We start from the raw sequence: 72,089 nt of genomic DNA on the forward strand, positions 1-72,089 counted from the left end.
GCCTCACGGCCGCACAACGCCGCCACCCGAGGAGTCTGCCCCGTGCCGGAGTCCCACAAGAAGAGGGGAAAGAAGGTCCCCGCCGCCGATGAGCCCACCGGGCTTTGCTCAAGAGCGCGCGCCTGACGGCGGCGGGGAGGAAAGGAGGGAGGCGGGGCCGAAGGGAGAGGCGGCTAGTGTTTCGCATCGGTGCGCGCGGGCGTGTCGCGGGAAGGGAGGGAGGAGGATCTCCACAAGACTGTTTTCGAAGATCACGTTTTATTATTATTTTTCAGAACTATATGTGCATCTCCAATTACCGACCCACAATCTTTCCGTAACCGTTTAGATCATGTTGTCCGGGCCGTGAAAGTCATCGGTCCGCGGCGGTGTTCGGACGCGTTTTTTCTCATAAACCAAAGACAAATGTGGGGAAGGTTTGCGGGAGTATGGACCAATCCCAAACTTGATTCTGACCGTCTTGACCCATCAAAACACCCCAACACCACCTACCCACATTTATGTTGATGTAGATCGTGCTGCTCCCCATTGAAGGCGGGTCAGGGCGCACACAACCTCTCACTGCCTCCGTTATTGAAGCGGCCCGTCGGCCGACGCCGCCGCCCGCTGCACGCTCGGTTGAACATGCCTTCTCGACATGTTCAAATGTATTAATTAAAATCGCATGGAAGCCTAGAAACCTACTCCGTCACATGTGCGCTCATGACCGGGCCGATATTAAACGCAACGCCGCTGAGCTCCTCCCGTCCGTCCTCTATTTAAATGAGGCCACCGTCGTTCCATGTCCCAAAAACAAGCACGAACCTGCGCTTTACGGAAGCGGATGCAACCCTTTCACTCGGCTGAAGCATCCTCTTTGCCACTCCGGCGATCAACGTAACCGGAGATAGAAAAAGAGGGAGGAATATACCTCGGTGCTCCTGGTAGTCTATTGAGCATACTATGAGACATGAGGAAGACAAAGGGATCCGTCACGGCGGGTCATAGACTAGTTTAATGTATCTGTGTCATAGGATTGGAGCTCTGTATCGTACATGCACATAGTTTTAACTTTTTAGTTAAAACATGTTTAAAATATAAACGTTTTTGTCTAATTTGTATGAAATTCGTCATGTTCATATGAAATCCGGCGGTGTATGCATGGATTTCGTTCGGTTGATTCGAATTTTTGTTAAAATATATGCGCCTAACATTGGATGTCGTCCTTTCGCATCCGTGTGTGTAGACTGGTCCCGTCTACGGGAGGAAATTTGAGGGCTCCGTTTGAAGATGTCCTAAAATCACGTTTGGTTTGGTCCGTGCATCTGCATGAGAACCATTGCTCTAGGTCCAACAAATTCCATTCAGAGCCCAAACCAAAGGCGTGAGCTAGTTTTTTTGTTGGACGCGTCTAGCGGGCGGCCCACCCGTTTAGGAAAGTTTCTGTCCCCTTCATCCCGATTAGGAAACCCATAGCGCGTTGTTACTTTGTCGTTCCCGTGGCATTATTTCTTACCTGGCGAGCGAGCTTGCTGGTTCTACGTGCATGCATGTGCATCTACTCCTAGCACCGTATACTCATCATTCTTTGGTGAACATGTGTGAACAGAAACGTGCACCGTGCACGTGCATGCATGCATGCATGCTTTGCTCTGCTCATATTAGAAAAAGTGAATACGTGTGAACACAAAATCACCCATAGGGTGAATGCACTTAATTAATCAGTTATAGTCTTGGTAATGCTTCTGTTTATTAGGATTGAACAACTGGATACATGGTTTTAGAAAACTGTATGGTTTGGCCAACTAGATACATGGTTTTAGACAACTGTACGGTTGAATTGGGGCAAAGTGGATACATGATTTTAGACAACATTATGGTTGATTGTAGGCAATAATGACAACTAAAAAAAAGGAATAAGAATATACACATGTTTATTTTTGAAGGGGGTGACAAATAAACTTAATCCAGTAAAAACACTTAGTGGTTTTAGTTATGTCCCCATGACCAGCTCCACACCGCTCCCCCCATTATGATCATTTGCCTACAGTGGCGAAGCCAGGAATAATTCTAAGGTGTGGCAGAATGTATGAATGAAAAAACCATGTACAACTCACCTATCGAAGTGTTCAATAAAATACTAGATATATATTAATTGGTGTTCAACAAATACAACCAAAATTAAAACATAAGTATTGTCTTTCTAAATACCTCATTTGATGAAGATTACATGGATGATTGATTGCCAATGTATCATCTATATTACCTAGACGAGCATAAATATGACCTAAAAACATAAAAACCATAGATAAATCATAAATTAGTAACTAGTAGGATATAATGAGATAAACCACATTATTGTGAACATAGTTAGAAAGAATACATACCCATAATGAAGATTTATTTTCCTTAAATAGAACGTGGCAATGGCATTCTTCTACCTTTATGTTGAAATTCCTTCTTAATTTCAGCAAGATCAATTCCTTTAAATATCTCTCTCTCGATGTAGCACACCATTAAGTCATCAAGCCAACCATTGGACATCTTGCTGCGCAAATCGGTCTTGATGATCTTCATTGCTGAGAAGGCCCTTTCAACCGATGTCGTTACCACCGGTAGAAGCAACCCTAACTCAATAAGGCGATAAACCATAGGGAACATAATATTTTTTCAAGTTCAAACTTTTTTTGGCTAGGGTTGCAAGATCATGGCAAACTCTAAAGTCATCATGTCTTTTCATATGGTTGATGAACAGCTCGAGTTCAATTTTTATACGCTTACGATCATCATTGGAGAAATCTGCATCATAGATGTCTATTAGCTTAGCAACTTGAACACTACTCACACAATTTGTGTTGTATATATCAAGGTGCTGCTACTTGAACACTACTCAGACAATTTGTACTGTATACAGAAAAACATGAGCGAGAAAGATTGTATTTCAAGTCTAGCGTCATCAGCGAGAAAGACTGTATTCCAAGTCTTCTCTAGCACCTTCAGTATTTCAGTTTGCTGCAACTGCGTGCTAGTCAGTACTGGTTGGGAGTCTACCTGAAAGTAGTTAATCTGCATACTTGGAACTCGCCGAGTCGTGGGCTCGTCGCCGCCGGCCGCCGCCTCGCGGATCGCAGACTCGCGGAGTCCCTTCGCCGCCTTGCCGGTCGCCAGCTTCGCGCCCACAGCCTTCGGTGGCTGATTTGCCGGATGCCCAGCTGCTCGTGCAGGCTATGTCCCTTCCGTGCGGCGTGCCCTAGCTAGCAGAACGTGTGATCTGATCAATCGTGTCCTGTACTCGTCTGTGGGGCTGTGGGCTTCAGCGATTCAGCCAGGGATGGGCTTCTGCTGTAATTAGCACGTCCACAGCCCAATAGCATGATTCAGTATTACTATTATAGTATATATATACGAGTATTTGTACAGCTGGTTAGGTATGACGATGGCCAAACCACGCCATATAGGTAGCTTCGCCCCTGTTTGCCTAGTATTTACGATCATACCAAGGGATCCAACTCCGAGGAGATGAAATTCTTGATGCATCTCCATGACACAATCTTAATTGAAAGCTATCTAAAACTTTGACATATTAGCCAAATTATGGTCTTGGTAAAGTTTCTGTTTACGAGGATTGGGCAACTGGATACATGGTTTTAGACAACTGTATGGTTGATTGTGGGCAACTGGATACATGATTTTAGACAACTTTACGCTTGATTGTGGGCAACTGAATACATGGTTTTAGACAACTGTATGGTTGATTGTGGGCAACTGGATACATGATTTTAGACAACTTTATGCTTGATTGTGGGCAACTGGATACACGGTTTTAGGAAACATTATGGTTGATTGTGGGCAGCTGGATACATGATTTTAGACAACTTTACGCTTGATTGTGGGCAACTAGATACACGGTTTTAGGCAACATTATGGTTGATTGTAGGCAACTATGACACCTAAAAAGGGATAAGGACATACACATGTTCATTTGTGGAGGGGGTGACAAATAAACTTAATCGAGTAAAAACACGTTGTGGTTTTAGTTATGTCCCAATGACCAGCTCCACACCGCTCCCCCCTCTATGACCATTCGCCTAGTATCTATGATTATACCAAGGGATCCAACCCAGAGGATATGGAATTCTTGATGCATCTCTATGACATAATCTTTATTGAAAGGTATCTAATTTGTTTACATATTAGTCAAATTATGGTCTTGGTGATGTTTCTGTTCATGAGGATTGGGCAAGTGGATCCATGGTTCTAGGCAATTGTATAGCTGATTGTGAGCAACCATGACACCTGAAAAGGGGATGAACATACACATGAACTATGGCAACTGGATACACGGTTTTAGGCAACATTATGGTCGTCCCATTCCGCTCGTCCTCCCGGTGCCGGATCTCGCGGAGGCAATGCCGCAGACGCAGGAAGAGGGGCGGTACAGAGAGGCACTGTCTGTCTGCCACCCCCACCCCCTCCAATCCAACAGTGGCGCGGCCTCCGGCACGCCACTGTCACCTCTCCCATCTCCTCTGCGACCAATGCAACCCCCCTCCCCTCACCACCGTCACACAACTCGCAGCCCCACGCCTCCCGTCCGCCGAGTTTATCGAATCCAACGATACACAGAGCCAGGTGGTACCTGCAAGGGCGGCGAGGAGCAATGAATCCCGGCGGAGAAGCATCGAACAACCGCCGATTTGAGAAGTCCGCCGCGAATCCCCTCTGATCCGTCGCGGTCACAGGAGATACTAGCGAAAGTAGGGGAGAAATTGTAGTGCAGGATGCTCGTGAGTGATTTGGGGGCTCGGATTTCAAAACCGCCGCCTATTATGCAGTTATGTGACTTACATGTGGGTCCCAGCCGCGTCCCGACCAGGTGCCACCTGGCCCACGGGGGAGGGATCGCGGCGACGATCGCACGGAGAGAGAGCGGCCGCCCGTTCTCTCCAATTAGTGGGCGGCCACTTTTTAGATTTTAGGTTTTTTGTTTTACGATGAAAGATGTAAGCGAGTCGATGATGACGCGATGGATGTACTACCTGCTGAAGATCAACCAAGACCGTACCGCAGACACCAGTGTATGGTGCCAACGTCATTGAAGGACCTGCTCAGTCGAAACCATGTGAGAAAAAAATGCTCATTACACTCTCCAAGAGCGGAAGACAGGGCCAACGCTCGGGCTATCCACCTCATCACCTTTTTACTGTATCACTAAAGAAAAACAAACCAAGCATGGTAGAAAAGAGATCGAGATGGGGAATGACCTAACCAGGTTTTCCCATGACTCCCTTCCCTCTTGCCGCCGCCTCCTCCCTCCTCTTTCGTGATTCTCCTGTAGCCACCACCCCATCCTTCATCGCGTTGGTGGGGGCTGTCGGAGACGGCAGTCAACGAGCCTCCGAACAGGAAACTGGCAGGGAGCATGCCAACATAGGGGAAGGGGGGAGGGAGAGATGGCGGCACTTGGCTTGGACAAGCTACGACCCCCCTTCGATGACTTCCGTCGGAGACGTCCTGTTCTTCATCCCCTCACTCCGATGCCAAAACCAGCAGCGACAAGAAGGTCAAGCTAGGTGCTCATGGGTGCATTAACAGATGGCTACCCCAGGGTGCTTATGGGTGGCGTAAAGAGATGGCTACCATAGGTGCTCGTCTCTCTCTCTCACACACACGTTTTAGTTTCCTATTATGTGATTCTTGTCTTTCTTTCTTTATTTTTCATTTTTATCTTGATCCCATCGAGGTAGAATGCTGCTCTGTTTTTCTGTCGCTAAGAAAATTTATAGCTGGTCACTATCTTATACGTACGTGTTGTACCCTATATTGCAGCTTGCAACATTCGATGAGGAACCAAGGCAGTTCTTCAGTATGGCAGATAACTCTCCACACATGATTCTTTCACAAGTCACTGATAGCAATTTGAGACACATGCCTCAGTTTGGAATAGGTCTGCATCAGGAAGGTCTAAATGATGGAGATAGATCCTTGGTCGAGGAACTCTTTTAGAAAAACAAGGTTCAGCTATGCTCTTCTTTGATAACATGTTCTTTGCTGTACTCCAATATGGTTATTACAGTCTATTTTATCTGAATTTGGCCACATAGTTGAGTAAAATGTAAACATAGTTTATTGTTTTGGCAGGGAGGAGATGGTTCCAATCTCAGCTTGCCTACCGGAGAAAGCTGCAATCCAATAATTTTAAGCTGATTGAAGGTATGCAAGGTGCAAAAAGGGAGTAGGTCCGCGGATTTGTATGTTTTATGCTATTACTGTTTGAGATCTAATGAGAAATTACATCCTAGAGTTTATGGGGACTTTGATGATGTGCTTTCTTTTGTTTCAGACCTATGTATTACTTGGATGGGTAGGATTTTTCGGTGCTATACAATCTAATTAGGGATTCAGTTCACCAAATATGGAGGCACTTCTACACAGGGAACCCAAGAACCTCTTCTAATTTTTTTAGGAAAGTGGATTAGTGATTTTAGGGCATCACATGATTTATTCAGTCTACTTCTCTATTTTTCTTACAAGCATAAGATATGTATTTTTTTAGTTTGATCTATTTTTTAAATTTATTCTCATCCAGTAATCCAATTTGATCTGTGCATCTTACAATCGCAAACTATACTCTGTTTTGATGGAATTTTTTTGATCGTGTTGTTCCGGTCGTGCAGTGTATATGCATCAAGAAGGCGACACCTGAGCAATATTTTTTTAAATAAACATGTGAAATAAAAAAATGATGCTCAAGTTAACCTCTTTCTAGGATTTAATCATATTATTTCTTGTTGCTAAGCTTTATTATCGTTCTTTTATTAGACTGATGTAAAGTTTGCACAGTTTGCATCTCTTGTATGGATCGAGCTGCGACTTGCTTACTAAGAGTTGTTATGTAATTATAAGATCTGATCCAATAACACCGATAAACTTCCTAGAAAATGCGTGTGTTCACTTAACTTCCTAGAAGATCCTCTACCCGTTGATCGATTATGACGTTAGGGTGGTGCCCGACACCTGCTGCGGCGCGCTCATCAGCAAAGGAGGGACGCTCATCAAGTATACACTGTTTTTTCCTCCCCTTCTTTCCTTTTCTCATGGCCAATCTTACCTTGATGTTCTTGCAATCGCTGCATAAACTAGGTCTAGGGCCATTGCTGAGATGTGAATCATGGGCTTCATTCATACAAAGTCATAATTAAACTTCATTCACTCACAGTCACAGGGATAATCATAATTAATATGTAAACATCTGTAGGTACCTTGACAATCATCAAATTTATAGTTGGACTAACCACTACTCCTGAAACTAACATGTAGACATCTGTAGGTGTTTCATTCTGGATTAAAGTTTCTCTTGGTGGGTAGTACTCTGCTTCCGTTGTGGTAACCTATGTAGACGATAACGTATTACCTTCCAGCCTTTGATGATATTCAGTTTGCACTATTTTACAGTTGCTCTACAATAAGTAACTATTTTTATTCATGCCAATTGGAGCCTGCAAGTAAGGAAACACCATTGAAAAGATAGATTTTCCTAGGACAACGGCGAATAAATGGCAAGCTATGATTAAACGAATTGCCTTGGACATACTATCCAATGTTTCCTTTTGTTTCAGTCTTTGAGACCTTCTGTCTTATACCTCAAGCAGATATGAGCTAGCATTTCATCCCTTATGTGTTCAGTTAATTGATTCCTTACAGCGAACCGAGAGGCAGCATGGATGGTATCTCTTTGTAGAGTTCAAGATAGGAAGATTAGGAGGAATAAAATATTTTACTCTTGAAATAAAGATATTACTTCTATGCATACTGATTTCATATATTTGCACATTAGAGATTCCCCAAAAGAAGTAGAGACAATACGCTGATATGCATTATCTTAGCTATAATTCCACGTAGTTGAAGTGAGTGTTCACTTTTGCCTAATCTATTTGTTATATGAAGATAAGTTTCTACACATTCTTATGAACTACTGTAATTTTTAAGTACAGAAAGAAAGAGAGCCATATATACTCACGTGAATAGAAATTATGGATCTGTTTAAACTCTCCTCTCTCCATCTGATCACTGCACTTGTCTGATCATTGCTCACCATCTTTTCGATGTGTCGGGCTTCGTGTGGGTTATTGAGCATTTACAACCCTATGTTTCCGTGCGAGTAGAAGTCTGTGCATACTCTGCCTTGTCGATCCCGTCAATTTGGGGGTTCACATTCCACAAAAATAGTTTAAATATAGCACCATTTTGTACCATGTATATTCTTGGGTGCTTAGATTTAGTAGTAGAACTGGAGATTCCTACATAACACAAATGATGTGTGGATTTTCCTCTTGAAATCACTTCTGTGTAATAATGTCTATGGAATGTATATTACCAGTAATAATTTTTACTGATCCTGTAACTGCTACTACATTACATTGCTCAGTAAGACTGTCACCTCTCTGTTAATATAGACCTATTAGCTAGCTCTGCCTCTTCAGCTTTATGATTGAATGCTCTTCTGCTGCAGTTCTATTGCATGTATTCTTTTTTTAAATGACGCTCATTTGGACTGCATACGCACATTAACAATTGCCCCAGGAAGATTAATACGCACAAACACATATGTGGCTCTATGTAACCATAGAGCCTATTCACCTGGTATATTTATTGTGTTCTTCTGATTTCATAAGATTGAAAGAACTCAACATTGAGTTAATTAATCATGTTATTGGGTACTGAAAATGTTTCTTGTATTAGTTTTTCAATATGCTTGCTTGTTGCATTTTAGAAATGAAGTGTTTGTCTCGAGAAGTAATTTTCTGCTCTGCGTACACTTTAGATGACTCTCCTAGAAGCACGGCGGGGGTAGCCAGAAGAGGAGCGGACAGGGACACGGCCGTGCAGAAGAGCGGTGGTTGGTTTGGTTCATCTTCGACGCCATGGAGGTCATGGTCAAGGTAAGCGTGTATGCGCTGGAGCCACAACTAGCGACTTTGTGTGTGTAGAAGAGTGTCATTAGATTCTGCTCACCATCATCGTGAAGGATGAAACATTGTCATCAACGAAGCAGTAGGTGGATGCCAAATTATTTTCTGCTCTTTGTTTTCTTGCATACCAAGAGGGAGATGCAGTGATACACATGTCAAACTATTTTATGTGCATTGGTCAAAATTACAACATCCAGATAGTGTTGTCAAGCACAACTTAGGATTGTTGTCAAACAGATTCTCCAAATATCATGCGAGTAAGCTTATTTCAGTCCCATGTAACTTTAGTGTACGCTTATTTTGGCTATGTACAAAGCACAAGTTCTGACTTCTGTGTGTTCTGTATAATACAAGGCTAAGACTAACAATGCATTTGTTATATTTTTTAACCAGTATCACTCTCTAGACTGCCTCTCTTTCACTAAAATACACATGTACACGTTAACAAATACATTAGCTAGATTAGTGCGCCCAATCCTGTCCCAAGAGACGCGCCTGGGCGCGTCCCTGCCACTAGTCCGAGACAATGCCGCAATCAGGGACACCCATCACAACTCACCAAGCAAACGAACAAAAATATATACCGCCTCTGCAAGAACTAACTATGGCATTTCAAACTAATTAATGAAACACAAAAGCAATTTCATCTTTCTAGTGACCACCTGATTAAAATAATATTCCAACTATGCCCCGCGCAAAAGGGATATATCGCTCTCAACGTTGCTAGATGGACCAGCCAAGCATGCCACACGTTTCCCATGATCGCAGCTTTTTTATACCTATTTATTTTAACAAGGCTGGCTTTATTACACGGATTTATTTTAGTTTAAAACATGCTCGTTAATTTGAAAAAAAATCATATTGAAAAATAATCATGAAAACAAGAAAATGTTCACAAATTCATAAAATGTCCATGAATTCGAAGTTGTTTCCTAAATGGATATATTTTGCTAATTCCGAAAAATGTTTGCAAAAACGAAATAAGTTCATGAATTGAAAAAATATCCAGGAATATGAAAAAACTTCCGAAACAAAATATGTTTGTTGATTCTGAAAATTGTTCTCAAACAAAAACTTCATGAATTCAGAAAATATTCACCCTGAATTCAAGTTTTTTTCATGGACTAAAAAATGTGCAGAATTTGATAAAATACTACAAAAATTGGAAACAATGTTCAAAAAATGAAAATCATTCATGCATTCAAATTAATAGTTGAGATTGTGATGAAATTCTGAAATGCAGAACAACTAAACAAGTAATTTTGAATTCTCAAATATTTCTGGATATGTGAAATATTTAAAATTTCTTTTTTCAGAGACTCAAAGAAAAATTGAAATTTTCGAACATTTTTTAATTACTGAAAAATGGTAAAAGGCCCACCAAAGAGAAAAAAGACAAAGAACAAAATAACAGACTGAAAGCCGACACGGGAAAAAAGTAGAGAGAAAAAATAACGGAAGGTTGCAGAACCTTCCTCAAACAGGATGAAAGCTATGTTAAACTGTGCTTCAATCCCACCATGGAACCGCTAATAGGTCAGGTGTGCTCGTAGTGGACGATCAGTACGAGGAGTCCAATTTCTTTTTGGGACCGACTATTTCTCGCTTTACGTTTTTTTAGATATAAAGCTAAGATTTGTTGATGATAATCCATATTGTGTGGCATATAAGTCGGATCATGAGAATTAGCCAATCAAATGTGGCGTCCTAAATTGAGATTAAGAGAGTGCTTAGCTAGGCTATGAGCCTCATCATTGATGGTGTGGCTTTCAAAAATAAAATTGCGAGTAAAACTAGATGCTCGAAATTTTATTTCCGTGATCACCGAACCATAGTCCCTTGGCTGCTTTTGAGTATTTCGCTGACCACTTGCTTGCAATCAGAGGAGATGACAAGGTTACCTAAAAAGAGATCTTCGGCCAGTGCTAGGCCTTCTGTGCACGCGATTGCTTCCAACATGCCTGGATCCGTGACTCCGCTATCACCAAAGCAGATATGTCTAAGTAATTCCGAGCATCATCCCGACAAACAGCTGCAGCCGAGCCCCTGCGATCTCGGAGCATAGCGTCGTCAACGTGGATCTTGGCATATCCCCTGAAAGAGCCAAGAGTCTTGCATGTGATACTCGTGTCGACGGAGGGGCTGAATGTGAAATTGCCGAAGGGTATATCAACTCCAGCTCCGTGATGACACTAGTAGAAAACAGGGCTACCGTTCGGCCCTGGCCAGCCCATTAGTCCCGGTTCTTCAAGAACCGGGACCAATGGGGGGTATTACACACGGTTCGTGAGCCCAGGGGGGCGGCCGGGGCATCGTGGGCATTGGTCCCGGTTCGTTTGGAACCATTTGTTCCGATTCGAGCCACGAACCGGGACCAATGGTCCTCGCTGCTGGCCCACAACCATTGGTCCCGGTTCGTGGCTTGAACCGGGACAGAAGGGTTGGCTTTAGTCCCGGTTCATGCCACGAACCGGGACAAATAACTTGCCTACATATACCCACCGCCGCGGCAGAGCACTCCACAGTGCTCTGTTTTTGTCAAGCCGACGAGGGGAGGGCATTTGGGTGCTCTAGTTCACCTCCTATGCACATGAGGTGTTCGATGAAATGCTCGAGCCACACTAGTTAAGATTTCTCCTCTCGAAACTCGACCTCCGAGCTCCATTTTCAACGAGATTTGTCTAGATTTAGCGGTCCGTCACGCCCCGTCCCCGTCCCGTCTTCATCGCCGTCGATCACCCGCGCCGATCTCGTCGCCGGCACCACCGTGGTGAGCCTCTTGTTCTTATCTTCTGTCTGAAAGAAAAAAAAATCTGACTTCAGATAGATACTTGTCTAGTTTTCTTACTTTTATTATTCCTTGTTATTATATAGTGCGATGGTTTTGGTATCCGCCCCCGTCGGCCCTCGTCCTGTCTATGATTCAGATGTGGTATATATTATCTTTTCATAACTATTTGGTTCATTTATTGTTTATGACAATTATGCCAACCAATGTGACATAGATTTTATTTATCTAGGAGGTTGTTGAACTGGAAATTCCAACCGACCCTATTGTCGAGAGGTTAAATTTAGTTGAAGAAGAAAACAATTACTTGAAGGAAAAAAATAAGAAAAATTGAGAAGGAGAAGATGATATTGGAGTTGCATGTTGCGGATGTCGTCGATGATCACAAGATCAAGATGGATGCAAAGCGGTTGGAGATTAAAAAGATTAGAAAATATGCCATTCATACCAAGGCTTGGTATCATTATGCAGTTGGATCAGTTGTTACCTTGGTTGCGGTTATGATCGCATTTGTTTTTGCATTGAAATTTTTACATAATTACAATGTATGGTTTAATTAGATGCTCTAGAGAGCTATATGTTGTTCAATGAGAACTATGTATGTACTTTGATTTTAATGCTCTGGAGAACTATGTATGTACTTTGGTTTCAGAGCTCATTTCGAATGCTTTTCAACTTCATGGTCGTGAATGGTTCATTTTGAACACAGCAAAACAAGGGAGTTCAAATAAGTTCAAAAAAATTGAAATCTCTTTGTAACAGACGAGTTTTCGTATGAAACCCTGATACTTCGAAAGAGATTGTCCGTTTTGTACACGAAGTGCATCCAGTTTTTGCCGTAAGCCTCTCTACTTTCTTGCACATGCTATGTGGGTGAAATGATGATACCATGCCAACTTGGAACCTTTTCAGAGTTCATTTCAAATGCTTTTCGATTTCATGGTCTTATAGCTTAAAATAATCAGTAAATGCATGAAAAAAAACAAATGAAGTCAGAAAGGGTTGTAAATTGATGATGTGGCTTTGAATGGTGCATTTTGAACACAGAAAAACAAGGGGGGGTTCAAATAAGTTCAACAAAATTGAAATCCCTTTGTAAGAGACGAGTTTCCGTATGAAACCCTAATACTTCGAAGGAGATTGTCTGTTTTGTACACGAAGTGCATCCAGTTTTTGCCGTAAGCCTCTCTACTTTCTTGCACATACTATGTGGGTGAAATGATGATACCATGCCAACTTGGAACCTTTTCACAGTTCATTTCAAATGATTTTCAATTGCATGGTCTTATAGCTCAAAATAATCAGTAAATGCATGAAAAATAACAAATGAAGCCAGAAAGGGTTGCAAATTGATGATGTGGCTTTGAATGGTGCATTTTGAACACAGAAAAACAAGGGGGTTCAAATAAGTTCAAAAAAATTGAAATCCCTTTGTAACAGACGAGTTTCCGTATGAAACCCTGATACTTCGAAGGAGATTGTCTGTTTTGTACACGAAGTGCATCCAGTTTTCGCCGTAAGCCTCTCTACTTTCTTGCACATGCTATGTGGGTGAAATGATGATACCATGCCAACTTGGAACCTTTTCAGAGTTCATTTCAAATGCTTTTCCATTTCATGGTCTTATAGCTCAAAATAATCAGTAAATGCATGAAAAATAACAAATGAAGTAAGAAAGGGTTGTAAATTGATGATGTGGCTTTGAATGGTGCATTTTGAACATAGAAAACAAGGGGGTTCAAATAATTTCAACAAAAATGAAATCCCTTTGCAAGAGACGAGTTTCCGTATGAAACCGTGATACTTCGAAGGAGATTGTCTGTTTTGTACACGAAGTGCATCCAGTTTTTGCCGTAAGCCTCTCTACTTTCTTGCACATGCTATGTGGGTGAAATGATGATACCATGCCAACTTGGAACCTTTTCACAGTTCATTTCAAATGATTTTCAATTGCATGGTCTTATAGCTCAAAATAATCAGTAAATGCATGAAAAATAACAAATGAAGCCAGAAAGGGTTGCAAATTGATGATGTGGCTTTGAATGGTGCATTTTGAACACAGAAAAACAAGGGGGTTCAAATAAGTTCAAAAAAATTGAAATCGCTTTGTAACAGACGAGTTTCCGTATGAAACCCTGATACTTCGAAGGAGATTGTCTGTTTTGTACACGAAGTGCATCCAGTTTTTGCCGTAAGCCTCTCTACTTTCTTGCACATGCTATGTGGGTGAAATGATGATACCATGCCAACTTGGCACCTTTTCAGAGTTCATTTCAAATGCTTTTCCATTTCATGGTCTTATAGCTCAAAATAATCAGTAAATGCATGAAAAATAACAAATGAAGTAAGAAAGGGTTGTAAATTGATGATGTGGCTTTGAATGGTGCATTTTGAACATAGAAAACAAGGGGGTTCAAATAATTTCAACAAAAATGAAATCCCTTTGCATTTTGAATGGTGCATTTTGAACACAGAAAAACAAGGGGGGGTTCAAATAAGTTCAACAAAATTGAAATCCCTTTGTAAGAGACGAGTTTCCGTATGAAACCCTAATACTTCGAAGGAGATTGTGTGTTTTGTACACGAAGTGCATCCAGTTTTTGCCGTAAGCCTCTCTACTTTCTTGCATATGCTATGTGGGTGAAATGATGATACCATGCCAACTTGGAACCTTTTCAGAGTTCATTTCAAATGCTTTTCAATTTCATGGTCTTATAGCTCAAAATAATCAGTAAATGCATGAAAAATAACAAATGAAGTCAGAAACAAAATAAAATAAAATAAATAAGTAATTTTAAACAAAATAATATAAACTTTAATAAAATAGATAAGTAGAAACAAAAAAAACTTTAATAACATAAATAAATTTTTTGAAAATGAAATTATCAAAGTATTTTCTGTTCAAAACATTATAAGCAACTTCTAGTATTATTGAAACTAAAATTATATAAAATTCATGCAACTAAAATTATCAAAGTATTTTCTGTTCAAAATCATTAAAAGCAAAAAAGAATTTTCATAAAGAATTTTTTTGTTTGAAACTTTAATAGCAAAAAGTATTATCATAAAACAAAATTAATAAGTAAATATAAACAAAATAAAATAAAATAAATAAGTATTTTGTTGTAAGTAGAAACAAAACAAAATAAATAAATCAAAAAAGAAAACCAAAAAAACTAGGTAAAAATAAAAAATTCGCCACCAACTCGGCCACCACGGCCTAAATACGACTAGAAACCCATCTTTGGGCCAGGATTCAGGCCCGCAGTAGGCCCAGAAGGCCCATCAGGCAAAGCAGTAGCAAGTAGGCCCGTAAGCCTGCAGTGGAGAGGAGCTCGAGAGGGGTGCGACAGTGGGGCTTATAAACCACTGCGGGCCCCTCTCAACTAGCGAGGTGGGACTAAACTTTGGCCGCGACGTGGGCAGTACAGGGGCCTTTGGTCCCGGTTGGTGGCACCAACCGGGACTAAAGGGGGTGCATTGGTACCGGTTCGTGGCACCAACCGGTACCAATGCCCAACCTTTAGTCCCGGTTGGTGCCACCAACCGGGACCAAAGGTCACTTTTCAGCAGCCCAAAGGGCGAGAAGCGGCGGCCTTTGGTCCCGGTTGGTGGCACCAACCGGGACTAAAGGGTGGGCATTGGTGCCGGTTGGTGCCACGATCCGGTACCAATGCCTTGGGTATATAAGAAACACCTAGCAGTTTCTGCAAAAATCACTTCTTCTCCGCCCCGACGCCCCCACGCTGCTCCTCGTCGCCGTCGCCGCTGAGCCCTGCCTCGACGCCGTCGCCCGCGCCCTCGCCCGACGCCGTCGCCGCTCGCCGCCCTGCCCCGATGCCGTCGCCATCGCGCCGCTCGCCGCCCTGCCCCGACACGCGTCGCCCCGGCCCTGCCCCGGCCCTGCTTTGACGCCGTCGCCGTCGCCGCTCGCCGCCCTGCCCCAACCCCGCGCCCCTGCCCCTCCTCACCTTGGTCCGGCGGCGCCCTCCCCTGTTTTTTTAATATATGTGATAATTGTTTTTGTTCATATATAAGATGATTTTTTTATAGAATATGATGTTTTTTTAGATTATATGTATATGATTTTTTTATAGAATATGATGTTTTAGCTTTTTATAAAAATGTATATATGTTTTTATGTTCTTTGTGTATATATGTTCATATATGCAAAAGTTAGATTTAGTACATTTTAGGTTAGTTTAATTTTTAGAAAAAATTAAAGGAAGAAGAAGAAAAAGAATGAGAGGAGAAAAAGGAAAATAAGAAGAGGAAGAAAGGAGAAGAAGAGGAGAGGAAGAAGAGGAGAAATAAATAAGAAGAGGAAAAAAGAAGAAAAAGAAGAGGAGAAGAAGAAAGGAATAGAAGAGAAGTTACTTCTCTTCTATTCCTTTCTTCTTCTCCTTTTTTCTTCTTCTTTTTTTTCTTCGATTGCTTCTCTTCTATTCCTTTCTTCTTCTCCTCTTTTTGTTTCTTCTTTTGTCTTGTTATTTTTTACCGGGTATGTCGTTGTCGATATACCCCCTCCCGATCGAACTTCAACACGAGAGGGGGTACCGATATACCCCCTCCCCGATAACATTATTTTCCCATGTATATGTATGTCACGTCGTTGTCGATATAACCCCCTCCCGAATAACTTCGACATGAGGGGCGGTCGATATATATACCCACTCTCGACCGTGATAACTTATACCACGGGAGCACCCCCCTCGGCCCTTTCGCTCGACCAAAACTCTCGAGGACACCCAAACCCTACAGAAAAAACTATGTTGGTCTCCTACCCCCTCCCGCCGCGCCCCTACCCGACAAACTCTCTCGAGGCCAAATTTACCAAGTTAAAAGAGCGTTGTCGTCGAGGCCACCCCAAACCCTTGAAGCGTTGTGTCGAGGCCACCCCAACCCCTTGAAGCGTTGTGTCGAGGCCACCCCAAACCCTTGAAGTGTTGTCTAGGCCACCCCAAACCCTAGAGAAGCAGCGTCGAGGCCACTAACATGATTCCTTATTGTGATTAGCTAGCTAGTTCTACGTTTGCCACTAATATATATCCATCTGTACCATGTTTGAATAATAATTGACATGTTGTAAATATTTGCAGAAACTATGGATCACTCCCGAGACGAAGCAACAGAATCGATGTTGGGGGAGATAATCGCACAAGGAAGTGATGTCGTTGCATCGTTTCTCTACGACACCGATGGTCAGGAAGGACCGGGTGAAGAAGAGGGCTATGTTAATGATGGCTCCGGTGACCCATTAATGCCGGTACAAGAAGAAGGCTATGTTCATGATGGCTCCGGTGACCCAGTGGAGGTACAAGAAGAAGACATTGATGACGGCTCCGGTGACCGAACCGAGTCCGGCCAGGTATATATATATTAGTTAAGCCCGTGCTGACTAGTTAATTGATGCATTCGTTGTTTTCATATGTACACATATTAATTAACTCTCGTCTTTCTTCTTTTTTCTCTAGACCTCCGGATCGAGCTCAACTTCGTTAAAGAAACGAGGCCCGAAGAAAAAGTTGCGCTCGGATGAAAGGTTTGAGATCTCAGCAATTGCGCGCGATGGCAAGCCGATTGAACCCATCCGGACAAGGGATGCATTTCGTGCTCAGTGCGGGGTTCTTGTTAGGGACAAGATCCCGATCAGTATCCAGCAATGGTTAAAGCCAAAGAAGTAAGACCCTGAGGTGCCGACATCTTATGTCTCCGATATGCAGAAAGAAGATCTTTGGACAACGCTTAAGGCAAATTTCACCCTACCGCCAGAGGAGGATCCACAGAAGCCAGTTAAAGAGGAATTGATCAAGTCTCATGCTCTTAAGAAGATGGCAGAACTATTCAGGAGGTGGAAGAATGAGCTGAAATGTTTGTCGACAAAGAAGAGACACCATAATTAACCGGTCGGTTTGAGAAGGTTAGAGATCAATGGCCCGCATTTGTGGCCCACAAGACATCGGAAAAGAGTAAGAAGATGTCGGCGACAAACAAGAAAAATGCTGCGAAGAATAAGCATCACCATCGCACGGGGTCAGGTGGTTACCTCAAAGCCCGACCTTTGTGGGACAAGGCTGAGAATGAGCTGATTGCTAAAGGGGTCGAACCAGAGACATTGAGATGGCCAGACCGTTGCCGGACTTGGTTCTTCGGGGTTGGCGGAACCTTGGACCCTGTATCAGGGAAGTGCGTTTGGACGGAAGAGCAACTGCGAATACCCGTCAGGAAGCTTCAGCACTATATCGCCGCAACACAGGAAGGGACGTTCGTTCGAGACAGAGAGAAGGACGAGCTCACAATGGCCCTCGGGAATCCTGAGCACCCTGGACGGACACGAGGTACGCCAGGCTCCCTTTCGTGGAATGTTGGGTTTCCGGACGCAGGGGGTTACAAAACCCAGGAGAGGAGGAAGAAAGTGGAGCATAGCCAACTGCAGGCGCTGCACGAAAGGGTACAAGGGCTAGAGGAACGAGAAGCAGATCACAGCAAACGACCTGCCGAAGCTTCCCCTGAAGCTACCACACCATCTCAGCGGAGAAGCAGCATGGCTTCCATCGAGCAGACTCAGCAGCTGGAGCCTGTCTTCACGGGCTACCCCGTGGATGCTATCATAGAGTCTCAACATTGCCAACTTATGACGCGATGGATGACATTGAAAGTCAAGGCAGCTATTGGCTCTGTTATACCTAATGAACCTGGCTCAACCTACCACAGCCAGCCGATTCCAGAAGGATATGCTAGGGTGATGGTGGATCAAATAACAGACGAATTTGAGGACCTTGAGCTTGACCACCCTACGGGTGAAGGGGAGATTTGGCTGGGTTCTTCTCTGAAGACTCCATGCCTATGGCGAAAGGAGCTCATCAACCTTCCGAACTGGACACCTCCGCCTCCTCCTCCTCCTCCGTCGAGTCAGGGAACTCCGCCTCCTCCGGCGAGTGATCACGGCACTCAGCCTCCTTCTCCGGCGCGTGGCGGCACTCCGCCTCCTTCTCCGCCTGCGCCGGCGCGCCCGAGCAGCCAGCTGCCTCCTCCTTCTCCGCCTCGTCAATAAGGGCGGAAGAGACCCGCCGTCGCTCCGGCTCCTCCGGCGCGTCGCCCTTCTCCTCCGCCTCGTAAGAAAGGAAAGACAGCCGCAGCCGCTCCGTCTGCTCCGGCGTCTATGTAATGCCCCAAGTGTAAAACCTACCCTTTTTGGACCTACTTCATGTGGGACCACCTTGTCATTGATATGAGAGTGTCCTATGCTTGGATGATTTCATGTGTCCTTTTATTTCTTCCCTTGTTTGCATGCATATCATATCATTTCATGTGTTAGGTGTTGGTGCATGTGGTCATATGATTCCATGTGGTGCTTTTAATCTTGTGGTCATGTGTCTTGTGATTTCATGCTTGTGTGGCTTGAGTGGAGTGGTGCATGTGATAGTAAGGTCTTAGGTTTCAAACCATCTCCACCCCTCCTCTCTAATTCTCCTATGTCAATATTCCCTTCTCCTTTTTCCTCTTTTAAAAAAAATGCCCATGGTTTAACAGGTTATGTGTGGGGTATGGAGAGGTGTGTTTGCTATTTTTAAAACATGTTTTGAGGGGCATAAAATTACAAAACAGACCAAGTAAATTCTGTTTTGTAAAATATTTACGTGCTCCTAAACCCTTGTTTCTATTTTTATTAATTGGGTTTAGATTTTACATGTCCAATGCAAGTGTCAATTTTATTTTAGCACTTCTAGGTTATCTTGGGCTTTTCTTTTTCTCTTTGTTATTTCCAAGAGCAGGAAATAGCTTAGGATGTTTTTCTGCCTTATGTGGCGCCTAAGGTGGGTTTTCTCCCCATGGCGGCCCATTCCTCTCTTTCTCTCGCTGCAACTCCTCCCAGGCCCATACCCCTTCGCGCAGCAAGCAGTCCAGGAGGCGATCGTGTCCTTCCTCCCGACGTCACGGCTGTACGAACGCTCCTCAGCCTCCCGATCAGCGTGACCTCGATCTTGCAGCTCCGAGCTCGCCCCCCCCCCCGAGACGTTATAAGGAGCCCTCAGCCTCCCCACCACTCTAGGGTTCCTCCTCTCCCTCGTCCTCTCCCTCCAGCGCCGCCAGTGAGACTCTCGTCGTCCCCAACGCCATGACCAGCACTGGGTCGAGCTCGTCGCCGGCGTAGCGGCCACCTCATCGCCTCCCCGTAGCTGTGCAAGCAAGAGGACCCAGGAGGGGTTCCATTTTCGCGCGGAGCCGGAGCCGGGGCTTCTTCCTCGACGTCCCCGACGAGCACCTTCTTCCTCGGCCAGCGGCTTTTACCTGCAGCAGTAGGCGCACTTCTTCTTCTTCCACGTCGGGCGCCTCTCCTCTCGACGCAAGGTGAGCAAGACCGTGCCTCTCCCCCTCCTCGTTTCCTCTTCGGAAGTGGCGCCGAGCCTCCTGCTCGAGGCTTGCCGGAGTTGCACCGGCAGGCTGTACGTGTAGTTGTTTCTCTGCTAGTTGGCGCAGGCAGAGTAGACTTCCGCCGTTCGTGTCGATGTATACGAGGTAGCCCCACGGCTGTGCGTAGATAGTAGCAGGGGATCCATCTCCTCGGGTTGCTTCGGTTCCTCCGGTAGCTGCTGCAGCAATAGGACGCCGGCGAACTCCCTGTCGTCGTGCAGTTCCGTCGAGCAAAGTTGTAGCTTCTTCAGCTTGTGTGCATGGTGTTCTCTGCAGGAGAGGCTTGTAGTTGGTAGTGGTAGTAGGGTTCTTCCTCCCCCTCGTAGCGCCATCCCACTTCGGCAGGTCGCCCTCGAGCGGCGCAGCGGCAGCAGTTGCTCGCCACGGCGTCTTCTCTGTCGCCGGCGCGCAGTTGTGGAGCAGAGACAGCGATGGTCTTGGTATTTCTCGCTTCAGGTCCTTCCTCTGTCAGATGTAGTTGCAGTAGCGCAGTGGTAGTGACTCCTGTTGGTCAACGAGAGGTGCAGGGTTCGAGTCCCCGGTGGTGCACCGCCCCTATTTTTTTTGGTTTTATTTCATGTTCGTAAGTAGTACCAGCAGCAGAGAGGTTATCTCGCCATGTACCCCTCCTCTGTCGAGTGCATGGTGATCAGTGGAGTGGTATTGGTGCTCTGGGTTACCAAAGGGAGTACTGGGATCGAATCCTAGGAAGTTCCTTTTTTTTTCTTTTTTTTTGTTTTCTCTTTGCTGCTATATTGATTCATCTTTGCTTTGTAGTTCCTGTTATACCCATAGGTGGTCATGGCATCTTGTTTCTATTTTATTTTCTTGCTGTTATTTCTATGTTAGGTGATGTAGTGTGTGGCTTGTGAGAATTGCATGTGTGTGTGAGGCCATTTACATATGGAGAAGCTTGACATATGGTGTGTGCATGGTGGTGCTACCTAGTAGTTTATCCTAGGTGAAGCTAGCAAGTGAAGTAGCAAACTTGTGTAGCTTCTTCTTTGTTGTAAGTGCTATCATGTGTTGATGCACTAGGTTGTGTGTTTACATATGGAGTTGACCTTGTTTTAGTTGGTAGCTAAGATCATGTGGAGTATGTGAGTGTGTGTGGAACTTCCCCACCCTTGCAAAAACTATGCACCTTCACATGTCTATATGTGAGAGGGCATGGTGTTTGTATGTGGGGATAGTTTGGTAGATATGTTGGTATTGTTGATGTCCATGACACAAACATGGGGTTCAAACCCCCATGTCACTTTGTCATTGTACACATAAAAACTCACCTATGTATTGTCATCTTAGAAGCATACCTTATGGAGTTGCATTTACAATTTTGTTGGAAGTTTGGTCCTTGATTCCATGGTATAGATGGAGCCCAAGGGCATGGATCTTTGTGTGTTAATAGTAGGGGTTTGTGCTCAACACCATAGTGGTGTCAATCACCTCTTGGTAACATGCGTGTGCAAACTATGCCTAGACAAAGTGGGCATGTGGCTGGAAAATTCCAGATTTTTGAACTCTGAAAATTTCACTAAGTCTGGGATGCTGGAAACATTTTCTTCCCCTGTAGATAAGGAAGTGCTGGTCATTCTGTTGAGAACTGGACTTAGTTCAGTGCTAGTGTTTTGAACCTGGGATGTTTGTGAAGCTTCCTGTCAATTTTCAATTTATTTAGAGTCCAGTAGCTTGTGTTTTGATTGCTGTCAAAAAGCTTCAGAACAGAAACAGAAACTCAGGTGCAGGAATTTTCACTAAGTCCCTGAGAACTGATGGTTTTGGGAAAGTTTGTGGCCTTGTATCTTCTAGAGTTTAATTCCTTTTGCTGTGATTATTGCTGGAGCTTGTAGTGTTCTTGGTTGGCAACAGGCACATATATTATTTGTCATATTTGAAGACCTGTAGCTATGTTTCATGTGGCTCACAAACAGCTAAGATGCAGAAACTGGCAGATTGCATAGTTTTGCCATTTTGTTCAAAGTTTGTGCTTAATTGTTGTTGTGGTGTTCTACCTTGCTCCTTTTCATTCATGTTGGGTTAATATATGTCTTGGCAACCTGGGAACACCTGATCTGTGCCAATTGAGTGTGTGGGGTTGAATCTTTCACGTAGGGCTTCATATCGTGTTTCGTCGATTCCCGTTGATCCGTAGCTCCGTTGGCAAAGTTCTTTATATGGTTTTGCACCGTTTTTACGAGATGCATCTGTTCATATCATTCCCATGCATGTCCAAATAGTTTAGTGCAAAATTCTGTCCAGGAACTTGTTGTAGTTTATCTTGCTTGTGCTAGTGTTAGAAATAGTGGTGCATGCTCAACTTTCATCTCATGCATCATGTGATTGTTGCATCTTGTGGTGCTGCTGTTCATTGGCTTTTATTCTTGTGTTGGGTAGCACCGGGAGCGGAGACCGAATACGTGGAGTCAGAAGAGTACGTGCAGGACGATCCAGAACCATTCCAAGCTGAGGATATCACAGGCAAGATGACATGACCTTGATCCCATATCTAGACTTGTTATGTTAGTTTCGATTCCACGTCATATTTCTCGCTGCCTACCACTTAAAATATATTGCCTCTTCATATGCCATGAGCCTAAACACCTTACTCTTTCCTAGCAAACTTGCATGGCTAGGTAGGCTTGCTCAGCTACCAATGTTAGCGTTTTAGTTGCAGGTGATTTAAACTCATGTGATGACATGAGATTGATATCATTATATTAATTTCTGTTATTTAATTAATGTATCTATATACTTGGTAAATGACTCGGGCTTTGAGGTAACCACCTGACCCCGTGCGATGGTGATGCTTCTTCTTCACAACATTTTTCTTGTTTGTCGCTGACATCTTCTTAATCTTTGCCGATGTCTTGTGGGCCACAAATGCGGGCCATTGATCTCTGATCTTCTCAAACCGGCCGGTGAATTCTGGTGTCTCTTCTTTGTCGACAAACGTTTTTAGCTCATTCTTCCACCTCCTGAATAGTTCTGCCATCTTCTTAAGAGCCTGAGACTTGATCAATTCCTCTTTAACTGGCTTCTCTGGATCCTCCTCTGGCGGTAGGGTGAAATTTTCCTTAAGCGTTGTCCAAAGATCTTCTTTCTCTTTATCGGAGACATAAGACATCGGCGCCTCAGGGTCTTCCTTCTTTGGCTTTAACCATTGCTGGATACTGATCGGGATCTTGTCCCTAACAAGAACCCCACACTGAGCACAAAATGCATCCCTTGTCCGGATGGGTTCAATCGGCTTGCCATCGCACGCGATTGCTATGATCTCAAACCTTTCATCCAAGCGCAACTTTTTCTTCGGGCCTCGTTTCTTTACCGAAGTTGAGGTCGATCCGGAGGGCTAGAGAAAAAAGAAGAAAGACGAGAGTTAATTAATATGTGTACATATGAAAACAATGAATGCATCAATTAACTAGTCAGCACAGGCTTAACTAATATATATATACCTGGTCGGTCTCGGTTCGGTAAACGGAGCCGTCATGAACGCCCTCTTCTTCACCCGGTCCTTCCAGATCATCATGAACGCCCTCTTCTTCACCCGGTCCTTCCAGATCATCATGAACATAGCCCTCTTCTTCACCCGGTCCTTCCAAACCATCGGTGTCTGTGAGAAACGACGCAATGACATCACTTCCTTGTGCGATTATCTCCCCCAACATCGCTTCTTCCTCTTCGTCTCGGGATTGATCCATAGTTTCTGCAAATATTTACAACATGTCAATTATTATTCAAACATGGTACAGATGGATATATATATTAGTGGTGAACGTAGAACTATCTAGCTAATCACAATAAGGAATCATGTTAGTGGCCTCGACGCTGCTTCTCTAGGGTTTGGGGTGGCCTAGACAACGCTTCAAGGGTTTGGGGTGGCCTCGACACAACGCTTCAAGGGTTTGGGGTGGCCTCGACGACAACGCTCTTTTAACTTGGTAAATTTGGGTGGCCTCGAGAGAGTTTTTCGGGTAGGGGCGCGGCAGGAGGGGCGGTCGATATAACATCGTCCTGGTATGAGAGGGCCGAGGGGGGGGGTGCTCCTGTGGTATAAGTTATCACGGTCGAGAGTGGGTATATATATCGACCGCCCCTCATGTCGAAGTTATCCAGGAGGGGGTTATATCGACAACGACGCGACATACATATACATGGGAAAATAATGTTATCGGGGAGTGGGTATATCGGTACCCCCCCCCCTCGTGTTGAAGTTCGATCTGGAGGGGGTATATCGACAACAACATCCCCGATAAAAAATAAGAAGACAAAAGAAGAAATAAAAAGACGAGAAGAAGAAAGGAATAGAAGAGAAGCAATCGAAGAAAAAAAAGAAGAAAAAAAAGGAGAAGAAGAAAGGAATAGAGGAGAAAGATGAAAAAAATAGAAAATTTCTATTTTTTTCATCTTTCTCCTCTATTCCTTTCTTCTTCTCCTCTTCTTTTTCTTCTTTTTTCCTCTTCTTATTTATTACTCCTCTTCTTCCTCTCCTCTTCTTCTCCTTTCTTCCTCTTCTTATTTTCCTTTTTCTCCTCTCATTCTTTTTCTTCTTCTTCGTTATCTTCCTAGCTATATATAATACTTTTCTAAAAATGTAACTTTTGCATATATAAAACTTTTTCTTCTTCTTCCTTCTTCCTTCTTCCTTCTCTTCCTTATTTTCCTAAATATATAAAACTTTTCTAAAAATGAAACTAACCTAAAATGTACTAAATCAGAGAACATATATAGATAAAACTAACCTAAAATGTACCCAAATGTACTAAAAATCTAACTTTTATATGCACAGAGAACATACATACATATATACATGTTTATAAAAATGCAAAAAACAAATCATCATTTATATGAACAAAGGAGAGGACAGGGTGGGCGGCGCCGGCCTGACCAAGGAGAGGCACGGCGTTGGCGTCGGTGTAGAGGGCGGCGACGGCGGCGTGGTCGGGGCAGGGGCGACGACGGCGTTGTCGGGGCAGGGGCGTGCCACTAACCGGGACCAAAGGTCACTTTTCAGCAGCCCAAAGGGCGGGAAGCGGCGGCCTTTCGTCCCGGTTGGTGGCACCAACCGGGACTAAAGGGTGGGCATTGGTACCGGTTGGTGCCACGAACCGGTACCAAAGGCCCCTGTGCTGCCCGCGTCGCGGCCAAAGTTTAGTCCCACCTCGCTAGTTGAGAGAGGCGTGCAGTGGTTTATAAACCCCACTGTCGCACCCCTCTCGAGCTCCTCTCCACAGCAGGCTTACGGACCTACTTGCTAATGCTTTGCCTGATGGGCCTTCTGGGCCTACTGCGGGCCTGAATCCTGGCCCATGGATGGGTTTCTAGTCGTATTCAGGCCGTGGTGGCCAAGTTGGTGGCAATTTTTTTTATTTTTTTCCAGTTTTTTTTCTTTTTTTGCATTGGTACCAGTTGCCTGCCACAGCCGTGGTGCGGTTGAATGTTTAGTCCCACCTCGCCAAGCGAAGGGCTTCCAAGCCTGTTTATAAGCTCCGCCGCGGCTGCAACGTGGAGAGGAACATCTATTTTTTAATTTTTTTTCCATTATTTTTGTTTTCTTTTTATGCTTTATTTTTGTTTTGTTTATTTTTTTAGTTAGCTTATTTTGTTTTGTTTCTCCTTACAACAAAATACTTATTTTTTTATTTTTTTGTTTCTAATTACTTATTTATTTTATTTTATGATAATTCTTTTTGCCATTAAAGTTTCTAACAAAAAAAGTTCTTTATGAAAATTCTTTTTTCTTTTAATGATTTTTAACAGAAAATACTTTGATACTTTTAGTTGCATTTACTCATTATTTTTTATTTTATTTTTGGTTTTGTTTATTTTGTTTTGTTTCTACTTGAATTCAAAGTGCTAGTTAGCTTATTTGTTTTGTTTCTACTTACAACAAAATACATATTTATTTTATTTTGTTTATAATTACTTATTAATTTTATTTTATGATAATTCTTTTTGCTATTAAAGTTTCTCTCATATATGGTGAACACTCCCTCAGCTGATTTTTCGATCGTCGATGATGGCCGCTATTCCTTTTTTCCCTAATGTATAACAAATATCTAGCACAAGGAGAAGAAGGAAGAGCGACCCCCATAACAACAGCCGACATTCTTCTTCTCTCATATGCATGAGCTAGAGTGGCAAGAGCATGGCATGCATGCTTACACCTCAATGCCCAAAAACACAGGAGAGGGGTGGGAGGGGGGAGGGTTTATATAGGCAATCCTTTAGACCCGGTTCATCTCTAAAACCAGGACAAATAACATATGCGACATGCCACGTGTTTGCGCGGCACGCCACGTGGTTTCGCTGGATCTTTAGTCCCGGTTTTTGTCCAGAACCGGGACTAATAACACATGCGGCACGCCACGTGTTTGCCCGTCACGCCACGTGGTTTCGCAGGATCATTAGTCCCAGAAACTCGTGTGTTACAAAGGGATTTCATTTTTTTGAACTTATTTGAACTCCATAGTTTTTCTGTGTTCAAAATGCACCATTCAAAGCCACATCATCAATTTACAACCCTTTCTGACTTCATTTGTTATTTTTCATGCATTTGATGATTATTTTGAGCTATAAGACCATGAAATTGAAAAGCATTTGAAATGAACTCTCAAAAGGTTCCAAGTTGGCATGGTATCATCATTTCACCCACATAGCATGTGCAAGAAAGTTGAGAGGGTTACGGCAAAAACTGGATGCACTTCGTGTACAAAACGGACAATCTCTTTCGAAGTACCAAGGTTTCATACGGAAACTCGTCTGTTACAAAAGGATTTCATTTTTTCAATTTATTTGAACTCCATAGTTTTCTGTGTTCAAAATGGACCATTCAAAGCCACATCATCAATTTACAACCCTTTCTAACTTCATTTGTTATTTTTCATGCATTTACTGATTATTTTGAGCTATAAGACCATGAAATTGAAAAACATTTGAAATGAACTCGGAAAAGGTTCTAAGTTGGCATGGTATCATCATTTCACCCACATAGCATGTGCGAGAAAGTTGAGAGGGTTACGGCAAAAACTGGATGCACTTCATGTACAAAACGGACAATCTCTTTCGAAGTATGAGGGTTTCATACGGAAACTCGTCTGTTACAAAGGGATTTCATTTTTTTAACTTATTTGAACTCCATAGTTTTTCTGTGTTCAAAATGCACCATTCAAAGCCACATCATCAATTTACAACCCTTTCTGACTTCATTTGTTATTTTTCATGCATTTATTGATTATTTTGAGCTATAAGACCGTGAAATTGAAAAGCATTTGAAATGAACTCTGAAAAGGTTCCAAGTTGGCATGGTATCATCATTTCACCCACATAGCATGTGCGAGAAAGTTGAGAGGGTTACGGCAAAAACTGGATGCACTTCGTGTACAAAACGGACAATATCTTTCGAAGTATCAAGGTTTCATATGAAAACTCGTCTGTTACAAAGGGATTTCATTTTTATGAACTTATTTGAACTCCATAGTTTTTCTGTGTTCAAAATGCACCATTCAAAGCCACATCATCAATTTACAACCCTTTCTGACTTCATTTGTTATTTTTCATGCATTTACTGATTATTTTGAGCTATAAGACCATGAAATTGAAAAGCATTTGAAATGAACTCTGTAAAGGTTCCAAGTTGGCATGGTATCATCATTTCACCCACATAGCATGTGCGAGAAAGTTGAGAGGGTTACGGCAAAAACTGGATGCACTTCGTGTACAAAACGGACAATCTCTTTCGAAGTATTAGGGTTCCATACGGAAACTCGTCTGTTACAAACGGATTTCATTTTTTAAACTTATTTGAACTCCATAGTTTTTCTGTTTTCAAAATGCACCATTCAAAGCCACATCATCAATTTACAACCCTTTCTAACTTCATTTGTTATTTTTCATGCATTTACTGATTACTTTGAGCTATAAGACCATGAAATTGAAAAGCATTTGAAATGACCTCTGAAAAGGTTCTAAGTTGGCATGGTATCATCATTTCACCCACATAGCATGTGTGAGAAACTTGAGAGGGATACGACAAAAACTGGATGCACTTCGTGTACAAAACGGACAATCTATTTCGAAGTATCAGGGTTTCATACGGAAACTCGTCTGTTACAAAGGGATTTCATTTTTTTGAACTTATTTGAACTCCATTGTTTTTCTGTGTTCAAAATGCACCATTCAAAGCCACATCATCAATTTACAACCCTTTCTGACTTCATTTGTTATTTTTCATGCATTTACTTATTATTTTGAGCTATAAGACCATGAAATTGAAAAGCATTTGAAATGAACTCTGAAAAGGTTCCAAGTTGGTATGGTATCATCATTTCACCCACATAGCATGTGCGAGAAAGTTGAGAGGGTTAGGGCAAAAACTGGATGCACTTCGTGTACAAAACGGACAATCTCTTTCGAAGTATCAGGGTTTCATACGGAAACTCGTTTGTTACAAAGGGATTTCATTTTTTGAACTTATTTGAATTCCATAGTTTTTTTGTGTTCAAAATGCACCATTCAAAGCCACATCATCAATTTACAACCCTTTTCGACTCGGGCATTAGTCCCGGTTCGTAATGTACTCCAAAGTGCGTCGGTCACCGTACATCCATTGGCGGTTCATCTCTATTATGAAATTAAGTATATATCAAAAAAACCATTGCAGAACAAACTGAATAGAGAAATGACCAAATTAATACAAGTTCATCATTACATTAAAACCAAAGCACAATAGTGATCAAATTTTATGATAATTCTTTTTGCCATTAAAGTTTCTAACAAAAAAAGTTCTTTATGAAAACTCTTTTTTCTTTTAATGATTTTTAACAGAAAATACTTTGATACATTTAGTTGCATTTACTGATTATTTTTTATTTTATTTTTGGTTTTGTTTATTTTGTTTTGTTTCTACTTAAATTCGAAGTGCTAGTTAGCTTATTTTGTTTTGTTTCTACTTACAACAAAATACATATTTATTTTATTTTGTTTATAATTACTTATTAATTTTATTTTATGATAATTCTTTTTGCTATTAAAGTTTCTCTCATATATGGTGAACACTCCCTCAGCTGATTTTTCGACCGTCGATGATGGCCGCTATTCCTTCTTTCCCTAATGCATAACAAATATCTAGCACAAGGAGAAGAAGGAAGAGCGACCCCCATAACAACAGCCGGCATTCTTCTTCTCTCATATGCATGAGCTAGAGTGGCAAGAGCATGGCATGCATGCTCACACCTCAATGCCCAAACACACAGGAGAGGGGTGGGAGGGGGGAGGGTTTATATAAGCAATCCTTTAGTCCCGGTTCGTCTCTAAAACCGGGACAAATAACATATGCGGCATGCCACGTGTTTGCGCGGCACGCCACGTGGTTTCGCTGGATCTTTAGTCCCGGTTTTTGTCCAGAACCGGGACTAATAACACATGCGGCACGCCACGTGTTTGCGCGTCACGCCACGTGGTTTCGCTGGATCATTAGTCCCGGAAACTCGTGTGTTACAAAGGGATTTCATTTTTTTGAACTTATTTGAACTCCATAGTTTTTCTGTGTTCAAAATGCACCATTCAAAGCCACATCATCAATTTACAACCCTTTCTGACTTCATTTGTTATTTTTCATGCATTTGATGATTATTTTGAGCTATAAGACCATGAAATTGGAAAGCATTTGAAATGAACTCTCAAAAGGTTCCAAGTTGGCATGGTATCATCATTTCACCCACATAGCATGTGCGAGAAAGTTGAGAGGGTTACGGCAAAAACTGGATGCACTTCGTGTACAAAACGGACAATCTCTTTCGAAGTACCAAGGTTTCATACGGAAACTCGTCTGTTACAAAGGGATTTCATTTTTTAAACTTATTTGAACTCCATAGTTTTTCTGTTTTCAAAATGCACCATTCAAAGCCACATCATCAATTTACAACCCTTTCTAACTTCACTTGTTATTTTTCATGCATTTACTGATTATTTTGAGTTATAAGACCATGAAATTGAAAAGCATTTGAAATGACCTCGGAAAAGGTTCTAAGTTGGCATGGTATCATCATTTCGCCCACATAGCATGTGCGAGAAAGTTGAGAGGGTTACGGCAAAAACTGGATGCACTTCATGTACAAAACGGACAATCTCTTTCGAAGTATGAGGGTTTGATACGGAAACTCGTCTGTTACAAAGGGATTTCATTTTTTTTAACTTATTTGAACTCCATAGTTTTTCTGTGTTCAAAATGCACCATTCAAAGCCACATCATCAATTTACAACCCTTTCTAACTTCTTTTGTTATTTTTCATGCATTTACTGATTACTTTGAGCTATAAGACCATGAAATTGAAAAGCATTTGAAATAACCTCTGAAAAGGTTCTAAGTTGGCATGGTATCATCATTTCACCCACATAGCATGTGTGAGAAACTTGAGAGGGATACGACAAAAACTGGATGCACTTCGTGTACAAAACGGACAATCTCTTTCGAAGTATCAGGGTTTCATACGGAAACTCGGTTGTTACAAAATGATTTAATTTTTTGAACTTATTTGAACTCCATAGTTTTTCTGTGTTCAAAATGCACCATTCAAAGCCACATCATCAATTTACAACCCTTTCTGACTTCATTTGTTATTTTTCATGCATTTACTGATTATTTTGAGCTATAAGACCATGAAATTGAAAAGCATTTGAAATGAACTCTGAAAAGGTTCCAAGTTGGTATGGTATCATCATTTCACCCACATAGCATGTGCGAGAAAGTTGAGAGGGTTAGGGCAAAAACTGGATGCACTTCGTGTACAAAACGGACAATCTCTTTCGAAGTATCGAGGTTTCATACGGAAACTCGTCTGTTACAAAGGGATTTCATTTTTTTGAACTTATTTGAACTGTATAGTTTTTCTGTGTTCAAAATGCACCATTCAAAGCCACATCATCAATTTACAACGCTTTCTGACTTCATTTGTTATTTTTCATGCATTTACTGATTATTATGAGCTATAAGACCATGAAATTGAAAAGCATTTGAAATGAACTCTGAAAAGGTTCCAAGTTGGCATGGTATCATCATTTCACCCACATAGCATGCGCGAGAAAGTTGAGAGGGTTACGGCAAAAACTGGATGCACTTTGTGTACAAAACGGACAATCTCTTTCGAAGTATCAGGGTTTCATACGGAAACTCGTTTGTTACAAAGGGATTTCATTTTTTGAACTTATTTGAATTCCATAGTTTTTCTGTGTTCAAAATGCACCATTCAAAGCCACATCATCAATTTACAACCCTTTTCGACTCGGGCATTAGTCCCGGTTCGTAATGTACTCCAAAGTGCGTCGGTCACCGTACATCCATTGGCGGTTCATCTCTATTATGAAATTAAGTATATATCAAAAAACCATTGCAGAACAAAATGAATAGAGAAATGACCAAATTAATACAAGTTCATCATTACATTAAAACCAAAGCACAATAGTGATCAAATGTTATTATTGAAAAATAAATACATAAAGTTCTCTCATAAAAGAACATACAACTATGTAAACATTTAAATGCAACAACAAACGCGATCAAAATCGCAAGTAAGGTAACAATTGACCCAGCAGCATAATGATACCAAGCCTCTTTATCAATGGCATATTTTCTAATATTCCTAATCTTCAAGCGCATTTAATCCATCTTCAATCGCATTGCATCCATCTTCAACCGCATCGCATCGATATTCATCTTGTTTTCAATTTTTCCTTCAAGTATTTGTTTTCTTTTTCAACCAAAGTTAACTTCTCGAGAAGCATTCCTAGGTGGGTTGGAATTTCCGGTTCACATACCTCCTAGATTAAAAATATATGTCACGTTGGTCATCATAATTGTCTCAAACAATAAATGAACCAAATATTTATGAAAAGCTAATATATACCACATCTGAATCATAGGCAGGACGAGGGCCGACGGGGGCGGATACCAAAACCATCGCACTATATAGTAACAAGGAATAATAAAAGTAAGAAAATTAGACAAGTATCTATCTGAAGTCAGAATTGTTTTCTTACAGAAAGAAGATAAGAACAAGAGGCTCACCACGGTGGTGAGGGCGATGAAATCGGCGCGGGCGATCGACGGCGGTGAAGACGGGGCGTGACGGACTGCTAAATCTAGACAAGTCTCGTTGAAAATGGAGCTCGGAGGTCGAGTTTCGAGAGGAGAAAGCTTAACTAGTGTGGCTCGGGCATTTCATCGAACACCTCATGTGCATAGGAGGTGAACTAGAGCATCCAAATGCCCTTCCCTGGCCGGCTCGACAAAAACAGAGCACAGTGGAGTGCTCTGCCGCGACGGTGGGTATATATGTAGGCAAGTTATTTGTCCCGGTTCGTGGCATGAACCGGGACTATAGGTTGTGGGCCAGCAGCGAGGACTATAGGTTGTGGCATGAATAGGGGTATAGGTCCCGGTTCGTGGCTCGAACTGGGACAAATGGTTCCACACGAACCGGGACCAATGCCCACGAGGCCCCGGCCGGCCCCCTGGGCTCACGAACCGGGTCTAATACCCCCATTGGTAACGGTTCTTGAAGAACCGGGACTAATGGGCTGGCCAGGGCCGAACGGTAGCCCTGTTATACCTAATAATAATAAAGGAAGATGCGTTTCTTCATTTTTTGTCCATCTACCACCTTGAGATTTTTTATTGTTATCCGAGGTGGACTATATCCCATATTTTGGTCCACCCAGGCTGTGTATATAAAGTATTGGCAAATACACGCCTTTCGATCCGGGCGCCCTGTGGGCAAGCCTAGAATCGTTGTGGTAATGTACCCATTTTAACTGTATCAATAAAACTGCCAAAAATAGAAGTAGGTTTAGGAAACGTTTTCCCTCAAGTTAGGGTTTTAGGCTCTTCCGGAGGCCATCTGTCTCCATAGTCGAGGTTTATCTCACCTAGACCATGGAAGACCAGATGATTGATGCCAACAGGAAGAGACATGAAAAGGAAGATGGGGGGTGGGGGTATGGGTGTAATACCATGGTGACTGCTACTCATGATGAAGTTGTTTGATTTATTCGAAAAGGAAGGGTGAAACAGTATAGTCGAAGATAGTACCTCAACATAGGCACAACAAAATTTTGCACCCAACAAAGTCAAGGGGGTCGTCACTCCTGTTCTTGCCAGTTTCAGGATGAAAACTGACAGTGATAGGCAAATCAGCAAAAAGTTGAAACAAAATTAAGAGAGCAAATAAAGTAATTGTAGGATTATTGGTATTGATGAAGAATGGATCCTGAGGGCATCTCGAAAGCATAAGAATGGTGAGTAAAAATATTATTGTTGGGCAACTCATACAATCGAGCATGGTTATGATTATCATCCATGGGATACTCATTACATGTGCTTTACGTCTATGACGGGTAGACCATTAATCCAACAACATCTACTACTATTACTCCATCCAAGACTGTTATCCAACATGCATCTTAAAGTATTAAGTTTAACAAAGTAATGCTTTAAGCAAGATGTCTTAGTGTATACAACATAATATAAATTAATATGACCAAACCGTGTCATTTTATCGCTAGTAGCAACAATACAATACATAATGTAGACAAAATAATATCAATCAATATGGACAAAGTAGACAGATAGACTAGGGAGAAATACTAATCTCAAGAGACTCATATATATTTAATTAATACTTTGATGATAAACTGACAGCTCATCAAATCCTAACAAACACATTGCAGAATATTACATTGGATGGATCTTAGGGAAGATCATTGTATTCAAGAGTGATAGATACATGGATAGATAGATAGATAGATAGAGAAAGATGGAGGGAGGGAGGTAGGGAGATGGAGAGGGAGAGAGAGAAAAGAAAGAGGGTGAGAGCCATATCACTACTACTATGGACTCATACGTCATGAAGGAACTACTCACACATCATCATGGAGATATCAAGGTTGATGAAGATGGCCTTTTCGATGATTTCCTCTCCGGCGGAGTACCGAAACATGGCTATTGATATGATTGCTTCAGAACAGAGGATTTCGGCGGTGATAAAATTGTGTGTTTACTTCGAGGGTTTCTGAATATACGGAAATTTATAGGTCAGGATCAAGGCAAACAGAGCTACAAGGGGTCCACAAGTCAGGGTGGCGTGTCCCCTGGCTTGTGGGGCCCTATTGGGTCTTCTCATCCTCTCCTGAAGCTTCTAGGATCTCTTTTAATCCATTAAAAATCATCCAAAAGTTACATCGTGTTTGTACTTCTGTAGGTATGGTGTTTTTGTAAAACTAAAAACATGAACTGGCACTGGACACTAAATTAATAGGTTAACACTAAAAAATAATATAATTTACATATAAAGCCTATAAAAGTGATAATATAATAGCATGAAATAATGAAAAATTATAGATACAGTAAAGACGTATCAATGATCAATACCAACCAGTCGGTTCAGCTTTCGATAGAGCCTAATGAGAATCAGACGAGCTTCAATTTTTGTTGGAGTCGATATGTGTGTCCGGAAAACCCTCTACATAGACATAGCCCACCTTATCACCGCATACTTCAATTTTTTTTCTTTGTGTCAAACATAGCCCCGATTTGGACTTGGTTCAGATTATATTGCCATGGAGTCTCATGGCCATCGTTGACAGTAATGCCATCGGGCATGTCCTTATCCAATCCAGAAGGAATCGGTACATCCACTTCATCCTCGGAATTTTCAGAATCCAGATCCTCCGCAAACCCATCCTTGTTCTCTTCCTCCATCACCCTCTGCATTTCATCGCCTTCCTCATCCCCATCAGCAACACCAGAGCCAGCTAATAGTATCGACTGAATACTCTGCCCAGTCTCATTGTGTGGCACATAATTCGACTCTTTCTCGGCTTGGCTAGCATCCACGCCCGGTGGCTGTGACCCGGATACATGACTACCTTGTCCTGGTTCATACCTAACGTTGACTTGTATGAAATTCTCCTCCTTCGCCATTGGTTGCACTAGGACATATGGGTGGATTCTTCGGTCTCTAAAACGACTTAACAAGGACAACCAATGCTGGCTCCTATCTATCGGCATCAACCCTCACTTGACATTTTTACAGGATTTGGTCCATAATGCATGAATACTGACAAAACAGACTTCAGGATCCAGCCCAAAACTAGTAGTCAACCAGTGCTTCAACTACCTAATGTCCAGTCTGTCTGTGTCTGAAAGTGTCAGCATGCCTTTCTTAAACACGCTAAGATGTACCCCCAACTCATTATACAGAACATTACTAGGGCCGTAATAAATAGTCTAACTTACAGATTCACACACTTTCACCTGTCAGACATTGCGAGCTTGTCATTATTCACAACGAACAAATTTATACAAACATAAACCTACGTACACTTAATAAACCAACACTAAAAAGAACCTACAGTAAAAAATTGTATACCTTCCAAGCGTGTGTCCCCTTCTTCTTCCTCTCCACCTTCTTCTTCCTGTGCACCACACCACCTCCTCACCTCACCATCCACAACTCCACCATCCACAACTACCACATCACATAAAATGAGACCGTAGGCCGGTGAAGATGGGTATGATCTATTGATTCCATGGATTGAATAGGAAAATGGGCGGAGGATGGAGGAGATCGGAGGGGGGCAAAATGAGGGGAAACGAGAGAGAAAAGAGAAACCAGGAAATGAGGAGGAAGGCGGAGGAAGAAGGGGTCAGCAAGGGCTATCCAAGGGCTCTTCGGCCTCCTGGAGGCCGACGGCCCCTCTTCGGCCACCCCCACGCCGACAGGTGGCACTTCGGCCACCTGCAGGCCGACATGCCCCATCGGCCACCCAAAGGCCGACAAGTCCCCCATCGGCCACCCACAGACCGACGGGGTGCTACTTTTGACATTTTTAATAATGCATACATTCTTATTAAATTTGTTATAAATTTCAAATTAGTTTTGAAAAAAATCCTTATATTATGCAACGAAGGGAGTATATTCTTATTATTACACTAGTGGAAAACGGGCCTTTGGCCTGGACCCTTTAGTCCCGGCCTGCCTCTCGGCCGGGACTAAAGGCCCGACCACGTCGCCCCAAATCGCAATGCCGCCCACGAGGCTTTGGTCCCGGCCCATAAGGAGCCTTTAGTCCCGGTTTGTGTCTCAAACCGGGACTAAAGGGCTATGCGGTGTGCACCTCGCATGTGCGCCACCTTTAGTCCCGATTTATGTCTCAAACCGGGACTAAAGTCCTCTGCCTATATATAGCACAACCCCCCTCTCCCCTCTTCCTTGCATTTTTCTTGGATGGAAGAGTGTGGGTGTGTGCTAGCTCTCCATTTTTTATGCACTAGAGGTGTTTGTTGAAATGTGTGTAAGAGCGATGTCGCTTCAGTTCACCGAACACAACTACGATATGAGATGCCTGAGCCACGCTTAAACCTCTTCCTCTTTATTTCTACTTATTCTAAAAGGTTAGCAACTATATTTCCTCGTTTAGACCGTGCGGTACTAATTTTTAGGATCGTGATTGTATTTGATATACTGTCGTATAACGTAGATGAGATATCCATGGATGTACGGTGATCGACGCACAGCCGCTTACAGAGAAGGCGTGCATTCTTTTCGAGATGCAGCCGATGCGAACAAGCATGGTGGTGGCTTTATGTTTTGTCCATGTGTTGAATGTCGGAATGAGAAGGATTACACTTCCTCAAGAGTCATTCAGAGCCACCTGCTTCGGTCCAGTTTTATGTCGGGCTATAATGTTTGGACCAAGCACGTAGAAAGAGGGGTTATGATGGAAGACGACAATGAAGAAGAAGAGAAAGATGATGACAACTACCGATCTATGTTCCCTGAGTATGCTGATACCGCAATGGAAGACAATGAAAAAGAAGATCAGGATGAAGAACGGGAACCAGATGAGCCCGCTGATGATCTTGGCCGGGTCATTTCTGACGCACGGCGAGGTTGCGACACAGAAAAGGAGAGGTTGCAGTATGAGCAGATGTTACAGGACCACAACAAATTGTTGTACCCAACTTGTGAAGATGGCCAGAAGAAGCTGGGTAGCACACTGGAATTTCTGAAGTGGAAGGCAGAGACCGGTGTGACTGATTCTTCATTCGAAAAGTTGCTGGTACTGTTGAAGAAGATGCTTCCAAGAAAGAACGAATTGCCCGTCAGCACGTACGAAGCAAAGAAGCTTGTCTGCCCTCTAGGATTAGACGTGCAGAAGATACATGCATGCCCTAATGACTGGATCCTCTAGCGCGGTGAGAAGTACGAGAATATGGATAAATGCCCGGTATGCAGTGCATTGCGGTATAAGATCAGAAAAGATGAACCTGGTGATATTGAGGGCGAGCCACCCACGAAGAGGGTTCCTGCCAAGGTGATGTGGTATGCTCCTATAATACCACGGTTGAAACGTCTGTTCAGAAATAAAGATCATGCGAAGTTGTTGCGATGGCACATGGAAGATCGTATGAAAGACGATAAGTTGAGGCACACCGCTGATGGTCGGCAGTGGAGAAAAATCGAGAGAGAGTTCCCGAGATTTGCAGCAGAGGCAAGGAACTTATGGTTAGGTCTGAGTACACATGGCATGAATCCTTTTGGGGAGCAGAGTTGCAGTCACAGCACCTGGCCCGTTACTCTATGTATCTACAACCTTCCTCCTTGGTTGTGCATGAAGCGGAAGTTCATTATGATGACAGTGCTTATCCAAGGTCCAAAGCAACCCGGCAACGATATTGATGTGTACCTAAGGCCATTAGTTGATGAACTTTTACAGTTGTGGGCCGAACCAGGTGTACGTGTGTGGGACGAGCACAAACAAGAGGAATTTGACGACACCGTTGGAGATCAGCTGTACTGTTTGGCCAGGCTACCATCTTCGACTATATGTACTTTCCAACGGTATGAGATAAATGGGAATACATTTTACACGGTTGCCCAAGATAAAAAGAGCACCAACCAAAATAGTGGTGTCCGCTTTGATGCAACAGACGAGAATGGGCACTGTTTGGAAACATATTACGGGTACATAGAGGAGATATGGGAACTTGACTATGGACCTACTTTTATGATCCCTTTGTTTCGGTGCAAATGGGTGAAGCTGACAGGAGGCGGGGTAGTTGTAGACCAAAAGTACGACATGACAACAGTGGATCTCAACAATCTTGCGTACATGGATGAACCATTTGTCCTAGCCAATGATGTCGCTCAGGTTTTCTATGTGAAGAACATGTCTACATAAACGAGAAAAATAAATCAGCAAAAGAAGATATCGTCCGATGAGCCAAAACGCCACATAGTTCTTTCAGGGAAAAGAAACATCGTGGGAGTAGATGACAAGACAGACATGTCAGTAGATTATAATAAGTTTCATGAAATTCCGCCCTTCAAAGTGAAAACTCACCCAATCATCCTACTGAATGATGAAGATTCTCCATGGCTACGACCCAGAAGAAAACAGAAATAATAGATAGGAATATTGGTGCAATAATGTAATAATGTATTAAACCTTTTGTGTAATGCATGTATGGAATGTACTAAACCTTTTAGTTTTGAATTATTTATTCTATTTCAAACACTTTTCGTTTTCATAGTTTTTTCAAATTCTCAAATATGCAAAAAGAATTTTAATAAACCTTCGTAAGAGAAGAGTTCTCGTTCGAAACGCTGATACTTCGAGAGAGATTGTCCGTTTTGTACACGAAATGCATCCATTTTTTGTCGTAGCCCTCTCAACTTTTTAACACATGCTATGTGGGTGAAATGATGATAGCATGCCAACTTTCAACATTTTCAGAGTTCATTTGTAGTGCTTTTCAATTTCAGGGTCAACTAGCTCAAAAAAAGTAAATGCACGAAGAATACCAAATGAAGTCAGAAATTGTTGAAATTTTGTGATGTGCCTTTGAATGGTGCATTTTGAACACACAAAAAGTATGGAGTTCAAATAAGTTCAAAAAAATAAAATCCCTTTGTAAGAGATGAGTTCTCGTTTGAAACGCTGATACTTCGAGAGAGATTGTCTGTTTTGTACATGAAGTGCATCCAGTTTTTGTCGTAGCCTTCTCAACTTTTTAACACATGCTATGTGGGTGAAATTATGATAGCATGTCAACTTTCAACATTTTCAGAGTTCATTTGTAGTGCTTTTCAATTTCAGGGTCAACTAGATCAAAAAAAAAAAGTAAATGCACGAAGAATACAAAATGAAGTCAGAAATTGTTGAAATTTTGTGATGTGCCTTTGAATGGTGCATTTTGAACACACAAAAAGTATGGAGTTCAAATAAGTTCAAAAAAATGAAATCCCTTTGTAAGAGATGAGTTCTCATTCGAAACCCTGATACTTCGGGAGAGATTGTCCGTTTTGTACACGAAGTGCATCCAGTTTTTGTCGTAGCCCTCTCAACTTTTTAACATATGCTATGTGGGTGAAATGATGATAGCATGCCAACTTTCAACATTTTCAGAGTTCATTTGTAGTGCTTTTCAATTTCAGGGTCAACTAGCTCAAAAAAATAGTTTTTAATTGAAAATAACAAAATAGTTAATAGTTTGGATAGTCAAAATAATTATTTTTGAAAATAGAAAATAGTTTTGAATTATTTATTCAATTTCAAAAACTTTTCATTATCATAGTTTTGTCAAGTTCTCAAATATGCAAAAAGAATTTTAATAAACATAGTTTTTAATTGAAAATAACAAAATAGTTAATTTTGAAAATAGAAAAAATTGAAACTATATGAGAATTTATAGAGAAACTTAAACCTAAGTTCAAAGTGACCTCAAATATAGTTTCAATTTTTAAATTTATAGTCAGTTTAGGCCCGTAAGCCTGCTTTAGAGAGGAGCTCGATGGACATGCTGCGACGGGGCTTATAAACAAGTGTTAGTCCCCCTCGCTGGGCGAGGTGGGACTAAACTTATCGTGCAGCCGAGGAGGGGCTTTAGTCCCGGGTCGTGGCTCCACCCAGGACTAAAGGGTGTCTTTAGTCCCGGTTCGAGCCCCTATCCGGGACTAAAGGCCCCTGCTTCCCGCCTTTTGGTCTGCCGAAAAAGGGCCTTTAGTCCCGGGTCGTGGCTCCATCCGGGACTAAAGGGTGTCTTTAGTCCCGGTTCGAGCCCCGAACCGGGACTAAAGATCCACCTATATAAGCGGGAGTTAGAAAATTTCCAACCCAAATCGCATTTCGTTCTCTCCTTCTTCCTCGTTCTCCTACCCGGCGCGGCACACCGACGAACTCGACGACGCTGTCAGGCGGCCCGCCGTCCTCCTTGCCGTCGCCTGCCGTCCTTCTCGTCGTCGCCGTCGTCCTCCTCGTCGTCGCCGTCCTCCTCGCCGCCGCCTTCCGTCCTCCTCGCCGTCGTCGACGCCTCCGGCCGGTAAGCCCCCCGCCCCCTCCTCCCCAACACTCCGGCCGTTAGAAGAAAAGAAGAAAAAGGAGAAGAAAAGTAGAAAAAGGAGAAGAAAAGAAGAAAAAGGGAAGAAAAGAAGAAAAAGGAGAAGAAAGGAAGAAAAAGGAGAAGAAAGGAAGAAAAAGGAGAAGAAAGGAAGAAAAAGGAGAAGAAAGAAGAAAAAGGAGAAGAAAAGAATAAAAAGGAGAAGAAAAGAAGAAAAAGGGAAGAAAAGAAGAAAAAGGAGAAGAAAGGAAGAAAAAGGAGAAGAAAGGAAGAAAAGATTTTTTTTGTCATTTAATTCCTATTGTTATTAGGTTTGTGCTAGATTATTAGGGTTAGTAATATTTAGAATTAGGTTAGGGTTACCAGAAGAAGAAAGATGAACAAAAATAGGAAAATAAGATTAGGAAAAAGGAAAATAAGAAGAGGAGGAGAAGAAAAGAAGAAAAAGGAGAATAAGAAGAGGAGGAGAGGAGAAGAAGAGGAAAAATAGAAGAAGAGGAGAAGTAGAAGAAGAGAAGTTGAAGAAGAAGCGGAGAAGAAAATAAGAAAGAAGAAGAAGAAGAAGAAGAAGAAGAAGAAGACATTTCTACGTATATAGATACTTAATTAGTGCTTCTTAGATTATTGCTTAATTTTGCTATTGTATATGCTTAAATGTTAATAGTTTAATTTTTCTATTTTTATGCTTAAGTGTTAATAGTTTATTTTTAGCAAGAAAACTAATAGAACTAGTTTATTTTTTTAGTTCATTTTACGATACCTATCCCGCATCCTTGTCGTCGGCTCGGCGGAGGACACCTACTTGATCAGAGGGGCCATGTCCGGGAGTGGGCTCCGGCCGGCTGGTATTGGGAGGTGCTACCTTCCGGGGGGCGTAGGTTGGTGAGGAGCCAGCCCATTGTTGACCCGATCCTTGTTTGGTGGTGGTCGCGTGGGCGAGTGACGGTGCAGAGGCTTCCGGACACCGCGGAGGTGGTACGTCACCGTGTCAGCGAGGAGGATGAGCACGTCCGTCGCTACATGGTTGCGCTGGAGGGTAGGTTCGAGCATACTTGGCAGGTTCTTCGGGGATCTCACTGGAGCTATGATCTTGTGATGGTTCCTTCTCTTTGGGTGTCCACCGCCCGCGACGATACCCGTCCGGCGCTACGGTTCTAGCTGTATCAGTGATGCTATATGTATGATAGTATTCGAGGAGTATTAGTGATAATATTCGACGATGTACGGACAAAAGAGATGATGTAGTTTTGCTTATAATTGAATGCATGCTAATTTGAATGCTACTTTATTTTACGATTTGGTTTTGCTTATTGAATGCTCAAATTGGAAAAGTACTCCTACTTTGAATACTATGCAGAAATCTAGGAGTCCCGGGTGAAGCCACGACCTCGGACTAAAGTTGTTTTGGAACGGAGTTCCTGATAGAATAATTCTTTTTTGGTACAAAGTTCAACAAAGTCCTTTGACACTAGACAATGTGACATATAGAAGGGTAGATGAGATCAGGAAAAATAGGATCATTTTCTACACATCTAGAATGTCGCCATTTTGTTAAATCCTTAAAGGTTAAGAGAATCCGTTAGACATATTTTAGAGTTTAGGTTCTAGCCAAGACCCGGGACTAAAGGTCCTCCTATATAAAACGACACTTCGAAGTTTCCAACCCCTCTTATATAGTTTGTTAGTTTATTAGTTAATCAAATGTCCGTTTTTTGCAGAACTATGGATCCACATATCAGGAACCTCGAAGAGGAAGAACTTCTCGAAGATATAATCAAAGACGGCCCCGACGTTGAACCAGCTGAATCTCCGTCGTCATATGTAAACCCCTCTGGATATGGAATGGAGGTTGACCGACACGAAGATGAAGCCGATGGGGAAGGAGATAGGTACAATGACGGAGAAGGTGATAGCTCCACTGATGGAGAAGCCGGTGGAGAAGCCGATGGAGAAATAATAAAGTCCGGCGAGGTATACATATGAAGTTCGACAATCACTTGTAATATGTGAAAAATATTGGAGATAGCTCTATATTGTATACATATACATTCATTTGACGAATGTTTCTCCCTCTTAGGCCTCCACATCAAGAAAAGCTACGAAACGAGGCCCGACTAGAAAGTTGGATGCACGGACGCATTACACCTTTGAGGTGATATTGCCTACGGGCGAACCCAAGCTTCCTAAGAATGCTGCTGACACCTTCAAGAAGCAATCCGGAGTTCTCGTTAGGGATCACGTCCCGATCAACGTTCGGGAGTGGAACAAGCGCAAAGGGGCAGCCGATAGTGACTATGTCGCCGAAAGGTACAAATATAATCTTTGGAATGATCTCATGTCACATTTCAACCTGCCAGAATGTGAGAATGAAGACGCCGCAGACAAACTGAGGGCCAAAGTCAAGCAGTGGACTCTAAAGAAGATGGTCGAACTGTTCCGTAGCTGGAATAAGAAGCTATGGAAAAACTATCTGAAGGCAAAGAAAGTGCCAGTATTCGAGGGGTATCTAGCCAAGCAGGCGAATCACTGGAAGGCATTTCAAGAGTACAAGGAGTCAGAAGATGCCCAGACATTATCAGAAAAGAACAAGAAAATGCCGACAAGAAGAAATATCACCACAAGCTGGGGCCAGGGGCTATGAGACTGCCATCCCAAAGTGGGAAAAGAAAGAGCAAGATCTGCTAGCTAAAGGCATCATACCTGAACCACTCCGTGATGAGTGGGAATTGAGAGCAAGAAATTGGTTCCTTGCGCATGGTGGTTCGTACGACGAAGAAACAGGGGACCTCATCTGCAGTGACGGTCTTAGGATACCCAGGGAGAATTGGAAAAAGATAGTGAAAGAAATTAAGGAGGGAAAAAGAAAGTTCACTGCAAATAGAGAGAAATATTTGCTCACACTGGTCCTCGGCAATGACGAACATGGAGGACGAACGCGAGGCTTCGGTCCTTCTTACCCGTGGTGGTTTGGGTTTGCCAGAGACCAAGACACTTACAGAAGCCGAGCGAGAGCAAAGAAGCGGCAGCAGGATGAGGAGAATGACAAGTTCAACCAGTTGCTTGCCAGGATTAACGAGCAACAGAAGCAGATTGATGAGCTTAGAGGAGTAGCGCGCCAGGAAGATCCTGCACTCGATATTACCGGCGCCCCATCTAAGCGGAAAAGCAGCATGGCTGAATCTGAGGCCCCGCCCGACGATGCACGAAGAATGATAGAGGGCGGTCCCGGCTACCCCGTGGACGGAATCAAGGAGTCATCATGTGAACTCCATCAGAAATTCAAAAACATATCCATGAAGGTGGCCGTCGGACAAGCTTTACCTTCTGGCCCTGATGCACGCTGGCATGGCCATGAGATTCCAGCTGTCTTTGATAAAGTCGGGGTGGATGAAATCATGACGGGGTTTCATGATATGGAGCTCGACATAGCTGGACCCGAAGATGAGAGGACACTCGGAGAAGTACTGGGTGGAGTCATCCTATGGGACAAGAACTACATCAAGCTTCCAGGCTCGGCCCCAAGGACAACACTGCCTCCGAGTCGTTGCAGGTCACCTACACCTCCATCACCTCCAAGCCCTCCACATGACGTCGGCCAACACAACACGAGTCCATCTCGATCACCGCCGCCGGACTTGGGTCGTCCGTCTCCGCCGCCGCCCGCTCCGAATACTAAGCGGAAGCATGCCAGCAAGAACGCTCCGCTGATGATTTCTAAGCGACAGAGCCCCCCCAAAGCGCAAACTGTCGCCCCTCCCAAAGGTACCTCATGCTAATCTTCCTATCAGACCTTATGATCGTACCCCCGAGGAAAACGTTAGGATAGCAAAGGAACATCATGATGCGCAGATGAAAAAGAAGGAACCCGAGCCCCGCCCGGAATACACCGAGAAGCAAATAACATTTGCAAAATACTTCACGAACCTTCCATCACGGTATGACTTACACCATAAGTCTGATGACTATACACGCACATTGCAGAAGGAAGTGAAAAAGAGCAGATCACGTGCAAGTGCAAGTGAGAGCAAATCAAGTTCAACTACAAGCAAAAAAAGATCAGACGTTCCTCAGCTTGGACAACAGGCCAAACAGTCGATCCCACCCCTCAGGGTGTTACCCGAGAATGTCCCCCCTCTGGTGCAGGGGCAAGATTTGGAATCAGCAAAGAAGTGGGCGAATGAATGGGGTATCCCGGTTGAAGACATTCTGGCTTCCCAAGACGACAGGTTACCCAAGGCTGTGGTAGCCCCTAAGCCACAGTTTGTCATGGGAGCGCCTTTGGTCAGCAAAGATGATCTCCCAACAAATATGCGTTACTTGCATACATGGTACTTAAGTGAATCAAAGAATGGGAGAACGATGATCGTGGTGAGTGTCCCACGGGAGTACTACGGCCGCCCCGAAGAAATCCATATCGACTTTGATGAATTCTTCCAGATGTACAATGCCGACGCCCTCGAAAAATCGCTTATGAGTTGCTATTGTCTGTAAGTTTTTCAATTCGTTGTCTACATATAACTTGTTTAGTTATTTCAATTCATTGTCTATATATAACTTGTACTCTATTATGCAGAATGAAGATTCTGGATTATAAAAATAGGAACATCCTAAATATTGGGTTTATTGACCCAGATAAAATACATATAGCGACGCTAACTGATAAACCCAAGGAGACGGAGGAAAACCTTCTAAGGTTTCTAACAGATCAAAATTTCTGTGACTACATAATGTTTCCATACAACTTCAGGTGAGGGTCTTTACTCTGTTGTGTCCATTCACTTATAAGTGTAATTGATAAGTTACTGACACACACACACACACACACACATATATATATATATACATGTGCAGCTTCCATTGAATTCTGTTGGACATTCAAATTGATAAGGGAAGAGTTGATGTCTTCGACCCATTATCGAGACCCTTGAAACAGTTCCAAAGCCTACAGGACATGCTCCAAGGGTAATTTCAATCATTCTTGCGCTCTATCGGTCTCTTTCGATGATTTTCTGATATATCAATTAATGAAAAACTTAGCAAATCATTATCCTTGTCGGGCAGGGTTTGGAAGCGGTTCAAGTGCGTGACTCCCGGTATCGAGCCTGAGAAGCTGACCTTTAGAGCGGCTCATGTAAGTAGTAGTATGATATACTTCTATTTTCAATACATTTATGATGCTAGATTATTATTTTGATTATATATATTCTATTCTCGTAAAGTGCGACCAGCAGCCACGGGGACGCATCTATGCGGATACTATGTTTGCGAGACCATTCACACGTTTACCTCTGAGCACAAGGATCACAGATTCGACGTAAGCAATGAACATTCACACCTCTATTTTTACCCGTCATTCTTTGTTATCATGATTGATATTCATATTCATCTCCTCTTCTTATATAGTACACGGCCATGAGGGAGAAGTCCCTACCAGAGCAACGCGCGATTGCTGTTGCAGAGGAGCTTGCGACCTTTCTGAGGACGGAAGCTATAGATGACAAAGGACGATTTAGTGTAGCTAGAGGCCATTACTGATGTTGGTCCATGTAATCAAACAGACGGGCTCTAGTCCCGATAATTCAGATCTCCATATAATTGTATATATATGCTCGCTTGTAAGATAAGTTAATCTTATATATATATATATGCATAATTATTTCTATTTAGAATTATATGAAAACTAATTCCCGAACACCAAACGAGGCATCACGTTAATCTCCCGAACACCTAAACCCTAAAACCCTAAAATCCAAAAATAAACAAAATCTGAAACTCTTTAGTCCCGGTCCGTGTAAAGACCCGGGACTAAAGGGCCTGCCTCTGAGGGCGCTCCGAGGCGCCCACGTGGAACATCTTTGGTTCCGGCTTAGAACAGGGTCGGAACTAAAGGTTAGGCCTTTAGTCCCGCCCTTTTGGTCCCGGTTGTTGAACCGGAACTAAAGCCTCTTACGGGCCGGGACTATAGGCCATGTCCCACTAGTGTTAGGAGCTCGTAGCAAATGCAACAATTAACTCTACATACGATTGACGTACCTATACGGAACCATTAACTAATACTGACAGTTAATACACTGTAGCAATGTCCCTTGACAGTGGTCGTGATGCATGCATTTTTCTATTGTTTTATCTTATCCACGAGCTAAGCTGCCATGTACTGTCAAGATACTATATACAAGACTGTTTTACCTAAAATAAACTTCTGTCCGGATTTATAAATAAAGCAACCAATATTGATCATTCTATACAAACTTATGTCACCACAACACACGCACACATCTAAGGCAGGATACATAGACGCTGAGCGCAACAACACTACCCCTAGTACTACAAGAGCAACCGAAGTTTTGAACCGTGAACACGCCACCGTGAAGAGATGAAGCTGCCTATGGCGAACCATGTGCTTCAAGGCAGTGCCTTCACAAAGGTTACGACATCCGAATGTCGCCATCACCCGACCCGAGGATCAGAGTGTCCCTTGTAGCAACACGACGGGTAATGAAAGCCGCGACGATGCCTTCAAGAAGGGAACGAGCTACGGCGCCGCCGGTCCGTTCAAAGATGGATCAGGTTTTCACCCCGGCCAACACTCACCACCACCGGACGCCAGACCCGGCTACCACGCCGCCCACACGGCCATGGCCACCAGGCAGCACCAAGCTATGACTCTGCCCAAGAGCACCGTGCTACCACCACCAGAACCGCCGCTACGACATCCAAGACCTTGCCCCCACCTCCAACGCAACCTGACGCACCGCACCAAAGAGACAGGCAAAAAGGTCCCACCTTTCGCACCCCTGGGAGAGCCCAGCGCTGAGACCCGATAGGCCAGCCACCGCTGGCCTCCATCGACCCATCCTGCAGCATCGAGCGCGAGACGAGGTCGGTCCTGCTGCACCGTGCACGAGACAAGGTCAGTCCTGCTACACCGTGTGCGAGACAAGCTCGGTCCTGGTGCACGTGCGTGAGACGAGCTCGATCCTGCTACACGGGGCGCTAGGCGAGCGATGAATCGCTGCTGGGAGAGAGCCAGCCTTTGATGGAAGTAGCGCCCTGGGGGCGCAGAAATGGGACGAAGGTCAAAACGGTCTACACGCAGACGAGCCGACGTCAGAGAAGTCGGCCGCCACTGTAGGCAGATCCGTCGAGTCATCGCTAAGCCTCCACGACATCGGGAGGGACCATGACGGACCTCCCCGCGCCGCCGCCCACGACCGGAGCAATGGCCACTCCCGACCACTGCCCTTCCCACGTGCCTGACGAGCTCCAAGCGCCAGAGCCGCTGGGCACACCCCACCTATGCCAGGAGCCGCCGACCGACCCCAACGCTAGATCCAGCCGGATCCAACAAATACCGGCCGTGCGCCACCTCCAAGATGGGAGCACCGCAGCCGCCCCGTCGCGCTCGAGGCCCAGGACGCCGGCCACCCGGCCGCCCCGCCAGCCAGTCGCCGCGCCACTGCGCCTCACGGCCGCACAACGCCGCCACCCGAGGAGTCTGCCCCGTGCCGGAGTCCCACAAGAAGAGGGGAAAGAAGGTCCCCGCCGCCGATGAGCCCACCGGGCTTTGCTCAAGAGCGCGCGCCTGACGGCGGCGGGGAGGAAAGGAGGGAGGCGGGGCCGAAGGGAGAGGCGGCTAGTGTTTCGCATCGGTGCGCGCGGGCGTGTCGCGGGAAGGGAGGGAGGAGGATCTCCACAAGACTGTTTTCGAAGATCACGTTTTATTATTATTTTTCAGAACTATATGTGCATCTCCAATTACCGACCCACAATCTTTCCGTAACCGTTTAGATCATGTTGTCCGGGCCGTGAAAGTCATCGGTCCGCGGCGGTGTTCGGACGCGTTTTTTCTCATAAACCAAAGACAAATGTGGGGAAGGTTTGCGGGAGTATGGACCAATCCCAAACTTGATTCTGACCGTCTTGACCCATCAAAACACCCCAACACCACCTACCCACATTTATGTTGATGTAGATCGTGCTGCTCCCCATTGAAGGCGGGTCAGGGCGCACACAACCTCTCACTGCCTCCGTTATTGAAGCGGCCCGTCGGCCGACGCCGCCGCCCGCTGCACGCTCGGTTGAACATGCCTTCTCGACATGTTCAAATGTATTAATTAAAATCGCATGGAAGCCTAGAAACCTACTCCGTCACATGTGCGCTCATGACCGGGCCGATATTAAACGCAACGCCGCTGAGCTCCTCCCGTCCGTCCTCTATTTAAATGAGGCCACCGTCGTTCCATGTCCCAAAAACAAGCACGAACCTGCGCTTTACGGAAGCGGATGCAACCCTTTCACTCGGCTGAAGCATCCTCTTTGCCACTCCGGCGATCAACGTAACCGGAGATAGAAAAAGAGGGAGGAATATACCTCGGTGCTCCTGGTAGTCTATTGAGCATACTATGAGACATGAGGAAGACAAAGGGATCCGTCACGGCGGGTCATAGACTAGTTTAATGTATCTGTGTCATAGGATTGGAGCTCTGTATCGTACATGCACATAGTTTTAACTTTTTAGTTAAAACATGTTTAAAATATAAACGTTTTTGTCTAATTTGTATGAAATTCGTCATGTTCATATGAAATCCGGCGGTGTATGCATGGATTTCGTTCGGTTGATTCGAATTTTTGTTAAAATATATGCGCCTAACATTGGATGTCGTCCTTTCGCATCCGTGTGTGTAGACTGGTCCCGTCTACGGGAGGAAATTTGAGGGCTCCGTTTGAAGATGTCCTAAAATCACGTTTGGTTTGGTCCGTGCATCTGCATGAGAACCATTGCTCTAGGTCCAACAAATTCCATTCAGAGCCCAAACCAAAGGCGTGAGCTAGTTTTTTTGTTGGACGCGTCTAGCGGGCGGCCCACCCGTTTAGGAAAGTTTCTGTCCCCTTCATCCCGATTAGGAAACCCATAGCGCGTTGTTACTTTGTCGTTCCCGTGGCATTATTTCTTACCTGGCGAGCGAGCTTGCTGGTTCTACGTGCATGCATGTGCATCTACTCCTAGCACCGTATACTCATCATTCTTTGGTGAACATGTGTGAACAGAAACGTGCACCGTGCACGTGCATGCATGCATGCATGCTTTGCTCTGCTCATATTAGAAAAAGTGAATACGTGTGAACACAAAATCACCCATAGGGTGAATGCACTTAATTAATCAGTTATAGTCTTGGTAATGCTTCTGTTTATTAGGATTGAACAACTGGATACATGGTTTTAGAAAACTGTATGGTTTGGCCAACTAGATACATGGTTTTAGACAACTGTACGGTTGAATTGGGGCAAAGTGGATACATGATTTTAGACAACATTATGGTTGATTGTAGGCAATAATGACAACTAAAAAAAAGGAATAAGAATATACACATGTTTATTTTTGAAGGGGGTGACAAATAAACTTAATCCAGTAAAAACACTTAGTGGTTTTAGTTATGTCCCCATGACCAGCTCCACACCGCTCCCCCCATTATGATCATTTGCCTACAGTGGCGAAGCCAGGAATAATTCTAAGGTGTGGCAGAATGTATGAATGAAAAAACCATGTACAACTCACCTATCGAAGTGTTCAATAAAATACTAGATATATATTAATTGGTGTTCAACAAATACAACCAAAATTAAAACATAAGTATTGTCTTTCTAAATACCTCATTTGATGAAGATTACATGGATGATTGATTGCCAATGTATCATCTATATTACCTAGACGAGCATAAATATGACCTAAAAACATAAAAACCATAGATAAATCATAAATTAGTAACTAGTAGGATATAATGAGATAAACCACATTATTGTGAACATAGTTAGAAAGAATACATACCCATAATGAAGATTTATTTTCCTTAAATAGAACGTGGCAATGGCATTCTTCTACCTTTATGTTGAAATTCCTTCTTAATTTCAGCAAGATCAATTCCTTTAAATATCTCTCTCTCGATGTAGCACACCATTAAGTCATCAAGCCAACCATTGGACATCTTGCTGCGCAAATCGGTCTTGATGATCTTCATTGCTGAGAAGGCCCTTTCAACCGATGTCGTTACCACCGGTAGAAGCAACCCTAACTCAATAAGGCGATAAACCATAGGGAACATAATATTTTTTCAAGTTCAAACTTTTTTTGGCTAGGGTTGCAAGATCATGGCAAACTCTAAAGTCATCATGTCTTTTCATATGGTTGATGAACAGCTCGAGTTCAATTTTTATACGCTTACGATCATCATTGGAGAAATCTGCATCATAGATGTCTATTAGCTTAGCAACTTGAACACTACTCACACAATTTGTGTTGTATATATCAAGGTGCTGCTACTTGAACACTACTCAGACAATTTGTACTGTATACAGAAAAACATGAGCGAGAAAGATTGTATTTCAAGTCTAGCGTCATCAGCGAGAAAGACTGTATTCCAAGTCTTCTCTAGCACCTTCAGTATTTCAGTTTGCTGCAACTGCGTGCTAGTCAGTACTGGTTGGGAGTCTACCTGAAAGTAGTTAATCTGCATACTTGGAACTCGCCGAGTCGTGGGCTCGTCGCCGCCGGCCGCCGCCTCGCGGATCGCAGACTCGCGGAGTCCCTTCGCCGCCTTGCCGGTCGCCAGCTTCGCGCCCACAGCCTTCGGTGGCTGATTTGCCGGATGCCCAGCTGCTCGTGCAGGCTATGTCCCTTCCGTGCGGCGTGCCCTAGCTAGCAGAACGTGTGATCTGATCAATCGTGTCCTGTACTCGTCTGTGGGGCTGTGGGCTTCAGCGATTCAGCCAGGGATGGGCTTCTGCTGTAATTAGCACGTCCACAGCCCAATAGCATGATTCAGTATTACTATTATAGTATATATATACGAGTATTTGTACAGCTGGTTAGGTATGACGATGGCCAAACCACGCCATATAGGTAGCTTCGCCCCTGTTTGCCTAGTATTTACGATCATACCAAGGGATCCAACTCCGAGGAGATGAAATTCTTGATGCATCTCCATGACACAATCTTAATTGAAAGCTATCTAAAACTTTGACATATTAGCCAAATTATGGTCTTGGTAAAGTTTCTGTTTACGAGGATTGGGCAACTGGATACATGGTTTTAGACAACTGTATGGTTGATTGTGGGCAACTGGATACATGATTTTAGACAACTTTACGCTTGATTGTGGGCAACTGAATACATGGTTTTAGACAACTGTATGGTTGATTGTGGGCAACTGGATACATGATTTTAGACAACTTTATGCTTGATTGTGGGCAACTGGATACACGGTTTTAGGAAACATTATGGTTGATTGTGGGCAGCTGGATACATGATTTTAGACAACTTTACGCTTGATTGTGGGCAACTAGATACACGGTTTTAGGCAACATTATGGTTGATTGTAGGCAACTATGACACCTAAAAAGGGATAAGGACATACACATGTTCATTTGTGGAGGGGGTGACAAATAAACTTAATCGAGTAAAAACACGTTGTGGTTTTAGTTATGTCCCAATGACCAGCTCCACACCGCTCCCCCCTCTATGACCATTCGCCTAGTATCTATGATTATACCAAGGGATCCAACCCAGAGGATATGGAATTCTTGATGCATCTCTATGACATAATCTTTATTGAAAGGTATCTAATTTGTTTACATATTAGTCAAATTATGGTCTTGGTGATGTTTCTGTTCATGAGGATTGGGCAAGTGGATCCATGGTTCTAGGCAATTGTATAGCTGATTGTGAGCAACCATGACACCTGAAAAGGGGATGAACATACACATGAACTATGGCAACTGGATACACGGTTTTAGGCAACATTATGGTCGTCCCATTCCGCTCGTCCTCCCGGTGCCGGATCTCGCGGAGGCAATGCCGCAGACGCAGGAAGAGGGGCGGTACAGAGAGGCACTGTCTGTCTGCCACCCCCACCCCCTCCAATCCAACAGTGGCGCGGCCTCCGGCACGCCACTGTCACCTCTCCCATCTCCTCTGCGACCAATGCAACCCCCCTCCCCTCACCGCCGTCACACAACTCGCAGCCCCACGCCTCCCGTCCGCCGAGTTTATCGAATCCAACGATACACAGAGCCAGGTGGTACCTGCAAGGGCGGCGAGGAGCAATGAATCCCGGCGGAGAAGCATCGAACAACCGCCGATTTGAGAAGTCCGCCGCGAATCCCCTCTGATCCGTCGCGGTCACAGGAGATACTAGCGAAAGTAGGGGAGAAATTGTAGTGCAGGATGCTCGTGAGTGATTTGGGGGCTCGGATTTCAAAACCGCCGCCTATTATGCAGTTATGTGACTTACATGTGGGTCCCAGCCGCGTCCCGACCAGGTGCCACCTGGCCCACGGGGGAGGGATCGCGGCGACGATCGCACGGAGAGAGAGCGGCCGCCCGTTCTCTCCAATTAGTGGGCGGCCACTTTTTAGATTTTAGGTTTTTTGTTTTACGATGAAAGATGTAAGCGAGTCGATGATGACGCGGTGGATGTACTACCTGCTGAAGATCAACCAAGACCGTACCGCAGACACCAGTGTATGGTGCCAACGTCATTGAAGGACCTGCTCAGTCGAAACCATGTGAGAAAAAAATGCTCATTACACTCTCCAAGAGCGGAAGACAGGGCCAACGCTCGGGCTATCCACCTCATCACCTTTTTACTGTATCACTAAAGAAAAACAAACCAAGCATGGTAGAAAAGAGATCGAGATGGGGAATGACCTAACCAGGTTTTCCCATGACTCCCTTCCCTCTTGCCGCCGCCTCCTCCCTCCTCTTTCGTGATTCTCCTGTAGCCACCACCCCATCCTTCATCGCGTTGGTGGGGGCTGTCGGAGACAGCAGTCAACGAGCCTCCGAACAGGAAACTGGCAGGGAGCATGCCAACATAGGGGAAGGGGGGAGGGAGAGATGGCGGCACTTGGCTTGGACAAGCTACGACCCCCCTTCGATGACTTCCGTCGGAGACGTCCTGTTCTTCATCCCCTCACTCCGATGCCAAAACCAGCAGCGACAAGAAGGTCAAGCTAGGTGCTCATGGGTGCATTAACAGATGGCTACCCCAGGGTGCTTATGGGTGGCGTAAAGAGATGGCTACCATAGGTGCTCCTCTCTCTCTCACACACACACGTTTTAGTTTCCTATTATGTGATTCTTGTCTTTCTTTCTTTATTTTTCATTTTTATCTTGATCCCATCCAGGTAGAATGCTGCTCTGTTTTTCTGTCGCTAAGAAAATTTATAGCTGGTCACTATCTTATACGTACGTGTTGTACCCTATATTGCAGCTTGCAACATTCGATGAGGAACCAAGGCAGTTCTTCAGTATGGCAGATAACTCTCCACACATGATTCTTTCACAAGTCACTGATAGCAATTTGAGACACATGCCTCAGTTTGGAATAGGTCTGCATCAGGAAGGTCTAAATGATGGAGATAGATCCTTGGTCGAGGAACTCTTTTAGAAAAACAAGGTTCAGCTATGCTCTTCTTTGATAACATGTTCTTTGCTGTACTCCAATATGGTTATTACAGTCTATTTTATCTGAATTTGGCCACATAGTTGAGTAAAATGTAAACATAGTTTATTGTTTTGGCAGGGAGGAGATGGTTCCAATCTCAGCTTGCCTACCGGAGAAAGCTGCAATCCAATAATTTTAAGCTGATTGAAGGTATGCAAGGTGCAAAAAGGGAGTAGGTCCGCGGATTTGTATGTTTTATGCTATTACTGTTTGAGATCTAATGAGAAATTACATCCTAGAGTTTATGGGGACTTTGATGATGTGCTTTCTTTTGTTTCAGACCTATGTATTACTTGGATGGGTAGGATTTTTCGGTGCTATACAATCTAATTAGGGATTCAGTTCACCAAATATGGAGGCACTTCTACACAGGGAACCCAAGAACCTCTTCTAATTTTTTTAGGAAAGTGGATTAGTGATTTTAGGGCATCACATGATTTATTCAGTCTACTTCTCTATTTTTCTTACAAGCATAAGATATGTATTTTTTTAGTTTGATCTATTTTTTAAATTTATTCTCATCCAGTAATCCAATTTGATCTGTGCATCTTACAATCGCAAACTATACTCTGTTTTGATGGAATTTTTTTGATCGTGTTGTTCCGGTCGTGCAGTGTATATGCATCAAGAAGGCGACACCTGAGCAATATTTTTTTAAATAAACATGTGAAATAAAAAAATGATGCTCAAGTTAACCTCTTTCTAGGATTTAATCATATTATTTCTTGTTGCTAAGCTTTATTATCGTTCTTTTATTAGACTGATGTAAAGTTTCCACAGTTTGCATCTCTTGTATGGATCGAGCTGCGACTTGCTTACTAAGAGTTGTTATGTAATTATAAGATCTGATCCAATAACACCGATAAACTTCCTAGAAAATGCGTGTGTTCACTTAACTTCCTAGAAGATCCTCTACCCGTTGATCGATTATGACGTTAGGGTGGTGCCCGACACCTGCTGCGGCGCGCTCATCAGCAAAGGAGGGACGCTCATCAAGTATACACTGTTTTTTCCTCCCCTTCTTTCCTTTTCTCATGGCCAATCTTACCTTGATGTTCTTGCAATCGCTGCATAAACTAGGTCTAGGGCCATTGCTGAGATGTGAATCATGGGCTTCATTCATACAAAGTCATAATTAAACTTCATTCACTCACAGTCACAGGGATAATCATAATTAATATGTAAACATCTGTAGGTACCTTGACAATCATCAAATTTATAGTTGGACTAACCACTACTCCTGAAACTAACATGTAGACATCTGTAGGTGTTTCATTCTGGATTAAAGTTTCTCTTGGTGGGTAGTACTCTGCTTCCGTTGTGGTAACCTATGTAGACGATAACGTATTACCTTCCAGCCTTTGATGATATTCAGTTTGCACTATTTTACAGTTGCTCTACAATAAGTAACTATTTTTATTCATGCCAATTGGAGCCTGCAAGTAAGGAAACACCATTGAAAAGATAGATTTTCCTAGGACAACGGCGAATAAATGGCAAGCTATGATTAAACGAATTGCCTTGGACATACTATCCAATGTTTCCTTTTGTTTCAGTCTTTGAGACCTTCTGTCTTATACCTCAAGCAGATATGAGCTAGCATTTCATCCCTTATGTGTTCAGTTAATTGATTCCTTACAGCGAACCGAGAGGCAGCATGGATGGTATCTCTTTGTAGAGTTCAAGATAGGAAGATTAGGAGGAATAAAATATTTTACTCTTGAAATAAAGATATTACTTCTATGCATACTGATTTCATATATTTGCACATTAGAGATTCCCCAAAAGAAGTAGAGACAATACGCTGATATGCATTATCTTAGCTATAATTCCACGTAGTTGAAGTGAGTGTTCACTTTTGCCTAATCTATTTGTTATATGAAGATAAGTTTCTACACATTCTTATGAACTACTGTAATTTTTAAGTACAGAAAGAAAGAGAGCCATATATACTCACGTGAATAGAAATTATGGATCTGTTTAAACTCTCCTCTCTCCATCTGATCACTGCACTTGTCTGATCATTGCTCACCATCTTTTCGATGTGTCGGGCTTCGTGTGGGTTATTGAGCATTTACAACCCTATGTTTCCGTGCGAGTAGAAGTCTGTGCATACTCTGCCTTGTCGATCCCGTCAATTTGGGGGTTCACATTCCACAAAAATAGTTTAAATATAGCACCATTTTGTACCATGTATATTCTTGGGTGCTTAGATTTAGTAGTAGAACTGGAGATTCCTACATAACACAAATGATGTGTGGATTTTCCTCTTGAAATCACTTCTGTGTAATAATGTCTATGGAATGTATATTACCAGTAATAATTTTTACTGATCCTGTAACTGCTACTACATTACATTGCTCAGTAAGACTGTCACCTCTCTGTTAATATAGACCTATTAGCTAGCTCTGCCTCTTCAGCTTTATGATTGAATGCTCTTCTGCTGCAGTTCTATTGCATGTATTCTTTTTTTAAATGACGCTCATTTGGACTGCATACGCACATTAACAATTGCCCCAGGAAGATTAATACGCACAAACACATATGTGGCTCTATGTAACCATAGAGCCTATTCACCTGGTATATTTATTGTGTTCTTCTGATTTCATAAGATTGAAAGAACTCAACATTGAGTTAATTAATCATGTTATTGGGTACTGAAAATGTTTCTTGTATTAGTTTTTCAATATGCTTGCTTGTTGCATTTTAGAAATGAAGTGTTTGTCTCGAGAAGTAATTTTCTGCTCTGCGTACACTTTAGATGACTCTCCTAGAAGCACGGCGGGGGTAGCCAGAAGAGGAGCGGACAGGGACACGGCCGTGCAGAAGAGCGGTGGTTGGTTTGGTTCATCTTCGACGCCATGGAGGTCATGGTCAAGGTAAGCGTGTATGCGCTGGAGCCACAACTAGCGACTTTGTGTGTGTAGAAGAGTGTCATTAGATTCTGCTCACCATCATCGTGAAGGATGAAACATTGTCATCAACGAAGCAGTAGGTGGATGCCAAATTATTTTCTGCTCTTTGTTTTCTTGCATACCAAGAGGGAGATGCAGTGATACACATGTCAAACTATTTTATGTGCATTGGTCAAAATTACAACATCCAGATAGTGTTGTCAAGCACAACTTAGGATTGTTGTCAAACAGATTCTCCAAATATCATGCGAGTAAGCTTATTTCAGTCCCATGTAACTTTAGTGTACGCTTATTTTGGCTATGTACAAAGCACAAGTTCTGACTTCTGTGTGTTCTGTATAATACAAGGCTAAGACTAACAATGCATTTGTTATATTTTTTAACCAGTATCACTCTCTAGACTGCCTCTCTTTCACTAAAATACACATGTACACGTTAACAAATACATTAGCTAGATTAGTGCGCCCAATCCTGTCCCAAGAGACGCGCCTGGGCGCGTCCCTGCCACTAGTCCGAGACAATGCCGCAATCAGGGACACCCATCACAACTCACCAAGCAAACGAACAAAAATATATACCGCCTCTGCAAGAACTAACTATGGCATTTCAAACTAATTAATGAAACACAAAAGCAATTTCATCTTTCTAGTGACCACCTGATTAAAATAATATTCCAACTATGCCCCGCGCAAAAGGGATATATCGCTCTCAACGTTGCTAGATGGACCAGCCAAGCATGCCACACGTTTCCCATGATCGCAGCTTTTTTATACCTATTTATTTTAACAAGGCTGGCTTTATTACACGGATTTATTTTAGTTTAAAACATGCTCGTTAATTTGAAAAAAAATCATATTGAAAAATAATCATGAAAACAAGAAAATGTTCACAAATTCATAAAATGTCCATGAATTCGAAGTTGTTTCCTAAATGGATATATTTTGCTAATTCCGAAAAATGTTTGCAAAAACGAAATAAGTTCATGAATTGAAAAAATATCCAGGAATATGAAAAAACTTCCGAAACAAAATATGTTTGTTGATTCTGAAAATTGTTCTCAAACAAAAACTTCATGAATTCAGAAAATATTCACCCTGAATTCAAGTTTTTTTCATGGACTAAAAAATGTGCAGAATTTGATAAAATACTACAAAAATTGGAAACAATGTTCAAAAAATGAAAATCATTCATGCATTCAAATTAATAGTTGAGATTGTGATGAAATTCTGAAATGCAGAACAACTAAACAAGTAATTTTGAATTCTCAAATATTTCTGGATATGTGAAATATTTAAAATTTCTTTTTTCAGAGACTGAAATTTTCGAACATTTTTTAATTACTCAAAGACTGAACATTTTTTCAGAGACTGAACATTTTTTTCAGAGACTGAAATATTTAATATTTAAAATACTCAAAGAAAAATTGAAATTTTCGAACATTTTTTAATTACTGAAAAATGGTAAAAGGCCCACCAAAGAGAAAAAAGACAAAGAACAAAATAACAGACTGAAAGCCGACACGGGAAAAAAGTAGAGAGAAAAAATAACGGAAGGTTGCAGAACCTTCCTCAAACAGGATGAAAGCTATGTTAAACTGTGCTTCAATCCCACCATGGAACCGCTAATAGGTCAGGTGTGCTCGTAGTGGACGATCAGTACGAGGAGTCCAATTTCTTTTTGGGACCGACTATTTCTCGCTTTACGTTTTTTTAGATATAAAGCTAAGATTTGTTGATGATAATCCATATTGTGTGGCATATAAGTCGGATCATGAGAATTAGCCAATCAAATGTGGCGTCCTAAATTGAGATTAAGAGAGTGCTTAGCTAGGCTATGAGCCTCATCATTGATGGTGTGGCTTTCAAAAATAAAATTGCGAGTAAAACTAGATGCTCGAAATTTTATTTCCGTGATCACCGAACCATAGTCCCTTGGCTGCTTTTGAGTATTTCGCTGACCACTTGCTTGCAATCAGAGGAGATGACAAGGTTACCTAAAAAGAGATCTTCGGCCAGTGCTAGGCCTTCTGTGCACGCGATTGCTTCCAACATGCCTGGATCCGTGACTCCGCTATCACCAAAGCAGATATGTCTAAGTAATTCCGAGCATCATCCCGACAAACAGCTGCAGCCGAGCCCCTGCGATCTCGGAGCATAGCGTCGTCAACGTGGATCTTGGCATATCCCCTGAAAGAGCCAAGAGTCTTGCATGTGATACTCGTGTCGACGGAGGGGCTGAATGTGAAATTGCCGAAGGGTATATCAACTCCAGCTCCGTGATGACACTAGTAGAAAACAGGGCTACCGTTCGGCCCTGGCCAGCCCATTAGTCCCGGTTCTTCAAGAACCGGGACCAATGGGGGGTATTACACACGGTTCGTGAGCCCAGGGGGGCGGCCGGGGCATCGTGGGCATTGGTCCCGGTTCGTTTGGAACCATTTGTCCCGATTCGAGCCACGAACCGGGACCAATGGTCCTCGCTGCTGGCCCACAACCATTGGTCCCGGTTCGTGGCTTGAACCGGGACAGAAGGGTTGGCTTTAGTCCCGGTTCATGCCACGAACCGGGACAAATAACTTGCCTACATATACCCACCGCCGCGGCAGAGCACTCCACAGTGCTCTGTTTTTGTCAAGCCGACGAGGGGAGGGCATTTGGGTGCTCTAGTTCACCTCCTATGCACATGAGGTGTTCGATGAAATGCTCGAGCCACACTAGTTAAGATTTCTCCTCTCGAAACTCGACCTCCGAGCTCCATTTTCAACGAGATTTGTCTAGATTTAGCGGTCCGTCACGCCCCGTCCCCGTCCCGTCTTCATCGCCGTCGATCACCCGCGCCGATCTCGTCGCCGGCACCACCGTGGTGAGCCTCTTGTTCTTATCTTCTTTCTGAAAGAAAAAAAAATCTGACTTCAGATAGATACTTGTCTAGTTTTCTTACTTTTATTATTCCTTGTTATTATATAGTGCGATGGTTTTGGTATCCGCCCCCGTCGGCCCTCGTCCTGTCTATGATTCAGATGTGGTATATATTATCTTTTCATAACTATTTGGTTCATTTATTGTTTATGACAATTATGCCAACCAATGTGACATAGATTTTATTTATCTAGGAGGTTGTTGAACTGGAAATTCCAACCGACCCTATTGTCGAGAGGTTAAATTTAGTTGAAGAAGAAAACAATTACTTGAAGGAAAAAAATAAGAAAAATTGAGAAGGAGAAGATGATATTGGAGTTGCATGTTGCGGATGTCGTCGATGATCACAAGATCAAGATGGATGCAAAGCGGTTGGAGATTAAAAAGATTAGAAAATATGCCATTCATACCAAGGCTTGGTATCATTATGCAGTTGGATCAGTTGTTACCTTGGTTGCGGTTATGATCGCATTTGTTTTTGCATTGAAATTTTTACATAATTACAATGTATGGTTTAATTAGATGCTCTAGAGAGCTATATGTTGTTCAATGAGAACTATGTATGTACTTTGATTTTAATGCTCTGGAGAACTATGTATGTACTTTGGTTTCAGAGCTCATTTCGAATGCTTTTCAACTTCATGGTCGTGAATGGTGCATTTTGAACACAGCAAAACAAGGGAGTTCAAATAAGTTCAAAAAAATTGAAATCTCTTTGTAACAGACGAGTTTTCGTATGAAACCCTGATACTTCGAAAGAGATTGTCCGTTTTGTACACGAAGTGCATCCAGTTTTTGCCGTAAGCCTCTCTACTTTCTTGCACATGCTATGTGGGTGAAATGATGATACCATGCCAACTTGGAACCTTTTCAGAGTTCATTTCAAATGCTTTTCGATTTCATGGTCTTATAGCTTAAAATAATCAGTAAATGCATGAAAAAAAACAAATGAAGTCAGAAAGGGTTGTAAATTGATGATGTGGCTTTGAATGGTGCATTTTGAACACAGAAAAACAAGGGGGGGTTCAAATAAGTTCAACAAAATTGAAATCCCTTTGTAAGAGACGAGTTTCCGTATGAAACCCTAATACTTCGAAGGAGATTGTCTGTTTTGTACACGAAGTGCATCCAGTTTTTGCCGTAAGCCTCTCTACTTTCTTGCACATGCTATGTGGGTGAAATGATGATACCATGCCAACTTGGAACCTTTTCACAGTTCATTTCAAATGATTTTCAATTGCATGGTCTTATAGCTCAAAATAATCAGTAAATGCATGAAAAATAACAAATGAAGCCAGAAAGGGTTGCAAATTGATGATGTGGCTTTGAATGGTGCATTTTGAACACAGAAAAACAAGGGGGTTCAAATAAGTTCAAAAAAATTGAAATCCCTTTGTAACAGACGAGTTTCCGTATGAAACCCTCATACTTCGAAGGAGATTGTCTGTTTTGTACACGAAGTGCATCCAGTTTTCGCCGTAAGCCTCTCTACTTTCTTGCACATGCTATGTGGGTGAAATGATGATACCATGCCAACTTGGAACCTTTTCAGAGTTCATTTCAAATGCTTTTCCATTTCATGGTCTTATAGCTCAAAATAATCAGTAAATGCATGAAAAATAACAAATGAAGTAAGAAAGGGTTGTAAATTGATGATGTGGCTTTGAATGGTGCATTTTGAACATAGAAAACAAGGGGGTTCAAATAATTTCAACAAAAATGAAATCCCTTTGCAAGAGACGAGTTTCCGTATGAAACCGTGATACTTCGAAGGAGATTGTCTGTTTTGTACACGAAGTGCATCCAGTTTTTGCCGTAAGCCTCTCTACTTTCTTGCACATGCTATGTGGGTGAAATGATGATACCATGCCAACTTGGAACCTTTTCACAGTTCATTTCAAATGATTTTCAATTGCATGGTCTTATAGCTCAAAATAATCAGTAAATGCATGAAAAATAACAAATGAAGCCAGAAAGGGTTGCAAATTGATGATGTGGCTTTGAATGGTGCATTTTGAACACAGAAAAACAAGGGGGTTCAAATAAGTTCAAAAAAATTGAAATCGCTTTGTAACAGATGAGTTTCCGTATGAAACCCTGATACTTCGAAGGAGATTGTCTGTTTTGTACACGAAGTGCATCCAGTTTTTGCCGTAAGCCTCTCTACTTTCTTGCACATGCTATGTGGGTGAAATGATGATACCATGCCAACTTGGCACCTTTTCAGAGTTCATTTCAAATGCTTTTCCATTTCATGGTCTTATAGGTCAAAATAATCAGTAAATGCATGAAAAATAACAAATGAAGTAAGAAAGGGTTGTAAATTGATGATGTGGCTTTGAATGGTGCATTTTGAACATAGAAAACAAGGGGGTTCAAATAATTTCAACAAAAATGAAATCCCTTTGCATTTTGAATGGTGCATTTTGAACACAGAAAAACAAGGGGGGGTTCAAATAAGTTCAACAAAATTGAAATCCCTTTGTAAGAGACGAGTTTCCGTATGAAACCCTAATACTTCGAAGGAGATTGTCTGTTTTGTACACGAAGTGCATCCAGTTTTTGCCGTAAGCCTCTCTACTTTCTTGCATATGCTATGTGGGTGAAATGATGATACCATGCCAACTTGGAACCTTTTCAGAGTTCATTTCAAATGCTTTTCAATTTCATGGTCTTATAGCTCAAAATAATCAGTAAATGCATGAAAAATAACAAATGAAGTCAGAAACAAAATAAAATAAAATAAATAAGTAATTTTAAACAAAATAATATAAACTTTAATAAAATAGATAAGTAGAAACAAAAAAAACTTTAATAACATAAATAAATTTTTTGAAAATGAAATTATCAAAGTATTTTCTGTTCAAAACATTATAAGCAACTTCTAGTATTATTGAAACTAAAATTATATAAAATTCATGCAACTAAAATTATCAAAGTATTTTCTGTTCAAAATCATTAAAAGCAAAAAAGAATTTTCATAAAGAATTTTTTTGTTTGAAACTTTAATAGCAAAAAGTATTATCATAAAACAAAATTAATAAGTAAATATAAACAAAATAAAATAAAATAAATAAGTATTTTGTTGTAAGTAGAAACAAAACAAAATAAATAAATCAAAAAAGAAAACCAAAAAAACTAGGTAAAAATAAAAAATTCGCCACCAACTCGGCCACCACGGCCTAAATACGACTAGAAACCCATCTTTGGGCCAGGATTCAGGCCCGCAGTAGGCCCAGAAGGCCCATCAGGCAAAGCAGTAGCAAGTAGGCCCGTAAGCCTGCAGTGGAGAGGAGCTCGAGAGGGGTGCGACAGTGGGGCTTATAAACCACTGCGGGCCCCTCTCAACTAGCGAGGTGGGACTAAACTTTGGCCGCGACGTGGGCAGTACAGGGGCCTTTGGTCCCGGTTGGTGGCACCAACCGGGACTAAAGGGGGTGCATTGGTACCGGTTCGTGGCACCAACCGGTACCAATGCCCAACCTTTAGTCCCGGTTGGTGCCACCAACCGGGACCAAAGGTCACTTTTCAGCAGCCCAAAGGGCGAGAAGCGGCGGCCTTTGGTCCCGGTTGGTGGCACCAACCGGGACTAAAGGGTGGGCATTGGTGCCGGTTGGTGCCACGATCCGGTACCAATGCCTTGGGTATATAAGAAACACCTAGCAGTTTCTGCAAAAATCACTTCTTCTCCGCCCCGACGCCCCCACGCTGCTCCTCGTCGCCGTCGCCGCTGAGCCCTGCCTCGACGCCGTCGCCCGCGCCCTCGCCCGACGCCGTCGCCGCTCGCCGCCCTGCCCCGATGCCGTCGCCATCGCGCCGCTCGCCGCCCTGCCCCGACACGCGTCGCCCCGGCCCTGCCCCGGCCCTGCTTTGACGCCGTCGCCGTCGCCGCTCGCCGCCCTGCCCCAACCCCGCGCCCCTGCCCCTCCTCACCTTGGTCCGGCGGCGCCCTCCCCTGTTTTTTTAATATATGTGATAATTGTTTTTGTTCATATATAAGATGATTTTTTTATAGAATATGATGTTTTTTTAGATTATATGTATATGATTTTTTTATAGAATATGATGTTTTAGCTTTTTATAAAAATGTATATATGTTTTTATGTTCTTTGTGTATATATGTTCATATATGCAAAAGTTAGATTTAGTACATTTTAGGTTAGTTTAATTTTTAGAAAAAATTAAAGGAAGAAGAAGAAAAAGAATGAGAGGAGAAAAAGGAAAATAAGAAGAGGAAGAAAGGAGAAGAAGAGGAGAGGAAGAAGAGGAGAAATAAATAAGAAGAGGAAAAAAGAAGAAAAAGAAGAGGAGAAGAAGAAAGGAATAGAAGAGAAGTTACTTCTCTTCTATTCCTTTCTTCTTCTCCTTTTTTCTTCTTCTTTTTTTTCTTCGATTGCTTCTCTTCTATTCCTTTCTTCTTCTCCTCTTTTTGTTTCTTCTTTTGTCTTGTTATTTTTTACCGGGTATGTCGTTGTCGATATACCCCCTCCCGATCGAACTTCAACACGAGAGGGGGTACCGATATACCCCCTCCCCGATAACATTATTTTCCCATGTATATGTATGTCACGTCGTTGTCGATATAACCCCCTCCCGAATAACTTCGACATGAGGGGCGGTCGATATATATACCCACTCTCGACCGTGATAACTTATACCACGGGAGCACCCCCCTCGGCCCTTTCGCTCGACCAAAACTCTCGAGGACACCCAAACCCTACAGAAAAAACTATGTTGGTCTCCTACCCCCTCCCGCCGCGCCCCTACCCGACAAACTCTCTCGAGGCCAAATTTACCAAGTTAAAAGAGCGTTGTCGTCGAGGCCACCCCAAACCCTTGAAGCGTTGTGTCGAGGCCACCCCAACCCCTTGAAGCGTTGTGTCGAGGCCACCCCAAACCCTTGAAGTGTTGTCTAGGCCACCCCAAACCCTAGAGAAGCAGCGTCGAGGCCACTAACATGATTCCTTATTGTGATTAGCTAGCTAGTTCTACGTTTGCCACTAATATATATCCATCTGTACCATGTTTGAATAATAATTGACATGTTGTAAATATTTGCAGAAACTATGGATCACACCCGAGACGAAGCAACAGAATCGATGTTGGGGGAGATAATCGCACAAGGAAGTGATGTCGTTGCATCGTTTCTCTACGACACCGATGGTCAGGAAGGACCGGGTGAAGAAGAGGGCTATGTTAATGATGGCTCCGGTGACCCATTAATGCCGGTACAAGAAGAAGGCTATGTTCATGATGGCTCCGGTGACCCAGTGGAGGTACAAGAAGAAGACATTGATGACGGCTCCGGTGACCGAACCGAGTCCGGCCAGGTATATATATATTAGTTAAGCCCGTGCTGACTAGTTAATTGATGCATTCGTTGTTTTCATATGTACACATATTAATTAACTCTCGTCTTTCTTCTTTTTTCTCTAGACCTCCGGATCGAGCTCAACTTCGTTAAAGAAACGAGGCCCGAAGAAAAAGTTGCGCTCGGATGAAAGGTTTGAGATCTCAGCAATTGCGCGCGATGGCAAGCCGATTGAACCCATCCGGACAAGGGATGCATTTCGTGCTCAGTGCGGGGTTCTTGTTAGGGACAAGATCCCGATCAGTATCCAGCAATGGTTAAAGCCAAAGAAGTAAGACCCTGAGGTGCCGACATCTTATGTCTCCGATATGCAGAAAGAAGATCTTTGGACAACGCTTAAGGCAAATTTCACCCTACCGCCAGAGGAGGATCCACAGAAGCCAGTTAAAGAGGAATTGATCAAGTCTCATGCTCTTAAGAAGATGGCAGAACTATTCAGGAGGTGGAAGAATGAGCTGAAATGTTTGTCGACAAAGAAGAGACACCATAATTAACCGGTCGGTTTGAGAAGGTTAGAGATCAATGGCCCGCATTTGTGGCCCACAAGACATCGGAAAAGAGTAAGAAGATGTCGGCGACAAACAAGAAAAATGCTGTGAAGAATAAGCATCACCATCGCACGGGGTCAGGTGGTTACCTCAAAGCCCGACCTTTGTGGGACAAGGCTGAGAATGAGCTGATTGCTAAAGGGGTCGAACCAGAGACATTGAGATGGCCAGACCGTTGCCGGACTTGGTTCTTCGGGGTTGGCGGAACCTTGGACCCTGTATCAGGGAAGTGCGTTTGGACGGAAGAGCAACTGCGAATACCCGTCAGGAAGCTTCAGCACTATATCGCCGCAACACAGGAAGGGACGTTCGTTCGAGACAGAGAGAAGGACGAGCTCACAATGGCCCTCGGGAATCCTGAGCACCCTGGACGGACACGAGGTACGCCAGGCTCCCTTTCGTGGAATGTTGGGTTTCCGGACGCAGGGGGTTACAAAACCCAGGAGAGGAGGAAGAAAGTGGAGCATAGCCAACTGCAGGCGCTGCACGAAAGGGTACAAGGGCTAGAGGAACGAGAAGCAGATCACAGCAAACGACCTGCCGAAGCTTCCCCTGAAGCTACCACACCATCTCAGCGGAGAAGCAGCATGGCTTCCATCGAGCAGACTCAGCAGCTGGAGCCTGTCTTCACGGGCTACCCCGTGGATGCTATCATAGAGTCTCAACATTGCCAACTTATGACGCGATGGATGACATTGAAAGTCAAGGCAGCTGTTGGCTCTGTTATACCTAATGAACCTGGCTCAACCTACCACGGCCAGCCGATTCCAGAAGGATATGCTAGGGTGATGGTGGATCAAATAACAGACGAATTTGAGGACCTTGAGCTTGACCACCCTACGGGTGAAGGGGAGATTTGGCTGGGTTCTTCTCTGAAGACTCCATGCCTATGGCGGAAGGAGCTCATCAACCTTCCGAACTGGACACCTCCGCCTCCTCCTCCTCCTCCGTCGAGTCAGGGAACTCCGCCTCCTCCGGCGAGTGATCACGGCACTCAGCCTCCTTCTCCGGCGCGTGGCGGCACTCCGCCTCCTTCTCCGCCTGCGCCGGCGCGCCCGAGCAGCCAGCTGCCTCCTCCTTCTCCGCCTCGTCAATAAGGGCGGAAGAGACCCGCCGTCGCTCCGGCTCCTCCGGCGCGTCGCCCTTCTCCTCCGCCTTGTAAGAAAGGAAAGACAGCCGCAGCCGCTCCGTCTGCTCCGGCGTCTATGTAATGCCCCAAGTGTAAAACCTACCCTTTTCGGACCTACTTCATGTGGGACCACCTTGTCATTGATATGAGAGTGTCCTATGCTTGGATGATTTCATGTGTCCTTTTATTTCTTCCCTTGTTTGCATGCATATCATATCATTTCATGTGTTAGGTGTTGGTGCATGTGGTCATATGATTCCATGTGGTGCTTTTAATCTTGTGGTCATGTGTCTTGTGATTTCATGCTTGTGTGGCTTGAGTGGAGTGGTGCATGTGATAGTAAGGTCTTAGGTTTCAAACCATCTCCACCCCTCCTCTCTAATTCTCCTATGTCAATATTCCCTTCTCCTTTTTCCTCTTTTAAAAAAAATGCCCATGGTTTAACAGGTTATGTGTGGGGTATGGAGAGGTGTGTTTGCTATTTTTAAAACATGTTTTGAGGGGCATAAAATTACAAAACAGACCAAGTAAATTCTGTTTTGTAAAATATTTACGTGCTCCTAAACCCTTGTTTCTATTTTTATTAATTGGGTTTAGATTTTACATGTCCAATGCAAGTGTCAATTTTATTTTAGCACTTCTAGGTTATCTTGGGCTTTTCTTTTTCTCTTTGTTATTTCCAAGAGCAGGAAATAGCTTAGGATGTTTTTCTGCCTTATGTGGCGCCTAAGGTGGGTTTTCTCCCCATGGCGGCCCATTCCTCTCTTTCTCTCGCTGCAACTCCTCCCAGGCCCATACCCCTTCGCGCAGCAAGCAGTCCAGGAGGCGATCGTGTCCTTCCTCCCGACGTCACGGCTGTACGAACGCTCCTCAGCCTCCCGATCAGCGTGACCTCGATCTTGCAGCTCCGAGCTCGCCCCCCCCCCCCCCCCCGAGACGTTATAAGGAGCCCTCAGCCTCCCCACCACTCTAGGGTTCCTCCTCTCCCTCGTCCTCTCCCTCCAGCGCCGCCAGTGAGACTCTCGTCGTCCCCAACGCCATGACCAGCACTGGGTCGAGCTCGTCGCCGGCGTAGCGGCCACCTCATCGCCTCCCCGTAGCTGTGCAAGCAAGAGGACCCAAGAGGGGTTCCATTTTCGCGCGGAGCCGGAGCCGGGGCTTCTTCCTCGACGTCCCCGACGAGCACCTTCTTCCTCGGCCAGCGGCTTTTACCTGCAGCAGTAGGCGCACTTCTTCTTCTTCCACGTCGGGCGCCTCTCCTCTCGACGCAAGGTGAGCAAGACCGTGCCTCTCCCCCTCCTCGTTTCCTCTTCGGAAGTGGCGCCGAGCCTCCTGCTCGAGGCTTGCCGGAGTTGCACCGGCAGGCTGTACGTGTAGTTGTTTCTCTGCTAGTTGGCGCAGGCAGAGTAGACTTCCGCCGTTCGTGTCGATGTAGACGAGGTAGCCCCACGGCTGTGCGTAGATAGTAGCAGGGGATCCATCTCCTCGGGTTGCTTCGGTTCCTCCGGTAGCTGCTGCAGCAATAGGACGCCGGCGAACTCCCTGTCGTCGTGCAGTTCCGTCGAGCAAAGTTGTAGCTTCTTCAGCTTGTGTGCATGGTGTTCTCTGCAGGAGAGGCTTGTAGTTGGTAGTGGTAGTAGGGTTCTTCCTCCCCCTCGTAGCGCCATCCCACTTCGGCAGGTCGCCCTCGAGCGGCGCAGCGGCAGCAGTTGCTCGCCACGGCGTCTTCTCTGTCGCCGGCGCGCAGTTGTGGAGCAGAGACAGCGATGGTCTTGGTATTTCTCGCTTCAGGTCCTTCCTCTGTCAGATGTAGTTGCAGTAGCGCAGTGGTAGTGACTCCTGTTGGTCAACGAGAGGTGCAGGGTTCGAGTCCCCGGTGGTGCACCGCCCCTATTTTTTTTGGTTTTATTTCATGTTCGTAAGTAGTACCAGCAGCAGAGAGGTTATCTCGCCATGTACCCCTCCTTTGTCGAGTGCATGGTGATCAGTGGAGTGGTATTGGTGCTCTGGGTTACCAAAGGGAGTACTGGGATCGAATCCTAGGAAGTTCCTTTTTTTTTCTTTTTTTTTGTTTTCTCTTTGCTGCTATATTGATTCATCTTTGCTTTGTAGTTCCTGTTATACCCATAGGTGGTCATGGCATCTTGTTTCTATTTTATTTTCTTGCTGTTATTTCTATGTTAGGTGATGTAGTGTGTGGCTTGTGAGAATTGCATGTGTGTGTGAGGCCATTTACATATGGAGAAGCTTGACATATGGTGTGTGCATGGTGGTGCTACCTAGTAGTTTATCCTAGGTGAAGCTAGCAAGTGAAGTAGCAAACTTGTGTAGCTTCTTCTTTGTTGTAAGTGCTATCATGTGTTGATGCACTAGGTTGTGTGTTTACATATGGAGTTGACCTTGTTTTAGTTGGTAGCTAAGATCATGTGGAGTATGTGAGTGTGTGTGGAACTTCCCCACCCTTGCAAAAACTATGCACCTTCACATGTCTATATGTGAGAGGGCATGGTGTTTGTATGTGGGGATAGTTTGGTAGATATGTTGGTATTGTTGATGTCCATGACACAAACATGGGGTTCAAACCCCCATGTCACTTTGTCATTGTACACATAAAAACTCACCTATGTATTGTCATCTTAGAAGCATACCTTATGGAGTTGCATTTACAATTTTGTTGGAAGTTTGGTCCTTGATTCCATGGTATAGATGGAGCCCAAGGGCATGGATCTTTGTGTGTTAATAGTAGGGGTTTGTGCTCAACACCATAGTGGTGTCAATCACCTCTTGGTAACATGCGTGTGCAAACTATGCCTAGACAAAGTGGGCATGTGGCTGGAAAATTCCAGATTTTTGAACTCTGAAAATTTCACTAAGTCTGGGATGCTGGAAACATTTTCTTCCCCTGTAGATAAGGAAGTGCTGGTCATTCTGTTGAGAACTGGACTTAGTTCAGTGCTAGTGTTTTGAACCTGGGATGTTTGTGAAGCTTCCTGTCAATTTTCAATTTATTTAGAGTCCAGTAGCTTGTGTTTTGATTGCTGTCAAAAAGCTTCAGAACAGAAACAGAAACTCAGGTGCAGGAATTTTCACTAAGTCCCTGAGAACTGATGGTTTTGGGAAAGTTTGTGGCCTTGTATCTTCTAGAGTTTAATTCCTTTTGCTGTGATTATTGCTGGAGCTTGTAGTGTTCTTGGTTGGCAACAGGCACATATATTATTTGTCATATTTGAAGACCTGTAGCTATGTTTCATGTGGCTCACAAACAGCTAAGATGCAGAAACTGGCAGATTGCATAGTTTTGCCATTTTGTTCAAAGTTTGTGCTTAATTGTTGTTGTGGTGTTCTACCTTGCTCCTTTTCATTCATGTTGGGTTAATATATGTCTTGGCAACCTGGGAACACCTGATCTGTGCCAATTGAGTGTGTGGGGTTGAATCTTTCACGTAGGGCTTCATATCGTGTTTCGTCGATTCCCGTTGATCCGTAGCTCCGTTGGCAAAGTTCTTTATATGGTTTTGCACCATTTTTACGAGATGCATCTGTTCATATCATTCCCATGCATGTCCAAATAGTTTAGTGCAAAATTCTGTCCAGGAACTTGTTGTAGTTTATCTTGCTTGTGCTAGTGTTAGAAATAGTGGTGCATGCTCAACTTTCATCTCATGCATCATGTGATTGTTGCATCTTGTGGTGCTGCTGTTCATTGGCTTTTATTCTTGTGTTGGGTAGCACCGGGAGCGGAGACCGAATACGTGGAGTCAGGAGAGTACGTGCAGGACGATCCAGAACCATTCCAAGCTGAGGATATCACAGGCAAGATGACATGACCTTGATCCCATATCTAGACTTGTTATGTTAGTTTCGATTCCACGTCATATTTCTCGCTGCCTACCACTTAAAATATATTGCCTCTTCATATGCCATGAGCCTAAACACCTTACTCTTTCCTAGCAAACTTGCATGGCTAGGTAGGCTTGCTCAGCTACCAATGTTAGCGTTTTAGTTGCAGGTGATTTAAACTCATGTGATGACATGAGATTGATATCATTATATTAATTTCTGTTATTTAATTAATGTATCTATATACTTGGTAAATGACTCGGGCTTTGAGGTAACCACCTGACCCCGTGCGATGGTGATGCTTCTTCTTCACAACATTTTTCTTGTTTGTCGCTGACATCTTCTTAATCTTTGCCGATGTCTTGTGGGCCACAAATGCGGGCCATTGATCTCTGATCTTCTCAAACCGGCCGGTGAATTCTGGTGTCTCTTCTTTGTCGACAAACGTTTTTAGCTCATTCTTCCACCTCCTGAATAGTTCTGCCATCTTCTTAAGAGCCTGAGACTTGATCAATTCCTCTTTAACTGGCTTCTCTGGATCCTCCTCTGGCGGTAGGGTGAAATTTTCCTTAAGCGTTGTCCAAAGATCTTCTTTCTCTTTATCGGAGACATAAGACATCGGCGCCTCAGGGTCTTCCTTCTTTGGCTTTAACCATTGCTGGATACTGATCGGGATCTTGTCCCTAACAAGAACCCCACACTGAGCACAAAATGCATCCCTTGTCCGGATGGGTTCAATCGGCTTGCCATCGCACGCGATTGCTATGATCTCAAACCTTTCATCCAAGCGCAACTTTTTCTTCGGGCCTCGTTTCTTTACCGAAGTTGAGGTCGATCCGGAGGGCTAGAGAAAAAAGAAGAAAGACGAGAGTTAATTAATATGTGTACATATGAAAACAATGAATGCATCAATTAACTAGTCAGCACAGGCTTAACTAATATATATATACCTGGTCGGTCTCGGTTCGGTAAACGGAGCCGTCATGAACGCCCTCTTCTTCACCCGGTCCTTCCAGATCATCATGAACGCCCTCTTCTTCACCCGGTCCTTCCAGATCATCATGAACATAGCCCTCTTCTTCACCCGGTCCTTCCAAACCATCGGTGTCTGTGAGAAACGACGCAATGACATCACTTCCTTGTGCGATTATCTCCCCCAACATCGCTTCTTCCTCTTCGTCTCGGGATTGATCCATAGTTTCTGCAAATATTTACAACATGTCAATTATTATTCAAACATGGTACAGATGGATATATATATTAGTGGTGAACGTAGAACTATCTAGCTAATCACAATAAGGAATCATGTTAGTG

The sequence above is a fragment of the Hordeum vulgare genome, chromosome 2H, assembly GCF_904849725.1.
Source record: "Hordeum vulgare subsp. vulgare chromosome 2H, MorexV3_pseudomolecules_assembly, whole genome shotgun sequence".
Lineage (NCBI taxonomy): Eukaryota > Viridiplantae > Streptophyta > Magnoliopsida > Poales > Poaceae > Hordeum > Hordeum vulgare.